Source organism: Aphelocoma coerulescens, unplaced genomic scaffold, assembly GCF_041296385.1.
Source record: "Aphelocoma coerulescens isolate FSJ_1873_10779 unplaced genomic scaffold, UR_Acoe_1.0 HiC_scaffold_60, whole genome shotgun sequence".
Classification (NCBI taxonomy): domain Eukaryota; kingdom Metazoa; phylum Chordata; class Aves; order Passeriformes; family Corvidae; genus Aphelocoma; species Aphelocoma coerulescens.
In genome coordinates, this window is record NW_027183949.1 from 1733294 (window position 1) to 1800728 (window position 67435).

At 55.8% G+C, this 67435-nt stretch overlaps 6 protein-coding genes across 6 annotated transcripts; 3 read left to right on the forward strand and 3 right to left on the reverse strand.

Moving 5' to 3' along the window:
- Window positions 1-6799: 6799 nt before the first annotated feature.
- LOC138101970 (serine/threonine-protein kinase pim-1-like) lies at window positions 6800-9306 on the reverse strand. The gene is made up of 5 exons (XM_068999714.1): window positions 8749-9306; window positions 8577-8627; window positions 7985-8351; window positions 7164-7340; window positions 6800-6906 (listed from the first exon to the last, which is right to left on the reverse strand). The coding sequence occupies exons 1-5, from the start codon at window positions 9304-9306 to the stop codon at window positions 6800-6802; spliced, it is 1260 nt and encodes a 419-aa protein (XP_068855815.1).
- Window positions 9307-16101: 6795 nt separating this feature from the next.
- LOC138102005 (olfactory receptor 14J1-like) lies at window positions 16102-20117 on the forward strand. Its single transcript, XM_068999753.1, has 2 exons — window positions 16102-16165; window positions 19480-20117. The coding sequence occupies exons 1-2, from the start codon at window positions 16102-16104 to the stop codon at window positions 20115-20117; spliced, it is 702 nt and encodes a 233-aa protein (XP_068855854.1).
- A 9688-nt stretch (window positions 20118-29805) lies between these two features.
- LOC138102080 (serine/threonine-protein kinase pim-1-like) lies at window positions 29806-32343 on the reverse strand. The gene is made up of 5 exons (XM_068999838.1): window positions 31756-32343; window positions 31584-31634; window positions 30991-31357; window positions 30170-30346; window positions 29806-29912 (listed from the first exon to the last, which is right to left on the reverse strand). The coding sequence occupies exons 1-5, from the start codon at window positions 32341-32343 to the stop codon at window positions 29806-29808; spliced, it is 1290 nt and encodes a 429-aa protein (XP_068855939.1).
- A 10277-nt stretch (window positions 32344-42620) lies between these two features.
- LOC138102007 (olfactory receptor 14J1-like) lies at window positions 42621-43196 on the forward strand (the record flags this gene model as incomplete). Its single annotated transcript, XM_068999754.1, has 1 exon — window positions 42621-43196. A coding segment is annotated over one exon (576 nt), but the record flags the coding sequence as incomplete, so codon positions are not given.
- Window positions 43197-52889: 9693 nt separating this feature from the next.
- On the reverse strand, window positions 52890-55397 carry LOC138102014 (serine/threonine-protein kinase pim-1-like). The gene is made up of 5 exons (XM_068999764.1): window positions 54840-55397; window positions 54668-54718; window positions 54076-54442; window positions 53254-53430; window positions 52890-52996 (listed from the first exon to the last, which is right to left on the reverse strand). The coding sequence occupies exons 1-5, from the start codon at window positions 55395-55397 to the stop codon at window positions 52890-52892; spliced, it is 1260 nt and encodes a 419-aa protein (XP_068855865.1).
- Window positions 55398-62203: 6806 nt separating this feature from the next.
- LOC138102008 (olfactory receptor 14J1-like) lies at window positions 62204-66299 on the forward strand. Its single transcript, XM_068999755.1, has 2 exons — window positions 62204-62267; window positions 65662-66299. The coding sequence occupies exons 1-2, from the start codon at window positions 62204-62206 to the stop codon at window positions 66297-66299; spliced, it is 702 nt and encodes a 233-aa protein (XP_068855856.1).
- Window positions 66300-67435: the final 1136 nt, after the last annotated feature.

Sequence of the window (67435 nt, forward strand, 5' to 3'; positions counted from 1 at the left end):
GCTCTGTTTTTATCGTGAACTGTGCTCAAGTTTCTAACCCACCATTTGGGTTGGGCCAGATGGGCCAGCCAAGGCCAGTCATCGAATCCTTCTGGACTTGCACGCACCCAGCAATTACTGAGGTTAAATGAGTTCCCTATCTCTGCTCCTGCTGTTAGAAATCTATTTTCCCAACCAGTGCTCCGATTACAAGGACAACATTAAATCAACAAGATCAACAATAGTTTCACTGTTAAGTGGTCCCTTTCTGTCTGCAGAAGTCACTCACTCAGTGGCACATCAGTCTTCACATCGAGCGCCGTGGATCAGAGCACTTTCCAAAGGGACCATTGGGGCAAACAGGGAGATTTGGTCTGGCAGGCTCTGCAAAACAATATCCTGTAACATCTCTTTGTTCTCTCACAGAACACTTGGCTGCAGGGACATGTGCCCATCTTTCTCACCCAGGTTTCAGGATTCAAACAGTGTTGTCTTTGCCTACAGCTCTTACTTCAGCTGGCTCGGGCGGGCCATTTGGCCTCTGGACCCACACTCTGGCTCCATGATTAGGACTGGTGGATCCAAACCCTTTATCTCCATGAACAGTAGTGATGTGAAGTGGATGTCCTTTTTTCACGGTTGTTTTAAAAACTGGCAATATCAATAACTGTGCTACCCTGCCGTGGGGTTGAATAATCCAGTGTTGTTCACTATTGTTTAACAGAACTACTTTAATTTCTCCTTGATAATCTGCACCAACCACTCCTCCCACCATATGAACACTTGTCAAGGCCAAGCTTGAGTGGGCAGTTATCAAACCAAAGTGTCCCGGAGGAACCTGAATTCCTCTGCCGGTACTGATAACTCTCATTTGCTTCTGATTTTTCCTAATTAATTCTAATGCGTAAAGGTCCAGCCCTGCAGCCTCTGCGATGGCCCTGTCAGGGACCATCACCCCCGGAACAATTTCCCAGGAAGTCAAAGTGTCACTGTCCGTGGTTCTATTTGCAAATTGGGTGCAGCCATGCGCATCCAGGGGGTTTCCATTTCCCCAGTGGGCCCATTGTTAAGGATATGGAGCACATCTGGGAGGTGGGTTTTTCATTGCGACACATTCCCATCTCCTATATTTTTCAACTGCTCTTTTAACAACCCCTTCATCTGTTCAATCAGTTCTGCAGCTTGTGGATAGTCTGGGATATGAAAAACCCAGCAGTCTTACTCACTTTATTTTTCGCAGTAACAGACAAAGCATTCCACGTCCTAGCGTCAGCAAACCCTATAAAAACAGCCACTTTCATCCCTTCCTCCTTCATCTGTTGTATACAATCTCCCACAGTTTCCCAGCGATGCTGGGGTCCTGGCCAGTCCTTTTCTGTAGCGTATTTAGTCTTATATCCCTGAGCAGCCAAAGCTAACAAATGGGTATTTGGAGCATTATTTCACAATGTCATGATATACATGTGAAAACATAAACATCGATTTTTATTATATTATATTATATACATGTAGATCATTATTTTTTGTTATTATTCTCATTGTTGTTATTATTATTATTTCCTTTGCTCAAACAAATCCAAGCTCAAGATTAAAAACTTCTTCTGTCGCTCCATGTGGGAGCGTTTCAACAACAATCGTTCCTTCTGTTGGTGCTGTTTCCGAGATGCTGTTAACAAAATTCACCCTCATCTTCCCAAACCCACAAGTTCTTTTCCTTTTTCCATATGCAATTTTGGGATGCATTTTAATACATCCAGTGCTTCAGCTTCTTTCAATTGACGTCCTCATTGCTCGCACGGAGCTCCGACCTCAGCCCACGCCACAGCCAGCAAACCCTAGGGAAGGTCTTCCCATGCGGGAATTTTGGATGGGACCGATTCCTTACACTTACATTTAAAAAGCAGCATTTTGTTGAGATCCGGCCAGACTATATCAAATTTGTTTTACCAGTGGGCAGGGTCAGGACCAAAGACATAGACACCAACTCAAGGAATCAGCGTCATTTACTGTAGTTCAAAGCAGCAAAGAATCACAAAAGGAGAAGCTCAGCAATGCACCCAATCATCCCTACCAAAGATTGCCCGTAGTGATTAAGAAAGAGACAGCAGCAGTTACCCTCAGACTTTACCATCACCCAGAGCCACCCATCAGCTGGGGGAAGCTGTCACAGCCAAGGACTGGAGAGCCATTCCCGGACACTGGGAGTTCCTGCAGGTGCCTCCACCCACAGGTGAGGCTTCCAACCTCCCTGTGAGAGGGCCCACCTTTGATAGTGTTGAACTAACAAACCGACAGCACTTCTAGCGTGGGAACATCTGGTTTCATTCTCCCGTTTGTTTCTCCCAAAGCCTGGCCAGGGCTCAAGGAGGAAGCAAGGGAGTTGACTTGGACCATACAGCCCCAAACAAGGCCAGATGTCAGATTTCATGGCCCTGTCCAGCTTCCAAATACAGAAAGGTCAATCCATGTTTCACTAATGGGTGGATACATCTATCAGAGCGCTCATGACCGTGCGCATTTCATGAATGAGCAAGTTCAAAGATAACCTTTGCTTGGAAGCTTCTGATGGTGCCCCAAGCCCCAGGACTGGAGGGACCCCTTGGCTGCGGGGCTGGGAGGGAGGGAGCTGCCCCTTGTTCTCACTCTGCCTCACGCAAAGCTGGGCCGCTCACAAGTGGGGCAGCACAGCAAACAGGCAGCCTGCGAGTCTCTTCCATCCTCGTCTCTTGAGATTTTTCACCTTTCAGCTTAGGGTCTACAAAGGCAACTGCTTTTGGTCCCGCTGTGTATCCCCACGTACAGCAATGCTGCTGAATCCGTCTGTAGCACAGCAGCAGGGGAAAGGCCTCAGCCCTTCAGGGTCAGGAGCTGCCGGGCTCTGCCTGAGCAGCTCAGCCAGCAGGAAGGGAGCTGCTCCACACGGCAACGAGGAGCAAAGCACTGCAGCACCTCCTGCTTGGGCAGAGCCCAAATTCGGTGCGGGAATAACAGAGTTCTTCTCGTGCCCTGGTGCATCAGCACTGCAGATGCTGTGCCCGCAAGCACATGGTTCGAGATCTGCAAAAGAATTCTGCAACTCTTGACTGGGTCAGGATGTCACCAGTGCTAAACTCCACTTTAGTCCAAAGCAACCCCTTTACACCTCTGCTGGTGTCTGCTAGATTTTTTCTTCAGGGTATCCAGACAAAAGTAAACAGAGGAGAAGCCTACATTTTCATTGTTGAGCAGAAATGTATCTCATTTTGCTGTACAATCCTTTTTTAAGACGTGTTATCTCTTTAAAAAAAAAAAATTAGAAAAAAGAAAAACCAGAAAAAATATGAAAGAGAAAAAACCAAATGTGTAGTGAAAAATCTTCTGTAACTTTGGATTAAGAGGTAACTGATCTTTTTAAAAAGAGAACAAAGTTATTTACTTTGCAAATGTGCTGATGGCATGGATCCATCTCACTGACCTCAGCATCCTTTTTTAAGTATTTTGCGTTTTGCTGTCAATATTAAGTTATTTTAAATTGTGGTTGAAGCAATAGGAAATTGAAATATGGATTGTGCATGACCGTGTCTTGAGTGTAAAAATATTGCGGTTTGAAACTTGGACCTAAAGTATTGCAAATAAAAGTTATAAATACCAATGGATTGTGTGACAGCAGCTTTTCCTCTAGGATGTGCAGCATCAGAAAGACTTCATCAGTGTGGCTGTGGGTGCTTTTAGCTTTGTCCTGTGCCACTCTATGATGACATGAAACAGGACTTCACCTGCCACCAGCCCAGGCCACCCTTTGCCACCCCAGCTCCTTGGAGCTTGGACAAGCAGACACAAAGTCTTTCTGCTGCTTCCCCCTTTTGCACAAATGCACAGAGAGCTGGGATTTTTCCAGGTCTCGTGTCTCCACGATGAATACGGTGAGTTACACAGATGCTTGTCAGCTCCACTTCCTGCCTAGAAATCTTGAAACTGCTTCTAAATGCTGCTCACTTCAGCTCTTGGACACCTACTCCCACAGGGCCGGGAAAAAAATGCCCCTGACGCCAGCTTACAAGGTGAGTTACGCCAAAGAGGGCTATGTGGGAAATCTCTATCCCTGCCTATCCTTTTAAGAGATCTGTGCCTTGTATCTAAAGGAAGGAATGTGCAAGCAACGTGACTGACACTTTCGCTCTCCGTGTTCGTTCCGCAGCCACGGGTACAAAGACATTATGGGAACCCTTGTGCAGCCAGAGCCTTCCGTCCCTGCAGAAGGGAGCGCGGCGGGTGGGGGCGGTTGGCGGGCAGCGAGCCCCGGACAGCGGGCGAGATCCGGCTCCACACCTGCCAGGCCCTGCTAAGGCTCCATGCCGGCTCCTCTGCAACAGCAAAGACCTTCAGCCGTGTCACTGCCCAGAGGGGCAGTGCTGGCCCGGCCGCACAGCTCCTTTTCCCCACAAGTTGCAGGAGATGAGAACGCAACACTTGCAAACACCGACTGCGAGCCACAGCGCCGGCTGCGCACCATGAACCTCAGCTCTGGGACCACTGTCTGCCCCAAGCTCCGGGGGATGCAGTGGGAGCCGGGCTGGGCTCTGCCCTGGGGCCATCCTCCAGGGACAGCTGCAAACAGGGAGCATTTAGTTGCCACCAAGAGCCCAGCCACGCGTGGAGGGGAGCCGGTGCAGGTGCGGCCTGCACTGTTGCCTGCTGTGCTCTGGGGCTGCTGCTCCCCGCAGAGGGAACTGCACTGGCGTGCCAGAGGAGACAAAGAAGCTTCAGCTTAAGCCAAACTGAGCTGGGTGGCTGGGCTGGCAGGAGTGGGGAGGGTCAAGGGCATTCACAGAGCTCATCCTGCTGGAAGGACGAGGAAAAGGGGCAGTGGGAAGCTAACAGTGAGGAGAGCTGAGGCCTGGAGGGCAGCTCTTGAATGACACTCAGGTCTCACCGGACCTCTGAGACATTGCTGTTCTTCTGCCAGTGACAGGATGAGTCCCTAAACCTGGGGCTCGCTCCTCCTCGTGGTCAAAGGCATCAAGGAAGGCTACAGTGCGACAGAGACTGCCCTGAGCTGGCAACTCACTGGGGGAAAAGAGGGAGCACTTGTGAAGTAAAAGGCAGGCGGGGCAGAGAACTGTTCAGAGAAGGGCTGAGCTAAAGCTTGAGCAAGCTGAGAAATGCCATTTGGGGTCATCCCAGATTGATTTCATTTCACAAGTTATTGAACAAGTTTATTTTGGGGGCGGGGGGGGTGTCATGTTTTCCCCTGGAGGCGTGCACTCTGCAGGCTTGAGCTGCGTTGCCGAAATGCTCGAGCATGTCTCTGCTGCGGCTCACACCGGTTCTTCTTTGGCTTCTTCCGGCCCGGTGCTGAGCCGCAGCAGAGCCCTGGCGGAGCCCAGAGCAGCCTCAGCATCCACAGAGCCCGGCTGCAAGGAGAGAAAGCAGAAACCGCCCGTCACTTGAAGGCTGCTGTCCCCCTTGTCCCAGCCGCCCGTGGTGCCCAGGCCGTGCTGGCCGTGCTCAGAGCGGTGCCCGAAGCCGCCCGTCACTGCTGCCTTTGGCAGGAGAGCAGGATGGCAGGACACGTGCCACCGCCCGCAGCCAGCCGTGGCAGATCCACCTCCTCAGCAGCTGCCCATTGGGATGCTCCTGTGCTCGCTGCCATCTCCCAAAAGCCCTTATCCCAGCCGTGCCAAGAAGACGGGGACCCACCGCACGCCACCCGCCGCCGGAAGAAAAGCTGCTCCCAAGCGATGTCCTCGGCGTTCTCCAAGGCCCCGTCCCATCCACGCTGCAGCTGGTCCCAAGCACTTCCCGATCCAGACTGGACACCACCTACAACACCTCCTTTAAGGGAAAGAAACAACAAATTAATGAAAAGGGATTACAGACAAAAAGGAGAAACAAGAAAAAAGGTAAAAAGTCTTCTCTCTGTTGGGGGCCTGAGGAAGGCCCAACCTTCCCTACATGCTGGGGAAAAACCCACCCTCGGGCGAGGGAAGCCCACGCTTTCTCCCCTCCCCCCCGCACTGACCCCCAACAGGCACAGCGAGCCCAAAGCAAACAAGCCGAGTGGAGCAGCCCAAGCCCTTCCTTTCCTGCAAAACAAAGCAGCCCGTGCACAGCTCCTGGAGTGCCACCTCTGCTCCTGCCATGGGGGCTTGTTTGTGTCGGGCTGGCTGCCCCAGCCCCAGCCCGGGGAACAGTGGGCGGTGGGGGCTGTTGGCAGGGCCAGGGGCCGACTCCCATTTCCTAAGCACCCCAGCCCATCCCGCCCGCCCTGCCGAAAAGCAGCTTGGCAGCCGGCTGAAGAATTAGTTGCATCCGCCCCAGCAAAGGGGGGAACCTTTGCTTCCCGGCCAGGCCGTGCAATGCCCAAATCTGGGAGCATCCCCCTGGCTGTGGACTCATCTGTAAATTCGCTGTGGAGCCTGGCTTTGAAGAAGGTGCCAGAATCGAAGCCCATCATCTTCAGCTTGCCGGTGGCCAGGTCGAGGAAGAGCTTGCCATCCTTGACGTCGTCCTCCATGTCTCCAGCAGCAGCAGGAGTACAGCTTCTCCAGGGGCTCCTTCTTCCCTGCGGCTGAGAGCAGGCTGTCAGTGCCCCGCCCAGGGCCCCGGCTGTCAGTGAAGCAGGACAAGCAAAAGCAGCTTGCACGGCGGCCACCAGTGCTGGGAAGAGCAGCTCAGCGCCAGCACAAGGGCTGCGGGTCCCCATCTGACGACCCCTGCGCAGCGATACAGGCAGGGCAAAAAAGCCTGCGTTTCTTGGCTTCTTCTGGCCAAGGCACGTGTGGAGCTGTAACTTACCGGCTCCCTGGATCAAAGTGTGCCTGTGGCTCTCTCCCTTCTTCTATGGATGATGAATATCCTGCAGCCAAGGATCACACGACAGGTCTTCTAATGAGGGCCTGTCCAAGGAGTGCAGGGACAGACACCATCTGATCAGTTCCTTGCAGTCTGTGGGGAGAAACCAGAAAGCGCCGGTCAGTTGCAGAAGGCTCCTGTCCGCTTTGCCCCACTATTGCCATGCCCAGGCCATGCCATGGGGGCTCCGAGCTGTGCCTGAACTTTCCCATCCATTCTTTGTTTTGGAGGAGAGCAGGAGAGCGAGGCATGTGCCACCTCCTCGGCAGCTGCCAGAGCGGGATGCTCATGAGCCCGCTGCTGTCTCCCAGTACTGCTATTCCCCCCGTGCCGCAGGGATGAGCATGCACCTTGAGAGAGCCGTTCTGGGAGCGACAGCTGGCCCCAGCTGATGTTCCGGCCCTTCGGGAACGGGTGCCGCCCGCAGACCATCTGGTGCAGCACGATGCCCAGGGACCAGACGGTAGCTGCCTCGCCGTAGTACCAGCCAAAATGGGTCCATTCCGGGGGGCTGTACGCTGGTGTTCCTACGGAATAGAGAGGCACTTCATTAGCGGGATGCTGCCTGCTCCCGGAGCCTCGCCCCAGCATCCCTGGGCACGCAGGGGCCGCACCGGTGGCACGCGGCATGACCCGCTGCCCTCTCGCCAGCGCCTGTGACTTGTGGACAAACTGGGGGTTGTAAAAGAAGCCACCGGTGTCACAAGAGGGCAGCGGAAGCCCTGGCAAGGCTCAAGCATTCCATGCAAAGGGAAAACCCGCTCAGTGCCGGGGGTGGGAAAACCATGCCTTCACCCTCCCTGCCTGCATTGCCCCAAAAAAACATTCTGAAGCCAAGGCAAACAAGGCGAGCTGAGCAGTCCAAGCCGGTTCTTGCCTGCACACCAAACCGGCGGGTGCACAGCTTCTGGCCCCCCCCCCTCTGCTACCCCCACCCATGGGTGTGTTTTTGTCACACTGGCTGCCCCAGCCCCAGCGCCAGTCCTGGGCAGAGTGGCTGGCGAAGGCTGCCAGCAGGGCTGGAAGATGGCCCCCCGGCCACCCGCACTCAAAAGCAACTGGGCTGAAAACTCGGTCCCATGACTGGCATCAAAAGGGAGAATCCCCGCTGCCACAGCCAGGTTGGGCCGCGAGATGCCGGCACCGGGAGCCTACCCTGGTGAGGACTCACCTGCAAAGCTGGTGTAGGCTGTGTCTTGCAGGTAGGTGCCGCAGCCAAAGTCAATCAATTTGGCCTGGCCCGTGGCCAGGTCAACCAGGATGTTCTCTGGTTTCAGGTCCCTGTGAAGGACCCCGCAGCTGGTGCAGTGCCGCACGGCCTCCAGGACCTGGCGGAACAGCTCCCGTGCCACCTCCTCGGACAGGAAGCCCCGCGCTCGAATGAAATGGAGCAGGTCCTGAGACTGCTCCGGCCGCTCCATCACCAGCACCACGTTGCTGGGCAGCTCGAGCCACTCGAGGAGCTGCACCACACCAGGGAAGCCGGTGGACACCTTGTCCAGCAGCACGACCTCGAGTGGTGCGCTGGTGCCGTTGGGCTGCGGGAGGAGCACGATGCCGTCAGTGGGGCTGATGCCGTGCCAGGGCTCGGGAAGCCCTCGCCCAGCCCGGGATGCTCTGCGCCCTCCGCTGCCCCCACGCCCGCTCTCCCCCGAGGCGTCCTGGCGCCTTCCACCCTCCCGGGCCTCGGCTCATCCCCGCCCGTCACGCCCCGCCTTCTCCCGCTGCCCACCACCCCCACCCCATCCCCCCCGCTCACTCACCAGCTCGCCCCAATGACGGATGCGGGTCCGTGGCACCCATTTGATGGCCACCTGCAAGGCAAGGGGAGCAGCGGGCTGAGCTCGCCGCCCGCCCTGCCGAGCCCCATCCTCCTTCTCCTGCGCCCTCCTCCGCCCCCCGCCTCCTGCGCCCGCCGCCGGCCCCGCCACTCACCGGGGCGCCGTCCGAGAGCCGCGTGGCCGCGAAGACGCTGCCGAAGCCGCCGCGCCCCAGCAGCGAACCCTCCAGGTAGCGCTCCCTCAGGCCCTGCAGCGCATTCCCTGCCGGCGAGACGCGGCTGTCAGCGCTCGGCCCGGGGCCAGAAACGGCCGCCGGGCGCTCCTCAACCGCCCCGGGCCGGGTATCCCCAGATGTTGCCTCTTTCGAAGGGGACACCGGCGGCTCGGGGGCGGGGGCCGCGCTGCCGAGCGGAAGAGCTCGGACCGGGGAAGACGCCGCGGACGCGGCGGGAGCGGCCGCGCCGTCTGTCTCCTCGGCGGGTCCCGGGAGGAGCCGGGGCCGGGGCCGGGGCCGGGGCCGGGGCCGGGCCAGCCGGAGCCAGAGGCTAACAGTGCTGCCCAAGAGGCAGGCACTGATGCCCGCCCAGCGGCGCCACCGCCAGTAGGGCAAGAGCCGGGCGGAGGCGAGACCGCGGCGGGACGCCCGGGGGCGGGGAGGGCGCAGCCCCGCCCGGGGCCGGGGGCGGGCCGGGGGCATGGCCCGGCCTGGCATGGGGAGAGGGAGGCCGCGGAAGGGGCGGAGGGGGTGGAGCACTGAAGGGAGAGCGGGACAGGGGATGCGGGACACTGGGAGAAGGAGAGGAGGAACAGGAGAAGGAACGCAGAGGGTCTGGAGAACCGCTGCTCTTGTATTGCTCTTCTGCTGCTGCCGCTGCTGCCGCTGCTGCTGCTGCCGCTGCTGCCGCCGAAGCGCTGGGAGCGTTGGTCCGCGTGTCCGTGTGTCTGTTGCCCGGGTGTCCGTTTTTGCCCCGCGCGCCCCGCGGCCGAGCCCCGCGCGCCCCGGGCCAGCACGGGCCGCTCCGGGGCCGAAGCGGAGTCCCGGAGCATCTCTTCCTCCCGCAGCCGCGCCAAACGCACCGTCTTGTTTAGCTTCTTCTTCACCAGATTGTAACTCTTCCTTGCGGCAGTCTTGCAACTTGCCCCTGCTGCTGCTGGCTCGCCCCGCGCCGCGGTCTCTTGCTCGCGAGCAACCAAAGCGCTGTCCGCGCTTTTCGCCTGGAGCAGAGCAAAGTGCTGAATGAGGAGCCTGCCAGCGCCAGGCAGAGGCAGCCCCGTGGGAGGGCAGAGCAGGACGTGAGGAGGGAGACGTGCAGCCCCTGCGCGGTGCAGCGCTGCTCCCCGGCCGCTCGGCGTGGGCAGTGCGAGCGGCGGGGCCGTGCCCGGCGCGGTGCCCTCGTCGGCAGGGCTGTTGCTGTTTTCTTGTCCGGTTCCAGGTGAAAATCGGAGACTGCCGATAGGAGGCTTCAAATAAAAGAATGGAAACACTCTTTTTGCTGAGTTCTGATGCCGGTCCAATAGAGCAGCTAAGCTCTCAGCTGTTTGCCTCCTCCCTGCCAATCCAGCACTTTCAGCCTGGAACAAAGGCCCTCTCTGCAAAGAAACTGCTGGCTGGTTTCCCTCTCCTTCTGTTCATTGACACAGGTAGAAAAGCAGACTAGTTTGGATGCTGAGTCTGTCCAAACGGACAGTGAGCTTTGCCATGTGAAGCCAAGACACGGAGTCTTGAGCCCTGCGACAGTGTCATGGGAATCACCTTTGTTGCTGCTGCTGTCTGTTGTCACTGCTGAGGGTGCAGTCCCATGGGAGCACATGCCCTGTCTCTAGAAGCCAGAGCCGAGCAAGGCACTGGGCTCTAAAATCTTCCCTTGGCAGGCTTCTGGGGTCTCCAGCATTGCTTTCAAAGCCAAACAGGGAGAAGGCAAGCTGTGTGTAGCTCTTGGTATTGTAGAGTGTCTCAAACTTGCTAAGTCCTAGGTGTTTGAGGTAAGATCAGTTTGGAAGGACTGTGAGGTAGAACTAGTGCAAGACAGAAAAGGGGAGCATAGAAGGGAAGCAATTAATAGTATACGGGAACATCTTGGGTTGTTTCTTTCCGTTTGCATGTCCCTTCTGGGAAGCTGTTTTGCTTTTGCAAGAATCTTGTCCACAGTGATGTTTGCTCTTTTCAAGACCCTTTCCTGGAGACCGAGCTGGAGCTCCTGTCACAAGATGTGCCATCACATGCAGCTTCTCTTGGCTTGCCACACTGTGCGTGCAGCAGGACTCTTGCAGCAAAGCAGGACCAAGGTTTTGAGAGCTTGACAACTTGTCCTTTCTCCTCCTGGTGGACTAGCGAGTTGTGCCGTGGGTAAGGTTTTCGTCGTTACTGTTGTAGGCTAAGGAAACAGGAGGAGGGGGTAGCAGCAATTGTTAGGCTGGCTGAATGGAGAGAAAGAATCTCCGGAGCCTGCAGCCAGAAGTGGAGAGCTGGGGGCTAATCCTTCCAAGCTCTCAGTGGACATCTTGCAAGTGAGCTGGACTGTGAAAATGGTCTGACAGAGGCAGTTGGTTTCTGAGTTCAGCGTAGATGCTTGCACATCTGGTGCGTTGGTGCTCAAATCGAGAGTGCAATCGGTTCACAGGAAGCAGCAGAAGAAGCTGGAGCTCGCCGAGCAGGCGACTGAAAGAATCAGCAAAGGAGAAATGCGGGAAATGACTTGGTGTACCTTGCCTGGAAGAAGGGTAGTTTTTTTTGAATAATTCCTAATCCGTTCCCTTGGCTTTTGACTTTCCTAACAAGGCCATTTGCATCCCCGATTCAGCACGAAGCGAGAGGCCCGGGCTTACGGAAGTGCGCCAAAGATTCCTCCGCAGTGACGCTCAGGTGGAAAGAGGAGCGGGGCGCCTGAGCAGCCTCCGGGGAAGCATCCCGCGAGGTGCAATTTGCGCCGTGCTGGGAGAGGAGCAGGGGGAGAAGGATGGGCCTTGCGTAGCAGCAGCAGCAGCAGCAGCAGCAGCAAGTTTGGGCCGCAGGACATTGGGCCTGCGCCGCTGCCCCACAATGGGCGGGCGTGTTCCCGGGGCTGCGGCCCTGGCACCGCGTCCGCTGAGCTGCCGACGCTGCGGGAGCTCCCCGGGCTGGGCTCGGGTTCCCGCTGGGACTGGGCAGCAGGCTGTGCTCTCGCTGTGGTCAGCAGCAGCGGGACGTACCTCTGGACATCCACGTCTCCTGCTGCTGGGAAGAAGCAATGAAGCGAGTGCAGAAGTTCTGCTTCCTCTTTCTCCCGGTGGATTTTTTCGTTTCATTCCACACTCCAGAGGCAATTTCTGTGCTGGCCTCTGGCAGCTGATTCTATTTCAAGAGCACCAGCAACAGGGCTGTGTTTGAGCGCTGTGAATGTGGCCTGTATGGCTTTCATTCTCCTCGACTTTTTGCTTATAGACCTGTGAACATTTCAAGATCTGCTAATCAGGATGCCTGCAACAAAGCATCTGAATTCCCCATCAGAAAAGCACTGTGGCTAGCACCGATCAAAAGAGGCAATTGCAGTTTTTCAGATAAAATTCAAGTGGCAACCAGAAGAGGGGGAAGAGCAGCCATGATCTGTAATTCCCAAGGCAAACGCAAGAAAAGCCTCCTGCTGTCACCTGAGGATGAGTGAAACAGTGCTGGGAACAGTGCTGGAACCGGATCCTTTCTTTCTCTGAAGGTTGCATCAGGGCAGCACAGCCGGGCTCTGAGGAATCAGGTCTGTTTGTGGCTGATTGTGTCTCTAGTCCAGAAATTCACCGGGAAAAACCTCTTGGGAAGCCGAGGCACAAGCAGGTGGGAAGGGGCTGGCGCTGCTGCTGCTCTTGGCCAGGAGCCCCGGCTGTGCCGGTACAGGGCCCACTGCGCGGTGGCTCCTGCTGCTGCCAGAGCTGGGCGGGTCTCAGGGACAGGGAATGGACACGGGGGACAGCAAAGGCTGTGGGGGGCTGCAGCGATGTTCACACATGGGCCAGCGCCAGCACAGAGCTTCAGCCCCGCAATTATCCCAGAGGGAAATGCTGGGGAAAGGCTCCATTTCAGCTTTCCTTTACTCATCACTGTGAAGTGACCAAAATAAAAGGAGAACAAGCAGAGCCCGATCTCTTCTCCTTCGGAAGGAGTCCCATGCCTTGGGCTGTGAGAGGCCATGAGGGGCTGTGAAGGGCTGTGAGGTGCCATGAGGGTTTGTTAGGGGCTGTGAAGGGTCATGAGGAGTCGTGAGGGGCCGTGAGGGGCCGTGAGGGGCCATGAGGGGCCATGAGGTGCTGTGAGGGGCCATGAGAGATTGTTAGGGGCTGTGAAGGGTCATGAGGGGCCATGAACTGTGAGGGACTGTGAGCTGCCATGAGGGGCCCTGGGGAGCTGTGAGGGGCACCGAGGGGTCATGAGGGGCTGTGAGGGGCCTTGAGGGGCCATAAGGGTCTCTTAGAGGCTGTTGGAGGCCAGGCGCCTCATGGAACCAAGGGTCAGTTATGACACTGTGCAAGCAAGGAGATCATGGTTGACAGTACAGAACTTCATGGAACCACAGGCCCATTGTTACACAGCAGGGCCGCAGAAGCAAGGAGATCATTGTGACACTACACAACCTCATGGAATCAAGGCGTCCATGTTACGCTACTGAACCTCATGGAGCCAAGGGTCCATTGTGACACTGCGGACCCAAGGAGACTGTTGCTGACAGAACGAAAGTTCATGGAACCAAAAGTCCATTGTGACATCGTGGGGCCTCATGGAAGCGTGGAGACCATTATGACACTTTGTTACTATCCGATTTACACCCAGAAGGGCAAAGAAAACAAAATCTCTGAGTATAAAAAGGAAAGAACTTTGAAGGTTCAAAATATTCCCAGAGACGAGATTAAAACCAAACGAGATTAAATGTTGGTGCCAAAAAAATGGGTATCTGTTTATCTAATGGTAAGAGAGGCAAAGAGAAAGAAGGAGAAAAGTAGAGAAGAGTTAGAAAAAGCCAAGGTTACTCTAAAAGCATAGGATAAGTCACCACCACACTGTGCTACCTTTGTTGCTGCTGAGACAGGGTGGGGGAAGTGGAGAAGTTTTTGCCTTTTTTTTTCCTGCTGTTTGAAGCGTCTTATCTGCCTCTTCCCATCTCTGGAGCAGTTTGGCTGGAAAGCGGCGGCCCGTCCTCCGAGATGCAGGCTCCATGCTTGCAGCTGAACCTCGGTCCGCCTGGGACGAAGGAGCAGGGGTAGGGGTTGCACAGCTCACTCGGGATTTCAGTCCAGGGTGAAGGATTGGGGGGTTCTCCCCAGGCGGGCGGCGTCGGCTCCCGGAGGCCTCAGGGTGTCTCGTGGCTGGCGATGGTGGTGGTGTGGGGAAAGGCAAAGGGCAGGGATTCTACCTTTCGCTTTCGCCTCCACATTTTGCACCAGTTTTGCCTTCCTTTTTATGGGCCTCCAGGCGGGCTATGCACGGCCCGTACGGCACGTAGTTTCCAGGCGTTCAAAAGTGATTATGATAAGCAGCCATAATGACGAAGCACTTTTGAAGCCTTTCTGGTGCTGAGCAGTGATAATGACAAAGCATTTTTTGGAGCCTTTCTCCTATGATTAGGCTCTTGCACACTTCAGAACCAAGGGGCCATTGTGACACCGCAGGGCCTTGTATAACCAAGGGGTCATTGTAGCACGGCAGGGCCTCGTGGAATCAAGGGGATCGCAGTGACACTGTGGGGCTCCATGAGGCCACGGGGCCATTCTGACTGTGTGGAAGCAAGGATACCATTGTTACGCTACGGGGCATCACGGAACCAAGGAGGCCATTGTGAAGCAGCGGGGGAACCCGCTGAGACTATTATGACACTTCAAGGCCTTGTGACACCGAAGGGCCATTGTGGACCTGCAGGGCCTCGTGGAACCAATGAGACCATTGTGACATCACAGGGCCTCATGGGAGCCAGGGGCCATTGTGACACAGCCAGGCCTCATAGAACCAAGGGGCCCTTGGGACACTGCGTGGCACCATGGGGCCAAGGAGACCACTGTGACACTACAGGGCATCACGGAACTAAGAACTACGTAACAGTAAGAGGCCCAATGGAATCAAGGGGCCATTGTGACACCACAGGGCCTCATAGAACCAAGGAAACCATTGTGACACTGCAAGGTCTCATGGAAGCAAAGGGCCAGTGTGACACAGCCAGGCCTTGTGGAACCAAGGGGCCACTGTGATCCTGGGGAGCCCAATAGAACCAAGGAGCCATTGTGACACTGCAGGACCTTATGGAATCATGGAGACCACTGTGACACTCTGTGACCTCATGGAACCAGTGGGCCATAGTGTTATTTTGCAGCCCCATGGAAGCAAGGAAACCGTTTGGACACAGCAAGGCCTCATGGAAGCAAGGGGCCTTTGTGCCGCTGTAGAGCCAAGGAGACCACTGTGATATTGCTGGGCCTCAGGGGAACAAAATTGTGATGCTGCAGGGCCCCAAGGATCCAAAGAACATGGAACAGGACTGGTTGGCTTGGCCCCCTGGGGCCACCTGCCTGGTCCGGCTGACCTCGGCATGTTGAGGGTTGCTTCTCATCTGCCCCTGAAATGCTGGAGTTCCTTGCTTTCCTTTCTGTGGGAAAGAACTGTCCTTCTCCTCCAGGGACCCATGGCTGAAATTAGGATTCTACCTCCAAATTTGATTCTATCCGAGGATTGTTCCCATGTGAAACCTGCCAGGACAGACAGCTCAGGCTGGCCTTGGCCTCTTAGGGGCCACCTCTCATCTGCCTTCAAAACACGGGGTGGGGGGCTGTGCTTTTCTTCCCATGGAAAAAAACATCTTTCAAGTCCAGCCATCCATGGCCAAAACTGGGAATCCACCTCTGAAATTCCATCTATCCAAGGAATAGCTCCCAGACAAAAGCTGCCAGGAATGTCCAGCTCCCCTTGCATTCCTGAGGGCCAGCTCTCATCTGCCTTTGAAACACTGGGGCTCCTCACTTTTCTGCCAATGGAAAAGAACTGTCCTTCTTGGCCAGACGTCCATGGACAAAACTGGGATTTGGCCTCCCAAATTCCCTCTATCCAAGGATCGCTCCAAGACAAAAGCTGCCAAGACAAACAGGTCTGGCTGGCCTTGGCCTCCTTGAGCCACCACTAATCAGCCTTTGAAACCCTGGGGCTCTGCCCTTTCCTTCCTGGGGAGAAGAGCTGTCATTCCGGTCCAGGCACCCACAGCTGAAATGGAACTCCACCTCCAAAACTCCCCATATGTCCAAGGGTTGCTTTCAGACAGAAGCTGCAAGGACAGACAGGTCTGGCTTGCCTTGGCCTCTGGTGGCTGCCTCTCATCTGCCTTCAAAACACTGGGGTTCTGTGGTTTCCTTCCTGTAGAAAAGAACCGACCTTCTTGTCCAGGTGCCCGTGGCCTCAAGCACATGATCACTACATAGGGACAAAGGGGCTCTGTGCTCAGTGGAGTGGAGCCTGAGGACAGTGGAGGAGAGTCCTGGGAGGGCTTGAAGGGTGGTTTCAGAGATGGTGGATCCTTTTGACATAGTAGAGAACAGCCGGCAAAAGAAAGAATTAATGCAAAGGGCAGGTGGGGAGGTCCAGACTGGACACAAGGAGAAAGGAATTTCTCTCCCAGGGCAGTGCTGTGGTGCCACGTGTCCCCCAGAAGGAGTCTGGAGCAGCCCAAGGCTTTGCGTGCCAAGGCAGAGCCAGGCAGGCCGCAGAGCCATCAGCAAAGGAAGGGGCCGGGGAGGTGGGGCAGCCGGGGGGATGAGGACAGCCTGCAGGGACAGAGACACAGGGCACGGACACTGTAGGACAGCCTGGGCCGGAGAGGGCAGAGGGATGTGCAGAAGCTGCAAGGCCCTGACAGAGGCAACTTCTGCAGCACTTTGGCCAGGGCTGCTGTCCCTGCCCCTGGGGCCAGTTGGGAGACAAGTGACCCTTGCAGCCCTGGGGCCTCATTGCCTCTTTTTTCCTGCTCAGCAGCCTGGCAGGGGGCACCCCATGGTCCTGCCCTTGGCATTGCACATGCCCACATCCCAGTGCCCCGGGAAGAGTCCCGAGCAATGAGGGAGGGACAGGATCTGCCTTTCCGGCGGCTGGGGCACTGCCTGCAGCCAGCCCGGGCACGGCACAGAGGCACAGAGGGGTTCCATCAGTTAGGGCTGGGAAGATGCTGACAAGTGACCGGGGGAGAATCATTCCCAGCCCTTGACACAGGAAGCCTCTGGCTGCAGGACAAAGCAGCTGCAGTTCCTGAAATGATCTCCTCAAGCTGGAACATACCACTGACTGTGGATTCAGGAAGTACATTCTCTGAGTATCCCTGGTGTAGAACATGAGGACATGCTCAGGGCTTAGGCTCAGTCCAGTAATATTTCCAAGACAAGCCTTTCTATAAAGATGAAATTTCCTGAGAGTGTTTTCCGTTTCCTACTCTTGCGGAATGGGAGGGGGGGAAGTGATAAAGGAATTCTTCATTTGTAAGAGTCCCTAAGGCATGGGAAGTGTAACTTGAGTGCTCTGCAGGAGTTTCCTAAAGTGCTTTCAAGGCACTCCTCTGCCCACGGAGAGCACCGGCATCACCTTTGCTGGACCCGCCAGGCTTAGTCTGACCTGTCCTTTCTCCCACCTGCAAACAGAACCTGTCCCCAGCCAGTGCCCTGCAAACAGGCAGGTTTCTGTAGGGCCAAGGAGAGTGCACAGAGATATGGGGTCTGTGAGTGCTGGCAGGAAGAGATCAGGCACAGGGAAACATCTCCAGGAGGAAGATCTTCAGCAAGCAGAGAGAAGATCAGGCAATGAGAGAAAACAAAAGGCAGAAATGTTGTGGCACGGAGAGCTTAGAGACCTCCACAGGATGCCCTCGAGTGCAGCCCCTCCCTCTGAACAAGCCCCCTCCCCTCCTCTCTCCCTCAGCCAAGCCTCTGCCCTCAGGGCCGGGGCTCCAAGGCGTGAAGCCCCTCCTGTGCAGGCAGAGCTGCAGCAGAGCTGTGGGGCAGCTCTGCGGTCCCGGGCCCAGTTCCCTCTGCAGAGCACAGGGCCGGGAGCATCTGCCTGGCACTGGGGGGCTCTGGGAGGGGGCACAGCTGGCTCAGCTGGCTCAGGGTGACGCTGGCCCCAGTGCCCGGCTGTGGGCAATGCAGCCAGGGAAGGAGCTCCATCTCCCTACATCCAATGCCATCATTAGGACACTTGGCTTTCTTCTTGAGGATTCCCCCTAAGCTCGGAGCTTCCCTCCAGGACGCAAACAGGTCGTGTAGCATCTTTGTGTTACCTGAAAGCCCCACAGTGAGACACAGAAGTTTGATGATGGACAAAGTGCTGTTGGCTTGGTGCAATGAGCCATGTGTGTATTTGGCTACCAATGTGGGGCTGAGACCTCGAGAAGGGGATGGACATTTGATGGGCTGTGGTGGATCGATCTGCTCTCAGCAGTGTTGGGATGGTTTCTAAGGGAAATATGGGAGGGTGATTATCCTCTGTCTGACAAGGGTGAAAGCCCAGAGGATCTTGGAACAGGACAGAGTGACAGAGCACCTCCCCTCACTCTCCACTCACCGCCTTGCCTCACAGAACTCGCTCTATTCTCCCCGAGGACAGCAGCAATGCTGAGTGTTTCTGACATCCAAAACCAGTCAGCCGGGGAGATGAAGAGGAGCTGTAAAAACCTCTAGAACACTTTAACAGCTTTTGCCATTCCTGTTCTTGGGCCCTGGGAGTGCCCTTGTGTTAGCTGGGGTTTCAAAGTGTAACACCAGGACAGGTGGCTGTCCCCCTCCCACTTCTGCACAGCAAGGCTGAATTATAAAACCCCCCGGAGCAATTGCCCTGAAACTCATGTCGCACGCAGCCAGCACCAAGCAGGGCTGCGGCTGGAGCTGAAGGAAGATCTGCTAGAAAAACAGAAGGGTGTTGTCGGTGATGGAACACGGACTTCGCCGGCCGCATGCAAAGCCAAATTTCCTCGCACGAGTCACATCTTTATATACTGTTCCAAACCCACAGTTCAGCAGCTACAAACTTCAGCTTCTAAGGTTATATGTTTTACATCTCCAAGGGCTACAGATTACCATCTCCTCGCCCAATCTCCCGTTAACTATCCTGCTCTTTGTCTCGCCTCTTGCTCTTTGTCTCGCCTCCTGCCAGACGCGGCCCCGGCCCGCCCCGTCTCTCGTCTCTCGCAAGGCCCCAGGCCAGCCAAAGCCGTTCTCCGTGGCGACACTCTGAATCCCCATAAGGTGTCAGTGTGTGACAGGAGAAGCATTTGTGGGACATGGCTTTGATTTGGCTGAGAGCCGTTTCCCTTAAGCTGTCACTGACTTTTCTCCATGAACAGGTCCCCATGTCCACACACAGCCAATGTCCAACAGCAGCTCCATCAGCCCCTTTCTCCTGCTGCCATTGGCAGACACGCGGCAGCTGCAGCTCCTGCACTTCAGTCTCTTCCTGGGCATCTCCCTGGCTGCCCTCCTGGGCAGCGGCCTCATCATCAGCGCCGGAGCCTGCGGCCAGCACCTGCACAGCCCCATGTTCTTCTTCCTGCTGACCCTTGCCCTCACCGACCTGGGCTCCATCTGCACCACTGTCCCCAAAGCCATGCACAATTCCATTTTGGGACACCACAACCACCTCCTACGCAGGAGGTGCTGCACAGCCCCTTTCTCTTTCTCTTTCTCCTTCTCTCTTTCTCCTTCTCTTTCTCTTTCTCCTTCTCTTTCTCTTTCTCTTTCTCTCTTTCTCTCTTTCTCTCTTCCTCTTCCTCTTCCTCTTCCTCTTCCTCTTCCTCTTCCTCTTCCTCTTCCTCTTCCTCTTCTCTCTTTCTCTCTTTCTCTCTTTCTCTCTTTCTCTCTTTTTCTCTCTTTCTCTTTCTCTCTCTCTTTGTCTTCCTCATTTCAGCGGAGTTTTCCCTCCTCGCCGCCGTCGAGTGCTACGACCGCTACGTGTCCCTCTGCAAACCCCTGCACTACGGGACCCTCCTGGGCAGCAGAGCTTGTGCTCACATGGCAGCAGCTGCCTGGGCCAGTGCCTTTCTCAATGCTCTGCTGCACACGGCCACTACCTTTTCCTTGCCCCTGTGCCAGGGCAGTGCCCTGGGCCAGTTCTTGGGTGAAATCCCACACATCCTCAAGCTCTCCTGCTCACACTGCCACCTCAGGGAACTCGGGCTTGTTGTGTTTTCCATCTGTTTAACTTTTGGTTCATTTGTGTTCCTTCTTTTCTCCTATGTGCAGATCTTCAGGGCTGTGCTGAGGATCCCCTCTGAGCAGGGATGGCACAAAACCTTTTGCACGTGCCTCCCTCACCTGGCCATGGTCTCCCTGTTCCTCAGCACTGGCTTTGTTGCCTGCTTGAAGCCCCCCTCCATGTCCTCCCCATCCCTGGACCTGGCACTGCCAGTTCTGTACTCGGTGCTGCCTCCAGCCCTGAAGTCCCTCATCTACAGCCTGAGGAACCAGGAGCTCAAGGATGCCCTGAGGAAAATGATGACTGGATGCTTTCCAGAAGCAAAAACCTGCCTGTTTTCAGCTCCATAGGCTAAAGTGTAATCATTAGAGGCCCAGCCTGCCCTCTCAGGTTGTTTTGGTGGTGGTGCTTTGGGGGCTTTTTTTCTTTTCCTATGTTAATGTTGTACCCAACAGATTTTGTTATGCATCTTATTCCCTGTTTACAGGCTGAATGGGACTGTTGACAGGGACTGTGTCAATGAGGAGTCTGCTCTGTGTGTATTCACATGAAAGAAAGGACCCATCAGCAAGGTCTTTGTTCAAGATCCTTTGGTTGAGTCCATCCCTGAAGCTGGAGGGCAGGACCAGTTTTGCAGGCGTGGGGCAGGGAAGAGTCCCAGCAGAGCAGCACAGCCAGGGAGCAGCAGAGCTTGGTCTTTTCAGAGCTCCTCTCTTATTACTTCCACTCTCTCCTTTGGAGCTGCTGTGATGGTGTAAGGCCACCAGCTCTGTGCGGGTGGTGCGAGTCCTGCTGCGTGTCACAGGCAGGGACAGGCCATGGGCACTGCTGGGACACAGCTGGGCTCCGCCACAGCAGTTCCATCAGCAAAGGGCATCTCCTGAAGGCACTGCAGGAAGGCTTTGCTCTCCCTGCACAGTCACTGTCAGGAAGAGGCCCAAGGAAGAGACTCTAAAGAGGCTGCCTGTGTTCCTTGTTCTCCCAGGGCTCAGTGGGATGAGATCAGGGTCCCAGTGTGGCCTTCAAGAGACTCAGGTGTGGTTCAGGTTTTGCTTGGTGGTGGCCAGTGCCCACCAGATGGTGAATGGTCTGTGATGAACCTTCCTGGGGCTCTGCAGCTTGTGCCAGGCCTGATGGCAGGGGAATGTTCTTCTGGAGGGACTTGGGAGCTGCCAGGAGAACGCAGGGGACCTGCAGGGACAGTGTGTGCCAGGGATCAGCCGTGAGTGGAGCTCCCTGGGCACAGGCCTGTCCAGGGTGGGCTCACCCAGAGATAAAGGACTGAATGTTTCCTGTGAGCCATGAGAGCTCTGCAGCCCCAGGGGACACAGCAGGTACAGGGAAAGGAGTCTGGGCAGTGACTCGTCTGACCCTCTGGAAACTTGCGGAGGAGGATCCAGGGCAGCCCCAGCCCATGCGCCAGCCCTGGAACAAGGCAGGCACCTCGGAGCACCCTCCATGGCCACAGCAGAGCCTGTGTGGGAGGGGGTCCGTGCAGGGAGCACCATCAGCTGCAGAGCTCTGTCTCCCAGCTTGAGCAGCACAGCCCAGCAGAGGCAGCCCATGGCCCCGGGCAGCACAGCCGCCATGCTCTGCAGAGCAGCACCCCCAGCTCGGGGGCTGTGGGCAGCAGGGCAGAGGCTACAGCAAGGGCTGCTCAGGCCAGCACAGACGTGTTCCCCTGGGAAAGGCTCTGTGGGGAGCTGGGATGGGCCAGGAGAAGAGCAGCAGCTCGTGTGTGTGCAGAGGAGCCCTGGCAAGAGGAGCCCTGTCCCTGGGATAGCAGCAGGAGCAGCCTGAGGAGCCCCAGAGCCAACTCTCTGCTGCTGTGCTGGGCAGCGGGGCCCTGGGGCTGCAGGACCTGCCCGAGCTGAGGATCTCCTGAGCATTCCAGACACGGAGTCACTGTCCTGCACCTCCAGTGCCTCCAGTTCCTGCTGCAGGGCCAGACAGGACTGGGCTTCTTTGCAGGGCTGGGGCCGGGGCAGGGAGAGGAAAACAATGGACCCTTGATTATAAGACTCCCCTCCGTGTCACAATGCTCTCCATGGTTCCACGAGGCCTTGCAGTGCCACGCTGGCCCCTTGGTTCCTTTGGGCCCCACGCTGTCACTGTGGTGCCCTTGGTTACACGAGGCCCCACGGTGTCGCAAGGCACCTTTGGTTCTCCGAGGGCCCTCAGCGTCTGTTTTGCCAGTGGGCAGGGTCAGCCCCAAAGACACAGACACCAAGTTCAGGAATAGTGTAAGTTATTAGAATGCAAAACTGCAAAGAATCACAAAAGGAGAAGCCCAGCAAAGCACCCAATCATCACTACCAAAGATTGCGTACAGTAATCAAGAAAGAGACAGCACCAGTTACCCTCAGGCCTTGCCATCATCCACATCCTCACATCAGCTGGGGGAAGCTGTCACAGCCAAGGACTGGAGAGCCATTCCCGCACCCTGGGAGTTCCTGCAGGTGCATCCACCTTTGCGGGCAACGAGGCTTCAACCTCGCTGTGAGAGGGCCCAGCTTTGACAGCGTTGAACAAACAAGCCGACATCACTGCTAGTGTGGGAACATCTGGTCTCATTCTCCTGTTTGGTTTCTCCCAAAGCCTGGCCAGGGCTCAAGGAGGAACCGAGGGAGTTTGATCCTAAAGCCCCAAACAAGGCCAGATGGGGCCTCGTCCAGTTTCTAAATACAGAAAGGTCAATCCGTGTTTCACCAATGAACATAGAGCATATTGCTACTAATGCTTTGTTAATGAGCAGATACAAATAGAACATTTGGTTGGAAGGTTCATCTAGATGTCAACTTTGGCTCAGAGCCTGTTGTTCAGGCCTCAGTCAGGGCCTGTTGTTCAGGCCTCACTCCTTCAATCAGTCCTTTGACCTAGAGACGAACTGCAACCTTCATAACAATTCTTTTCATCCTACAATCTTAGATTTAAGTATTAGAAATTCTTTGTTGACAAGCCAAAATATCATACGGGAAGTGCTTTAAGGGTATCTTTTCACAATCTTCATAGGAACGCTTAACCCAGCCATGATTAAAGAGCTGTCCGTGAGTTTGATTCCATTTCCCTTTATACTGGCTGCAATTGAACAGTTTACAGTGTGGGTGCATACAACCTATTCCAGGAGACAACATCCATCCACAGACACTTTTTCCTACACATATTCCTCTTTATCCGATTTAGGCAAGAAATGCCTTTTCTATGAAAAGGCAGCGGTCGGGGATCGCCACCCTCGGTCTAGAGCTCTGTTTTTATCGTGAACTGTGCTCAAGTTTCTAACCCACCATTTGGGTTGGGCCAGATGGGCCAGCCAAGGCCAGTCATCGAATCCTTCTGGACTTGCACGCACCCAGCAATTACTGAGGTTAAATGAGTTCCCTATCTCTGCTCCTGCTGTTAGAAATCTATTTTCCCAACCAGTGCTCCGATTACAAGGACAACATTAAATCAACAAGATCAACAATAGTTTCACTGTTAAGTGGTCCCTTTCTGTCTGCAGAAGTCACTCACTCAGTGGCACATCAGTCTTCACATCGAGCGCCGTGGATCAGAGCACTTTCCAAAGGGACCATTGGGGCAAACAGGGAGATTTGGTCTGGCAGGCTCTGCAAAACAATATCCTGTAACATCTCTTTGTTCTCTCACAGAACACTTGGCTGCAGGGACATGTGCCCATCTTTCTCACCCAGGTTTCAGGATTCAAACAGTGTTGTCTTTGTTTACAGCTCTTACTTCAGCTGGCTCGGGCGGGCCATTTGGCCTCTGGACCCACACTCTGGCTCCATGATCAGGACTGGTGGATCCAAACCCTTTATCTCCATGAACAGTAGTGATGTGAAGTGGATGTCCTTTTTTCACGGTTGTTTTAAAAACTGGCAATATCAATAACTGTGCTACCCTGCCGTGGGGTTGAATAATCCAGTGTTGTTCACTATTGTTTAACAGAACTACTTTAATTTCTCCTTGATAATCTGCACCAACCACTCCTCCCACCATATGAACACTTGTCAAGGCCAAGCTTGAGTGGGCAGTTATCAAACCAAAGTGTCCCGGAGGAACCTGAATTCCTCTGCCGGTACTGATAACTCTCATTTGCTTCTGATTTTTCCTAATTAATTCTAATGCGTAAAGGTCCAGCCCTGCAGCCTCTGCGATGGCCCTGTCAGGGACCATCACCCCCGGAACAATTTCCCAGGAAGTCAAAGTGTCACTGTCCGTGGTTCTATTTGCAAATTGGGTGCAGCCATGCGCATCCAGGGGGTTTCCATTTCCCCAGTGGGCCCATTGTTAAGGATATGGAGCACATCTGGGAGGTGGGTTTTTCATTGCGACACATTCCCATCTCCTATATTTTTCAACTGCTCTTTTAACAACCCCTTCATCTGTTCAATCAGTTCTGCAGCTTGTGGATAGTCTGGGATATGAAAAACCCAGCAGTCTTACTCACTTTATTTTTCGCAGTAACAGACAAAGCATTCCACGTCCTAGCGTCAGCAAACCCTATAAAAACAGCCACTTTCATCCCTTCCTCCTTCATCTGTTGTATACAATCTCCCACAGTTTCCCAGCGATGCTGGGGTCCTGGCCAGTCCTTTTCTGTAGCATATTTAGTCTTATATCCCTGAGCAGCCAAAGCTAACAAATGGGTATTTGGAGCATTATTTCACAATGTCATTATATACATGTGAAAACATAAACATCGATTTTTATTATATTTTATTATGAACATGTAGATCATTATTTTTTGTTATTATTCTCGTTGTTATTATTATTATTTCCTTTGCTCAAACAAATCCAAGCTCAAGATTAAAAACTTCTTCTGTTGCTCCATGTGGGAGCGTTTCAACAACAATCGTTCCTTCTGTTGGTGCTGTTTCCGAGATGCTGTTAACAAAATTCACCCTCATCTTCCCAAACCCACAAGTTCTTTTCCTTTTTCTATATGCAATTTTGGGATGCATTTTAATACATCCAGTGCTTCAGCTTCTTTCAATTGACGTCCTCATTGCTCGCACGGAGCTCCGACCTCAGCCCACGCCACAGCCAGCAAACCCTAGGGAAGGTCTTCCCATGCGGGAATTTTGGATGGGACCGATTCCTTACACTTACATTTAAAAAGCAGCATTTTGTTGTGATCCAGCCAGACTATACCAAATTTGTTTTACCAGTGGGCAGGGTCAGCACCAAAGACATAGACACCAACTCAAGGAATCAGCGTCATTTACTGTAGTTCAAAGCAGCAAAGAATCACAAAAGGAGAAGCTCAGCAATGCACCCAATCATCCCTACCAAAGATTGCCCGTAGTGATTAAGAAAGAGACAGCAGCAGTTACCCTCAGACTTTACCATCACCCAGAGCCACCCATCAGCTGGGGGAAGCTGTCACAGCCAAGGACTGGAGAGCCATTCCCGGACACTGGGAGTTCCTGCAGGTGCCTCCACCCACAGGTGAGGCTTCCAACCTCCCTGTGAGAGGGCCCACCTTTGATAGTGTTGAACTAACAAACCGACAGCACTTCTAGCGTGGGAACATCTGGTTTCATTCTCCCGTTTGTTTCTCCCAAAGCCTGGCCAGGGCTCAAGGAGGAAGCAAGGGAGTTGACTTGGACCATACAGCCCCAAACAAGGCCAGATGTCAGATTTCATGGCCCTGTCCAGCTTCCAAATACAGAAAGGTCAATCCATGTTTCACTAATGGGTGGATACATCTATCAGAGCGCTCATGACCGTGCGCATTTCATGAATGAGCAAGTTCAAAGATAACCTTTGCTTGGAAGCTTCTGATGGTGCCCCAAGCCCCAGGACTGGAGGGACCCCTTGGCTGCGGGGCTGGGAGGGAGGGAGCTGCCCCTTGTTCTCACTCTGCCTCACGCAAAGCTGGGCCGCTCACAAGTGGGGCAGCACAGCAAACAGGCAGCCTGCCAGTCTCTTCCATCCTCGTCTCTTGAGATTTTTCACCTTTCAGCTTAGGGTCTACAAAGGCAACTGCTTTTGGTCCCGCTGTGTATCCCCACGTACAGCAATGCTGCTGAATCCGTCTGTAGCACAGCAGCAGGGGAAAGGCCTCAGCCCTTCAGGGTCAGGAGCTGCCGGGCTCTGCCTGAGCAGCTCAGCCAGCAGGAAGGGAGCTGCTCCACACGGCAACGAGGAGCAAAGCACTGCAGCACCTCCTGCTTGGGCAGAGCCCAAATTCGGTGCGGGAATAAGAGAGTTCTTCTCATGCCCTGGTGCATCAGCACTGCAGGTGCTGTGCCCGCAAGCACATGGTTCGAGATCTGCAAAAGAATTCTGCAACTCTTGACTGGGTCAGGATGTCACCAGTGCTAAACTCCACTTTAGTCCAAAGCAACCCCTTTACACCTCTGCTGGTGTCTGCTAGATTTTTTCTTCAGGGTATCCAGACAAAAGTAAACAGAGGAGAAGCCTACATTTTCATTGTTGAGCAGAAATGTATCTCATTTTGCTGTACAATCCTTTTTTAAGACGTGTTATCTCTTTAAAAAAAAAAAATTAGAAAAAAGAAAAACCAGAAAAAATATGAAAGAGAAAAAACCAAATGTGTAGTGAAAAATCTTCTGTAACTTTGGATTAAGAGGTAACTGATCTTTTTAAAAAGAGAACAAAGTTATTTACTTTGCAAATGTGCTGATGGCATGGATCCATCTCACTGACCTCAGCATCCTTTTTTAAGTATTTTGCGTTTTGCTGTCAATATTAAGTTATTTTAAATTGTGGTTGAAGCAATAGGAAATTGAAATATGGATTGTGCATGACCGTGTCTTGAGTGTAAAAATATTGCGGTTTGAAACTTGGACCTAAAGTATTGCAAATAAAAGTTATAAATACCAATGGATTGTGTGACAGCAGCTTTTCCTCTAGGATGTGCAGCATCAGAAAGACTTCATCAGTGTGGCTGTGGGTGCTTTTAGCTTTGTCCTGTGCCACTCTATGATGACATGAAACAGGACTTCACCTGCCACCAGCCCAGGCCACCCTTTGCCACCCCAGCTCCTTGGAGCTTGGACAAGCAGACACAAAGTCTTTCTGCTGCTTCCCCCTTTTGCACAAATGCACAGAGAGCTGGGATTTTTCCAGGTCTCGTGTCTCCACGATGAATACGGTGAGTTACACAGATGCTTGTCAGCTCCACTTCCTGCCTAGAAATCTTGAAACTGCTTCTAAATGCTGCTCACTTCAGCTCTTGGACACCTACTCCCACAGGGCCGGGAAAAAAATGCCCCTGACGCCAGCTTACAAGGTGAGTTACGCCAAAGAGGGCTATGTGGGAAATCTCTATCCCTGCCTATCCTTTTAAGAGATCTGTGCCTTGTATCTAAAGGAAGGAACGTGCAAGCAACGTGACTGACACTTTCGCTCTCCGTGTTCGTTCCGCAGCCACGGGTACAAAGACATTATGGGAACCCTTGTGCAGCCAGAGCCTTCCGTCCCTGCAGAAGGGAGCGCGGCGGGTGGGGGCGGTTGGCGGGCAGCGAGCCCCGGACAGCGGGCGAGATCCGGCTCCACACCTGCCAGGCCCTGCTAAGGCTCCATGCCGGCTCCTCTGCAACAGCAAAGACCTTCAGCCGTGTCACTGCCCAGAGGGGCAGTGCTGGCCCGGCCGCACAGCTCCTTTTCCCCACAAGTTGCAGGAGATGAGAACGCAACACTTGCAAACACCGACTGCGAGCCACAGCGCCGGCTGCGCACCATGAACCTCAGCTCTGGGACCACTGTCTGCCCCAAGCTCCGGGGGATGCAGTGGGAGCCGGGCTGGGCTCTGCCCTGGGGCCATCCTCCAGGGACAGCTGCAAACAGGGAGCATTTAGTTGCCACCAAGAGCCCAGCCACGCGTGGAGGGGAGCCGGTGCAGGTGCGGCCTGCACTGTTGCCTGCTGTGCTCTGGGGCTGCTGCTCCCCGCAGAGGGAACTGCACTGGCGTGCCAGAGGAGACAAAGAAGCTTCAGCTTAAGCCAAACTGAGCTGGGTGGCTGGGCTGGCAGGAGTGGGGAGGGTCAAGGGCATTCACAGAGCTCATCCTGCTGGAAGGACGAGGAAAAGGGGCAGTGGGAAGCTAACAGTGAGGAGAGCTGAGGCCTGGAGGGCAGCTCTTGAATGACACTCAGGTCTCACCGGACCTCTGAGACATTGCTGTTCTTCTGCCAGTGACAGGATGAGTCCCTAAACCTGGGGCTCGCTCCTCCTCGTGGTCAAAGGCATCAAGGAAGGCTACAGTGCGACAGAGACTGCCCTGAGCTGGCAACTCACTGGGGGAAAAGAGGGAGCACTTGTGAAGTAAAAGGCAGGCGGGGCAGAGAACTGTTCAGAGAAGGGCTGAGCTAAAGCTTGAGCAAGCTGAGAAATGCCATTTGGGGTCATCCCAGATTGATTTCATTTCACAAGTTATTGAACAAGTTTATTTTGGGGGCGGGGGGGGTGTCATGTTTTCCCCTGGAGGCGTGCACTCTGCAGGCTTGAGCTGCGTTGCCGAAATGCTCGAGCACGTCTCTGCTGCGGCTCACACCGGTTCTTCTTTGGCTTCTTCCGGCCCGGTGCTGAGCCGCAGCAGAGCCCTGGCGGAGCCCAGAGCAGCCTCAGCATCCACAGAGCCCGGCTGCAAGGAGAGAAAGCAGAAACCGCCCGTCACTTGAAGGCTGCTGTCCCCCTTGTCCCAGCCGCCCGCGGTGCCCAGGCCGTGCTGGCTGTGCTCAGAGCGGTGCCCGAAGCCGCCCGTCACTGCTGCCTTTGGCAGGAGAGCAGGATGGCAGGACACGTGCCACCGCCCGCAGCCAGCCATGGCAGATCCACCTCCTCAGCAGCTGCCCATTGGGATGCTCCTGTGCTCGCTGCCATCTCCCAAAAGCCCTTATCCCAGCCGTGCCAAGAAGACGGGGACCCACCGCACGCCACCCGCCGCCGGAAGAAAAGCTGCTCCCAAGCGATGTCCTCGGCCTTCTCCAAGGCCCCGTCCCATCCACGCTGCAGCTGGTCCCAAGCACTTCCCGATCCAGACTGGACACCACCTACAACGCTTCCTTTAAGGGAAACAAACAACAAATTAATGAAAAGGGATTACAGACAAAAAGGAGAAACAAGAAAAAAGGTAAAAAGTCTTCTCTCTGTTGGGGGCCTGAGGAAGGCCCAACCTTCCCTACATGCTGGGGAAAAACCCACCCTCGGGCGAGGGAAGCCCACGCTTTCTCCCCTCCCCCCCGCACTGACCCCCAACAGGCACAGCGAGCCCAAAGCAAACAAGCCGAGTGGAGCAGCCCAAGCCCTTCCTTTCCTGCAAAACAAAGCAGCCCGTGCACAGCTCCTGGAGTGCCACCTCTGCTCCTGCCATGGGGGCTTGTTTGTGTCGGGCTGGCTGCCCCAGCCCCAGCCCCAGGAACAGTGGGCGGTGGGGGCTGTTGGCAGGGCCAGGAGCCGACTCCCATTTCCTAAGCACCCCAGCCCATCCCGCCCGCCCTGCCGAAAAGCAGCTTGGCAGCCGGCTGAAGAATTAGTTGCATCCGCCCCAGCAAAGGGGGGAACCTTTGCTTCCCGGCCAGGCTGTGCAATGCCCAAATCTGGGAGCATCCCCCTGGCTGTGGACTCATCTGTAAATTCGCTGTGGAGCCTGGCTTTGAAGAAGGTGCCAGAATCGAAGCCCATCATCTTCAGCTTGCCGGTGGCCAGGTCGAGGAAGAGCTTGCCATCCTTGACGTCATCCTCCATGTCTCCAGCAGCAGCAGGAGTACAGCTTCTCCAGGGGCTCCTTCTTCCCTGCGGCTGAGAGCAGGCTGTCAGTGCCCCGCCCAGGGCCCCGGCTGTCAGTGAAGCAGGACAAGCAAAAGCAGCTTGCACGGCAGCCACCAGTGCTGGGAAGAGCAGCTCAGCGCCAGCACAAGGGCTGCGGGTCCCCATCTGACGACCCCTGCGCAGCAATACAGGCAGGGCAAAAAAGCCTGCGTTTCTTGGCTTCTTCTGGCCAAGGCACGTGTGGAGCTGTAACTTACCGGCTCCCTGGATCAAAGTGTGCCTGTGGCTCTCTCCCTTCTTCTATGGATGATGAATATCCTGCAGCCAAGGATCACACGACAGGTCTTCTAATGAGGGCCTGTCCAAGGAGTGCAGGGACAGACACCATCTGATCAGTTCCTTGCAGTCTGTGGGGAGAAACCAGAAAGCGCCGGTCAGTTGCAGAAGGCTCCTGTCCGCTTTGCCCCACTATTGCCATGCCCAGGCCATGCCATGGGGGCTCCGAGCTGTGCCTGAACTTTCCCATCCATTCTTTGTTTTGGAGGAGAGCAGGAGAGCGAGGCATGTGCCACCTCCTCGGCAGCTGCCAGAGCGGGATGCTCATGAGCCCGCTGCTGTCTCCCAGTACTGCTATTCCCCCCGTGCCGCAGGGATGAGCATGCACCTTGAGAGAGCCGTTCTGGGAGCGACAGCTGGCCCCAGCTGATGTTCCGGCCCTTCGGGAACGGGTGCCGCCCGCAGACCATCTGGTGCAGCACGATGCCCAGGGACCAGACGGTAGCTGCCTCGCCGTAGTACCAGCCAAAATGGGTCCATTCCGGGGGGCTGTACGCTGGTGTTCCTACGGAATAGAGAGGCACTTCATTAGCGGGATGCTGCCTGCTCCCGGAGCCTCGCCCCAGCATCCCTGGGCACGCGGGGGCCGCACCGGTGGCACGCGGCATGACCCGCTGCCCTCTCGCCAGCGCCTGTGACTTGTGGACAACCTGGGGGTTGTAAAAGAAGCCACCGGTGTCACAAGAGGGCAGCGGAAGCCCTGGCAAGGCTAAAGCATTCCATGCAAAGGGAAAACCCGCTCAGTGCCGGGGGTGGGAAAACCATGCCTTCACCCTCCCTGCCTGCATTGCCCCAAAAAAACATTCTGAAGCCAAGGCAAACAAGGCGAGCTGAGCAGTCCAAGCCGGTTCTTGCCTGCACACCAAACCGGCGGGTGCACAGCTTCTGGCCCCCCCCCCTCTGCTACCCCCACCCACGGGTGTGTTTTTGTCACACTGGCTGCCCCAGCCCCAGCGCCAGTCCTGGGCAGAGTGGCTGGCGAAGGCTGCCAGCAGGGCTGGAAGATGGCCCCCCGGCCACCCGCACTCAAAAGCAACTGGGCTGAAAACTCGGTCCCATGACTGGCATCAAAAGGGAGAATCCCCGCTGCCACAGCCAGGTTGGGCCGCGAGATGCCGGCACCGGGAGCCTACCCTGGTGAGGACTCACCTGCAAAGCTGGTGTAGGCTGTGTCTTGCAGGTAGGTGCCGCAGCCAAAGTCAATCAATTTGGCCTGGCCCGTGGCCAGGTCAACCAGGATGTTCTCTGGTTTCAGGTCCCTGTGAAGGACCCCGCAGCTGGTGCAGTGCCGCACGGCCTCCAGGACCTGGCGGAACAGCTCCCGTGCCACCTCCTCGGACAGGAAGCCCCGCGCTCGAATGAAATGGAGCAGGTCCTGAGACTGCTCCGGCCGCTCCATCACCAGCACCACGTTGCTGGGGAGCTCGAGCCACTCGAGGAGCTGCACCACACCAGGGAAGCCGGTGGACACCTTGTCCAGCAGCACGACCTCGAGTGGTGCGCTGGTGCCGTTGGGCTGCGGGAGGAGCACGATGCCGTCAGTGGGGCTGATGCCGTGCCAGGGCTCGGGAAGCCCTCGCCCAGCCCGGGATGCTCTGCGCCCTCCGCTGCCCCCACGCCCGCTCTCCCCCGAGGCGTCCTGGCGCCTTCCACCCTCCCGGGCCTCGGCTCATCCCCGCCCGTCATGCCCCGCCTTCTCCCGCTGCCCACCACCCCCACCCCTACCCCCCCCGCTCACTCACCAGCTCGCCCCAATGACGGATGCGGGTCCGTGGCACCCATTTGATGGCCACCTGCAAGCCAAGGGGAGCAGCGGGCTGAGCTCGCCGCCCGCCCTGCCGAGCCCCATCCTCCTTCTCCTGCGCCCTCCTTTGCCCCCCGCCTCCTGCGCCCGCCGCCGGCCCCGCCACTCACCGGGGCGCCGTCCGAGAGCCGCGTGGCCGCGAAGACGCTGCCGAAGCCGCCGCGCCCCAGCAGCGAACCCTCCAGGTAGCGCTCCCTCAGGCCCTGCAGCGCATTCCCTGCCGGCGAGACGCGGCTGTCAGCGCTCGGCCCGGGGCCAGAAACGGCCGCCGGGCGCTCCTCAACCGCCCCGGGCCGGGTATCCCCAGATGTTGCCTCTTTCGAAGGGGACACCGGCGGCTCGGGGGCGGGGGCCGCGCTGCCGAGCGGAAGAGCTCGGACCGGGGAAGACGCCGCGGACGCGGCGGGAGCGGCCGCGCCGTCTGTCTCCTCGGCGGGTCCCGGGAGGGGCCGGGGCCGGGGCCGGGGCCGGGGCCGGGGCCGGGGCCGGGGCCGGGGCCGGGGCCGGGGCCGGGCCAGCCGGAGCCAGAGGCTAACAGTGCTGCCCAAGAGGCAGGCACTGATGCCCGCCCAGCGGCGCCACCGCCAGTAGGGCAAGAGCCGGGCGGAGGCGAGACCGCGGCGGGACGCCCGGGGGCGGGGAGGGCGCAGCCCCGCCCGGGGCCGGGGGCGGGCCGGGCGCATGGCCCGGCCTGGCATGGGGAGAGGGAGGCCGCGGAAGGGGCGGAGGGGGTGGAGCACTGAAGGGAGAGCGGGACAGGGGATGCGGGACACTGGGAGAAGGAGAGGAGGAACAGGAGAAGGAACGCAGAGGGTCTGGAGAACCGCTGCTCTTGTATTGCTCTTCTGCTGCTGCCGCTGCTGCCGCTGCTGCTGCTGCCGCCGCTGCCGCTGAAGCGCTGGGAGCGTTGGTCCGCGTGTCCGTGTGTCTGTTGCCCGGGTGTCCGTTTTTGCCCCGCGCGCCCCGCGGCCGAGCCCCGCGCGCCCCGGGCCAGCACGGGCCGCTCCGGGGCCGAAGCGGAGTCCCGGAGCATCTCTTCCTCCCGCAGCCGCGCCAAACGCACCGTCTTGTTTAGCTTCTTCTTCACCAGATTGTAACTCTTCCTTGCGGCAATCTTGCAACTTGCCCCTGCTGCTGCTGGCTCGCCCCGCGCCGCGGTCTCTTGCTCGCGAGCAACCAAAGCGCTGTCCGCGCTTTTCGCCTGGAGCAGAGCAAAGTGCTGAATGAGGAGCCTGCCAGCGCCAGGCAGAGGCAGCCCCGTGGGAGGGCAGAGCAGGACGTGAGGAGGGAGACGTGCAGCCCCTGCGCGGTGCAGCGCTGCTCCCCGGCCGCTCGGCGTGGGCAGTGCGAGCGGCGGGGCCGTGCCCGGCGCGGTGCCCTCGTCGGCAGGGCTGTTGCTGTTTTCTTGTCCGGTTTCAGGTGAAAATCGGAGACTGCCGATAGGAGGCTTCAAATAAAAGAATGGAAACACTCTTTTTGCTGAGTTCTGATGCCGGTCCAATAGAGCAGCTAAGCTCTCAGCTGTTTGCCTCCTCCCTGCCAATCCAGCACTTTCAGCCTGGAACAAAGGCCCTCTCTGCAAAGAAACTGCTGGCTGGTTTCCTTCTCCTGCTGTTCATTGACACAGGTAGAAAAGCAGACTAGTTTGGATGCTGAGTCTGTCCAAACGGACAGTGAGCTTTGCCATGTGAAGCCAAGACACGGAGTCTTGAGCCCTGCGACAGTGTCATGGGAATCACCTTTGTTGCTGCTGCTGTCTATTGTCACTGCTGAGGGTGCAGTCCCATGGGAGCACATGCCCTGTCTCTAGAAGCCAGAGCCGAGCAAGGCACTGGGCTCTAAAATCTTCCCTTGGCAGGCTTCTGGGGTCTCCAGCATTGCTTTCAAAGCCAAACAGGGAGAAGGCAAGCTGTGTGTAGCTCTTGGTATTGTAGAGTGTCTCAAACTTGCTAAGTCCTAGGTGTTTGAGGTAAGATCAGTTTGGAAGGACTGTGAGGTAGAACTAGTGCAAGACAGAAAAGGGGAGCATAGAAGGGAAGCAATTAATAGTATACGGGAACATCTTGGGTTGTTTCTTTCCGTTTGCATGTCCCTTCTGGGAAGCTGTTTTGCTTTTGCAAGAATCTTGTCCACAGTGATGTTTGCTCTTTTCAAGACCCTTTCCTGGAGACCGAGCTGGAGCTCCTGTCACAAGATGTGCCATCACATGCAGCTTCTCTTGGCTTGCCACACTGTGCGTGCAGCAGGACTCTTGCAGCAAAGCAGGACCAAGGTTTTGAGAGCTTGACAACTTGTCCTTTCTCCTCCTGGTGGACTAGCGAGTTGTGCCGTGGGTAAGGTTTTCATCGTTACTGTTGTAGGCTAAGGAAACAGGAGGAGGGGGTAGCAGCAATTGTTAGGCTGGCTGAATGGAGAGAAAGAATCTCCGGAGCCTGCAGCCAGAAGTGGAGAGCTGGGGGCTAATCCTTCCAAGCTCTCAGTGGACATCTTGCAAGTGAGCTGGACTGTGAAAATGGTCTGACAGAGGCAGTTGGTTTCTGAGTTCAGCGTAGATACTTGCACATCTGGTGCGTTGGTGCTCAAATCGAGAGTGCAATCGGTTCACAGGAAGCAGCAGAAGAAGCTGGAGCTCGCCGAGCAGGCGACTGAAAGAATCTGCAAAGGAGAAATGCGGGAAATGACTTGGTGTACCTTGCCTGGAAGAAGGGTAGTTTTTTTGAATAATTCCTAATCCGTTCCCTTGGCTTTTGACTTTCCTAACAAGGCCATTTGCATTCCCGATTCAGCACGAGTGAGAGGCCCGGGCTTACGGAAGTGCGCCAAAGATTCCTCCGCAGTGACGCTCAGGTGGAAAGAGGAGCGGGGCGCCTGAGCAGCCTCCGGGGAAGCATCCCGCGAGGTGCAATTTGCGCCGTGCTGGGAGAGGAGCAGGGGGAGAAGGATGGGCCTTGCGTAGCAGCAGCAGCAGCAGCAGCAGCAGCAAGTTTGGGCCGCAGGACATTGGGCCTGCGCCGCTGCCCCACAATGGGCGGGCGTGTTCCCGGGGCTGCGGCCCTGGCACCGCGTCCACTGAGCTGCCGACGCTGCGGGAGCTCCCCGGGCTGGGCTCGGGGTCCCGCTGGGACTGGGCAGCAGGCTGTGCTCTCACTGTGGTCAGCAGCAGCGGGACGTACCTCTGGACATCCACGTCTCCTGCTGCTGGGAAGAAGCAATGAAGCGAGTGCAGAAGTTCTGCTTCCTCTTTCTCCCGGTGGATTTTTTCGTTTCATTCCACACTCCAGAGGCAATTTCTGTGCTGGCCTCTGGCAGCTGATTCTATTTCAAGAGCACCAGCAACAGGGCTGTGTTTGAGCGCTGTGAATGTGGCCTGTATGGCTTTCATTCTCCTCGACTTTTTGCTTATAGACCTGTGAACATTTCAAGATCTGCTAATCAGGATGCCTGCAACAAAGCATCTGAATTCCCCATCAGAAAAGCACTGTGGCTAGCACCGATCAAAAGAGGCAATTGCAGTTTTTCAGATAAAATTCAAGTGGCAACCAGAAGAGGGGGAAGAGCAGCCATGATCTGTAATTCCCAAGGCAAACGCAAGAAAAGCCTCCTGCTGTCACCTGAGGATGAGTGAAACGGTGCTGGGAACAGTGCTGGAACCGGATCCTTTCTTTCTCTGAAGGTTGCATCAGGGCAGCACAGCCGGGCTCTGAGGAATCAGGTCTGTTTGTGGCTGATTGTGTCTCTAGTCCAGAAATTCACCGGGAAAAACCTCTTGGGAAGCCGAGGCACAAGCAGGTGGGAAGGGGCTGGCGCTGCTGCTGCTCTTGGCCAGGAGCCCCGGCTGTGCCGGTACAGGGCCCACTGCGCGGTGGCTCCTGCTGCTGCCAGAGCTGGGCGGGTCTCAGGGACCGGGAATGGACACGGGGGACAGCAAAGGCTGTGGGGGGCTGCAGCGATGTTCACACATGGGCCAGCGCCAGCACAGAGCTTCAGCCCCGCAATTATCCCAGAGGGAAATGCTGGGGAAAGGCTCCATTTCAGCTTTCCTTTACTCATCACTGTGAAGTGACCAAAATAAAAGGAGAACAAGCAGAGCCCGATCTCTTCTCCTTCGGAAGGAGTCCCATGCCTTGGGCTGTGAGAGGCCATGAGGGGCTGTGAAGGGCTGTGAGGCGCCATGAGGGCTTGTTAGGGGCTGTGAAGGGTCATGAGGAGTCGTGAGGGGCCGTGAGGGGCCATGAGGGGCCATGAGGTGCTGTGAGGGGCCATGAGAGATTGTTAGGGGCTGTGAAGGGTCATGAGGGGCCATGAACTGTGAGGGACTGTGAGCTGCCATGAGGGGCCCTGGGGAGCTGTGAGGGGCACCGAGGGGTCATGAGGGGCTGTGAGGGGCCTTGAGGGGCCATAAGGGTCTCTTAGAGGCTGTTGGAGGCCAGGCGCCTCATGGAACCAAGGGTCAGTTATGACACTGTGCAAGCAAGGAGATCATGGTTGACAGTACAGAACTTCATGGAACCACAGGCCCATTGTTACACAGCAGGGCCGCAGAAGCAAGGAGATCATTGTGACACTACACAACCTCATGGAATCAAGGCGTCCATGTTACGCTACTGAACCTCATGGAGCCAAGGGTCCATTGTGACACTGCGGACCCAAGGAGACTGTTGCTGACAGAACGAAAGTTCATGGAACCAAAAGTCCATTGTGACATCGTGGGGCCTCATGGAAGCGTGGAGACCATTATGACACTTTGTTACTATCTGATTTACACCCAGAAGGGCAAAGAAAACAAAATCTCTGAGTATAAAAAGGAAAGAACTTTGAAGGTTCAAAATATTCCCAGAGATGAGATTAAAACCAAACGAGATTAAATGTTGGTGCCAAAAAAATGGGTATCTGTTTATCTAATGGTAAGAGAGGCAAAGCGAAAGACGGAGAAAAGTAGAGAAGAGTTAGAAAAAGCCAAGGTTACTCTAAAAGCATAGGATAAGTCACCACCACACTGTGCTACCTTTGTTGCTGCTGAGACAGGGTGGGGGAAGTGGAGAAGTTTTTGCCTTTTTTTTTTTCTGCTGTTTGAAGCGTCTTATCTGCCTCTTCCCATCTCTGGAGCAGTTTGGCTGGAAAGCGGCGGCCCGTCCTCCGAGATGCAGGCTCCATGCTTGCAGCTGAACCTCGGTCCGCCTGGGACGAAGGAGCAGGGGTAGGGGTTGCACAGCTCACTCGGGATTTCAGTCCAGGGTGAAGGATTGGGGGGTTCTCCCCAGGCGGGCGGCGTCGGCTCCCGGAGGCCTCAGGGTGTCTCGTGGCTGGCGATGGTGGTGGTGTGGGGAAAGGCAAAGGGCAGGGATTCTACCTTTCGCTTTCGCCTCCACATTTTGCACCAGTTTTGCCTTCCTTTTCATGGGCCTCAAGGCGGGCTATGCACGGCCCGTACGGCACGTAGTTTCCAGGCGTTCAAAAGTGATTATGATAAGCAGCCATAATGACGAAGCACTTTTGAAGCCTTTCTGGTGCTGAGCAGTGATAATGACAAAGCATTTTTTGGAGCCTTTCTCCTATGATTAGGCTCTTGCACACTTCAGAACCAAAAGGCCATTGTGACACCGCAGGGCCTTGTATAACCAAGGGGTCATTGTAGCACGGCAGGGCCTTGTGGAATCAAGGGGATCGCAGTGACACTGTGGGGCTCCATGAGGCCACGGGGCCATTCTGACTGTGTGGAAGCAAGGATACCATTGTTACGCTACGGGGCATCACGGAACCAAGGAGGCCATTGTGAAGCAGCGGGGGAACCCGCTGAGACTATTATGACACTTCAAGGCCTTGTGACACTGAAGGGCCATTGTGGACCTGCAGGGCCTCGTGGAACCAATGAGACCATTGTGACATCACAGGGCCTCATGGGAGCCAGGGGCCATTGTGACACAGCCAGGCCTCATAGAACCAAGGGGCCCTTGGGACACTGCGTGGCACCATGGGGCCAAGGAGACCACTGTGACACTACAGGGCACCACGGAACTAAGAACTACGTAACAGTAAGAGGCCCAATGGAATCAAGGGGCCATTGTGACACCACAGGGCCTCATAGAACCAAGGAAACCATTGTGGCACTGCAAGGTCTCATGGAAGCAAAGGGCCAGTGTGACACAGCCAGGCCTTGTGGAACCAAGGGGCCACTGTGATCCTGAGGAGCCCAATAGAACCAAGGAGCCATTGTGACACTGCAGGACCTTATGGAATCATGGAGACCACTGTGACACTCTGTGACCTCATGGAACCAGTGGGCCATAGTGTTATTTTGCAGCCCCATGGAAGCAAGGAAACCGTTTGGACACAGCAAGGCCTCATGGAAGCAAGGGGCCTTTGTGCTGCTGTAGAGCCAAGGAGACCACTGTGATATTGCTGGGCCTCAGGGGAACAAAATTGTGATGCTGCAGGGCCCCAAGGATCCAAAGAACATGGAACAGGACTGGTTGGCTTGGCCTCCTGGGGCCACCTGCCTGGTCCGGCTGACCTTGGCATGTTGAGGGTGTCTTCTCATCTGCCCCTGAAATGCTGGAGTTCCTTGCTTTCCTTTCTGTGGGAAAGAACTGTCCTTCTCCTCCAGGGACCCATGGCTGAAATTAGGATTCTACCTCCAAATTTGATTCTATCCGAGGATTGTTCCCATGTGAAACCTGCCAGGACAGACAGCTCAGGCTGGCCTTGGCCTCTTAGGGGCCACCTCTCATCTGCCTTCAAAACACGGGGGGGCTGTGCTTTTCTTCCCATGGAAAAAAACATCTTTCAAGTCCAGCCATCCATGGCCAAAACTGGGAATCCACCTCTGAAATTCCATCTATCCAAGGAATAGCTCCCAGACAAAAGCTGCCAGGAATGTCCAGCTTCCCTTGCATTCCTGAGGGCCAGCTCTCATCTGCCTTTGAAACACTGGGGCTCCTCACTTTTCTGCCAATGGAAAAGAACTGTCCTTCTTGGCCAGACGTCCATGGACAAAACTGGGATTTGGCCTCCCAAATTCCCTCTATCCAAGGACCGCTCCAAGACAAAAGCTGCCAAGACAAACAGGTCTGGCTGGCCTTGGCCTCCTTGAGCCACCACTAATCAGCCTTTGAAACCCTGGGGCTCTGCCCTTTCCTTCCTGGGGAGAAGAGCTGTCATTCCGGTCCAGGCACCCACAGCTGAAATGGAACTCCACCTCCAAAACTCCCCATATGTCCAAGGGTTGCTTTCAGACAGAAGCTGCAAGGACAGACAGGTCTGGCTTGCCTTGGCCTCTGGTGGCTGCCTCTCATCTGCCTTCAGAACACTGGGGTTCTGTGGTTTCCTTCCTGTAGAAAAGAACCGACCTTCTTGTCCAGGTGCCCGTGGCCTCAAGCACATGATCACTACATAGGGACAAAGGGGCTCTGTGCTCAGTGGAGTGGAGCCTGAGGACAGTGGAGGAGAGTCCTGGGAGGGCTTGAAGGGTGGTTTCAGAGATGGTGGATCCTTTTGACATAGTAGAGAACAGCCGGCAAAAGAAAGAATTAATGCAAAGGGCAGGTGGGGAGGTCCAGACTGGACACAAGGAGAAAGGAATTTCTCTCCCAGGGCAGTGCTGTGGTGCCACGTGTCCCCCAGAAGGAGTCTGGAGCAGCCCAAGGCTTTGCGTGCCAAGGCAGAGCCAGGCAGGCCGCAGAGCCATCAGCAAAGGAAGGGGCCGGTGAGGTGGGGCAGCCGGGGGGATGAGGACAGCCTGCAGGGACAGAGACACAGGGCACGGACACTGTAGGACAGCCTGGGCCGGAGAGGGCAGAGGGATGTGCAGAAGCTGCAAGGCCCTGACAGAGGCAACTTCTGCAGCACTTTGGCCAGGGCTGCTGTCCCTGCCCCTGGGGCCAGTTGGGAGACAAGTGACCCTTGCAGCCCTGGGGCCTCATTGCCTCTTTTTTGCTGCTCAGCAGCATGGCAGGGGCCACCCCATGGTCCTGCCCTTGGCATTGCACATGCCCACATCCCAGTGCCCCGGGAAGAGTCCCGAGCAATGAGGGAGGGACAGGATCTGCCTTTCCGGCGGCTGGGGCACTGCCTGCAGCCAGCCCGGGCACGGCACAGAGGCACAGAGGGGTTCCATCAGTTAGGGCTGGGAAGATGCTGACAAGTGACCGGGGGAGAATCATTCCCAGCCCTTGACACAGGAAGCCTCTGGCTGCAGGACAAAGCAGCTGCAGTTCCTGAAATGATCTCCTCAAGCTGGAACATACCACTGACTGTGGATTCAGGAAGTACATTCTCTGAGTATCCCTGGTGTAGAACATGAGGACATGCTCAGGGCTTAGGCTCAGTCCAGTAATATTTCCAAGACAAGCCTTTCTATAAAGATGAAATTTCCTGAGAGTGTTTTCCGTTTCCTACTCTTGCGGAATGGGAGGGGGGGAAGTGATAAAGGAATTCTTCATTTTTAAGAGTCCCTAAGGCATGGGAAGTGTAACTTGAGTGCTCTGCAGGAGTTTCCTAAAGTGCTTTCAAGGCACTCCTCTGCCCATGGAGAGCACCGGCATCACCTTTGCTGGACCCGCCAGGCTTAGTCTGACCTGTCCTTTCTCCCACCTGCAAACAGAACCTGTCCCCAGCCAGTGCCCTGCAAACAGGCAGGTTTCTGTAGGGCCAAGGAGAGTGCACAGAGATATGGGGTCTGTGAGTGCTGGCAGGAAGAGATCAGGCACAGGGAAACATCTCCAGGAGGAAGATCTTCAGCACGCAGAGAGAAGATCAGGCAATGAGAGAAAACAAAAGGCAGAAATGTTGTGGCACGGAGAGCTTAGAGACCTCCACAGGATGCCCTCGAGTGCAGCCCCTCCCTCTGAACAAGCCCCCTCCCCTCCTCTCTCCCTCAGCCAAGCCTCTGCCCTCAGGGCCGGGGCTCCAAGGCGTGAAGCCCCTCCTGTGCAGGCAGAGCTGCAGCAGAGCTGTGGGGCAGCTCTGCGGTCCCGGGCCCAGTTCCCTCTGCAGAGCACAGGGCCGGGAGCATCTGCCTGGCACTGGGGGGCTCTGGGAGGGGGCACAGCTGGCTCAGCTGGCTCAGGGTGACGCTGGCCCCAGTGCCCGGCTGTGGGCAATGCAGCCAGGGAAGGAGCTCCATCTCCCTACATCCAATGCCATCATTAGGACACTTGGCTTTCTTCTTGAGGATTCCCCCTAAGCTCGGAGCTTCCCTCCAGGACGCAAACAGGTCGTGTAGCATCTTTGTGTTACCTGAAAGCCCCACAGTGAGACACAGAAGTTTGATGATGGACAAAGTGCTGTTGGCTTGGTGCAATGAGCCATGTGTGTATTTGGCTACCAATGTGGGGCTGAGACCTCGAGAAGGGGATGGACATTTGATGGGCTGTGGTGGATCGATCTGCTCTCAGCAGTGTTGGGATGGTTTCTAAGGGAAATATGGGAGGGTGATTATCCTCTGTCTGACAAGGGTGAAAGCCCAGAGGATCTTGGAACAGGACAGAGTGACAGAGCACCTCCCCTCACTCTCCACTCACCGCCTTGCCTCACAGAACTCGCTCTATTCTCCCCGAGGGCAGCAGCAATGCTGAGTGTTTCTGACATCCAAAACCAGTCAGCCGGGGAGATGAAGAGGAGCTGTAAAAACCTCTAGAACACTTTAACAGCTTTTGCCATTCCTGTTCTTGGGCCCTGGGAGTGCCCTTGTGTTAGCTGGGGTTTCAAAGTGTAACACCAGGACAGGTGGCTGTCCCCCTCCCACTTCTGCACAGCAAGGCTGAATTATAAAACCCCCCGGAGCAATTGCCCTGAAACTCATGTCGCACGCAGCCAGCACCAAGCAGGGCTGCGGCTGGAGCTGAAGGAAGATCTGCTAGAAAAACAGAAGGGTGTTGTCGGTGATGGAACACGGACTTCGCCGGCCGCATGCAAAGCCAAATTTCCTCGCACGAGTCACATCTTTATATACTGTTCCAAACCCACAGTTCAGCAGCTACAAACTTCAGCTTCTAAGGTTATATGTTTTACATCTCCAAGGGCTACAGATTACCATCTCCTCGCCCAATCTCCCGTTAACTATCCTACTCTTTGTCTCGCCTCTTGCTCTTTGTCTCGCCTCCTGCCAGACGCGGCCCCGGCCCGCCCCGTCTCTCGTCTCTCGCAAGGCCCCCCCAGGCCAGCCAAAGCCGTTCTCCGTGGCGACACTCTGAATCCCCATAAGGTGTCAGTGTGTGACAGGAGAAGCATTTGTGGGACATGGCTTTGATTTGGCTGAGAGCCGTTTCCCTTAAGCTGTCACTGACTTTTCTCCATGAACAGGTCCCCATGTCCACACACAGCCAATGTCCAACAGCAGCTCCATCAGCCCCTTTCTCCTGCTGCCATTGGCAGACACGCGGCAGCTGCAGCTCCTGCACTTCAGTCTCTTCCTGGGCATCTCCCTGGCTGCCCTCCTGGGCAGCGGCCTCATCATCAGCGCCGGAGCCTGCGGCCAGCACCTGCACAGCCCCATGTTCTTCTTCCTGCTGACCCTTGCCCTCACCGACCTGGGCTCCATCTGCACCACTGTCCCCAAAGCCATGCACAATTCCATTTTGGGACACCACAACCACCTCCTACGCAGGAGGTGCTGCACAGCCCCTTTCTCTTTCTCTTTCTCCTTCTCTCTTTCTCCTTCTCTTTCTCTTTCTCCTTCTCTTTCTCTTTCTCTTTCTCTCTTTCTCTCTTTCTCTCTTCCTCTTCCTCTTCCTCTTCCTCTTCCTCTTCCTCTTCCTCTTCCTCTTCCTCTTCTCTCTTTCTCTCTTTCTCTCTTTCTCTCTTTCTCTCTTTCTCTCTTTTTCTCTCTTTCTCTCTTTCTCTCTTTTTCTCTCTTTCTCTCTTTCTCTCTTTTTCTCTCTTTCTCTTTCTCTCTCTCTTCCTCTTTTTCATTTCAGCGGAGTTTTCCCTCCTCGCCGCCGTCGAGTGCTACGACCGCTACGTGTCCCTCTGCAAACCCCTGCACTACGGGACCCTCCTGGGCAGCAGAGCTTGTGCTCACATGGCAGCAGCTGCCTGGGCCAGTGGCTTTCTCAATGCTCTGCTGCACACGGCCACTACATTTTCCCTGCCCCTGTGCCAGGGCAGTGCCCTGGGCCAGTTCTTGGGTGAAATCCCACAGTTCCTCAAGCTCTCCTGCTCACACTGCCACCTCAGGGAACTCGGGCTTGTTGTGTTTTCCATCTGTTTAACTTTTGGTTCATTTGTGTTCCTTCTTTTCTCCTATGTGCAGATCTTCAGGGCTGTGCTGAGGATCCCCTCTGAGCAGGGATGGCACAAAACCTTTTGCACGTGCCTCCCTCACCTGGCCATGGTCTCCCTGTTCCTCAGCACTGGCTTTGTTGCCTGCTTGAAGCCCCCCTCCAGGTCCTCCCCATCCCTGGACCTGGCACTGCCAGTTCTGTACTCGGTGCTGCCTCCAGCCCTGAAGTCCCTCATCTACAGCCTGAGGAACCAGGAGCTCAAGGATGCCCTGAGGAAAATGATGACTGGATGCTTTCCAGAAGCAAAAACCTGCCTGTTTTCAGCTCCATAGGCTAAAGTGTAATCATTAGAGGCCCAGCCTGCCTTCTCAGGTTGTTTTGGTGGTGGTGCTTTGGGGGCTTTTTTTCTTTTCCTATGTTAATGTTGTACCCAAAAGATTTTGTTATGCATCTTATTCCCTGTTTACAGGCTGAATGGGACTGTTGACAGGGACTGTGTCAATGAGGAGTCTGCTCTGTGTGTATTCACATGAAAGAAAGGACCCATCAGCAAGGTCTTTGTTCAAGATCCTTTGGTTGAGTCCATCCCTGAAGCTGGAGGGCAGGACCAGTTTTGCAGGCGTGGGGCAGGGAAGAGTCCCAGCAGAGCAGCACAGCCAGGGAGCAGCAGAGCTTGGTCTTTTCAGAGCTCCTCTCTTATTACTTCCACTCTCTCCTTTGGAGCTGCTGTGATGGTGTAAGGCCAACAGCTCTGTGTGGGTGGTGCGAGTCCTGCTGCGTGTCACAGGCAGGGACAGGCCATGGGCACTGCTGGGACACAGCTGGGCTCCGCCACAGCAGTTCCATCAGCAAAGGGCATCTCCTGAAGGCACTGCAGGAAGGCTTTGCTCTCCCTGCACAGTCACTGTCAGGAACAGGCCCAAGGAAGAGACTCTAAAGAGGCTGCCTGTATTCCTTGTTCTCCCAGGGCTCAGTGGGATGAGATCAGGGTCCCAGTGTGGCCTTCAAGAGACTCAGGTGTGGTTCAGGTTTTGCTTGGTGGTGGCCAGTGCCCACCAGATGGTGAATGGTCTGTGATGAACCTTCCTGGGGCTCTGCAGCTTGTGCCAGGCCTGATGGCAGGGGAATGTTCTTCTGGAGGGACTTGGGAGCTGCCAGGAGAACGCAGGGGACCTGCAGGGACAGTGTGTGCCAGGGATCAGCCGTGAGTGGAGCTCCCTGGGCACAGGCCTGTCCAGGGTGGGCTCACCCAGAGATAAAGGACTGAATGTTTCCTGTGAGCCATGAGAGCTCTGCAGCCCCAGGGGACACAGCAGGTACAGGGAAAGGAGTCTGGGCAGTGACTCGTCTGACCCTCTGGGAACTTGCAGAGGAGGATCCAGGGCAGCCCCAGCCCATGCGCCAGCCCTGGAACAAGGCAGGCACCTCGGAGCACCCTCCATGGCCACAGCAGAGCCTGTGTGGGAGGGGGTCCGTGCAGGAAGCACCATCAGCTGCAGAGCTCTGTCTCCCAGCTTGAGCAGCACAGCCCAGCAGAGGCAGCCCATGGCCCCGGGCAGCACAGCCCCCATGCTCTGCAGAGCAGCACCCCCAGCTCGGGGGCTGTGGGCAGCAGGGCAGAGGCTACAGCAAGGGCTGCTCAGGCCAGCACAGACGTGTTCCCCTGGGAAAGGCTCTGTGGGGAGCTGGGATGGGCCAGGAGAAGAGCAGCAGCTCGTGTGTGTGCAGAGGAGCCCTGGCAAGAGGCTGCCCTGTCCCTGGGATAGCAGCAGGAGCAGCCTGAGGAGCCCCAGAGCCAACTCTCTGCTGCTGTGCTGGGCAGCGGGGCCCTGGGGCTGCAGGACCTGCCCGAGCTGAGGATCTCCTGAGCATTCCAGACACAGAGTCACTGTCCCGCACCTCCAGTGCCTCCAGTTCCTGCTGCAGGGCCAGACAGGACTGGGCTTCTTTGCAGGGCTGGGGCCGGGGCAGGGAGAGGAAAACAATGGACCCTTGATTATAAGACTCCCCTCCGTGTCACAATGCTCTCCATGGTTCCACGAGGCCTTGCAGTGCCACGCTGGCCCCTTGGTTCCTTTGGGCCCCACGCTGTCACTGTGGTGCCCTTGGTTACACGAGGCCCCACGGTGTCACAAGGCACCTTTGGTTCTCCGAGGGCCCTCAGCGTCTGTTTTGCCAGTGGGCAGGGTCAGCCCCAAAGACACAGACACCAAGTTCAGGAATAGTGTAAGTTATTAGAATGCAAAACTGCAAAGAATCACAAAAGGAGAAGCCCAGCAAAGCACCCAATCATCACTACCAAAGATTGCGTACAGTAATCAAGAAAGAGACAGCACCAGTTACCCTCAGGCCTTGCCATCATCCACATCCTCACATCAGCTGGGGGAAGCTGTCACAGCCAAGGACTGGAGAGCCATTCCCGCACCCTGGGAGTTCCTGCAGGTGCATCCACCTTTGCGGGCAACGAGGCTTCAACCTCGCTGTGAGAGGGCCCAGCTTTGACAGCGTTGAACAAACAAGCCGACATCACTGCTAGTGTGGGAACATCTGGTTTCATTCTCCTGTTTGATTTCTCCCAAAGCCTGGCCAGGGCTCAAGGAGGAACCGAGGGAGTTTGATCCTAAAGCCCCAAACAAGGCCAGATGGGGCCTCGTCCAGTTTCTAAATACAGAAAGGTCAATCCGTGTTTCACCAATGAACATAGAGCATATTGCTACTAATGCTTTGTTAATGAGCAGATACAAATAGAACATTTGGTTGGAAGGTTCATCTAGATGTCAACTTTGGCTCAGAGCCTGTTGTTCAGGCCTCAGTCAGGGCCTGTTGTTCAGGCCTCACTCCTTCAATCAGTCCTTTGACCTAGAGACGAACTGCAACCTTCATAACAATTCTTTTCATCCTACAATCTTAGATTTAAGTATTAGAAATTCTTTGTTGACAAGCCAAAATATCATACGGGAAGTGCTTTAAGGGTATCTTTTCACAATCTTCATAGGAACGCTTAACCCAGCCATGATTAAAGAGCTGTCCGTGAGTTTGATTCCATTTCCCTTTATACTGGCTGCAATTGAACAGTTTACAGTGTGGGTGCATACAACCTATTCCAGGAGACAACATCCATCCACAGACACTTTTTCCTACACATATTCCTCTTTATCCGATTTAGGCAAGAAATGCCTTTTCTATGAAAAGGCAGCGGTCGGGGATCGCCACCCTCGGTCTAGAGCTCTGTTTTTATCGTGAACTGTGCTCAAGTTTCTAACCCACCATTTGGGTTGGGCCAGATGGGCCAGCCAAGGCCAGTCATCGAATCCTTCTGGACTTGCACGCACCCAGCAATTACTGAGGTTAAATGAGTTCCCTATCTCTGCTCCTGCTGTTAGAAATCTATTTTCCCAACCAGTGCTCCGATTACAAGGACAACATTAAATCAACAAGATCAACAATAGTTTCACTGTTAAGTGGTCCCTTTCTGTCTGCAGAAGTCACTCACTCAGTGGCACATCAGTCTTCACATCGAGCGCCGTGGATCAGAGCACTTTCCAAAGGGACCATTGGGGCAAACAGGGAGATTTGGTCTGGCAGGCTCTGCAAAACAATATCCTGTAACATCTCTTTGTTCTCTCACAGAACACTTGGCTGCAGGGACATGTGCCCATCTTTCTCACCCAGGTTTCAGGATTCAAACAGTGTTGTCTTTGCCTACAGCTCTTACTTCAGCTGGCTCGGGCGGGCCATTTGGCCTCTGGACCCACACTCTGGCTCCATGATTAGGACTGGTGGATCCAAACCCTTTATCTCCATGAACAGTAGTGATGTGAAGTGGATGTCCTTTTTTCACGGTTGTTTTAAAAACTGGCAATATCAATAACTGTGCTACCCTGCCGTGGGGTTGAATAATCCAGTGTTGTTCACTATTGTTTAACAGAACTACTTTAATTTCTCCTTGATAATCTGCACCAACCACTCCTCCCACCATATGAACACTTGTCAAGGCCAAGCTTGAGTGGGCAGTTATCAAACCAAAGTGTCCCGGAGGAACCTGAATTCCTCTGCCGGTACTGATAACTCTCATTTGCTTCTGATTTTTCCTAATTAATTCTAATGCGTAAAGGTCCAGCCCTGCAGCCTCTGCGATGGCCCTGTCAGGGGCCATCACCCCCGGAACAATTTCCCAGGAAGTCAAAGTGTCACTGTCCGTGGTTCTATTTGCAAATTGGGTGCAGCCATGCGCATCCAGGGGGTTTCCATTTCCCCAGTGGGCCCATTGTTAAGGATATGGAGCACATCTGGGAGGTGGGTTTTTCATTGCGACACATTCCCATCTCCTATATTTTTCAACTGCTCTTTTAACAACCCCTTCATCTGTTCAATCAGTTCTGCAGCTTGTGGATAGTCTGGGATATGAAAAACCCAGCAGTCTTACTCACTTTATTTTTCGCAGTAACAGACAAAGCATTCCACGTCCTAGCGTCAGCAAACCCTATAAAAACAGCCACTTTCATCCCTTCCTCCTTCATCTGTTGTATACAATCTCCCACAGTTTCCCAGCGATGCTGGGGTCCTGGCCAGTCCTTTTCTGTAGCGTATTTAGTCTTATATCCCTGAGCAGCCAAAGCTAACAAATGGGTATTTGGAGCATTATTTCACAATGTCATTATATACATGTGAAAACATAAACATCGATTTTTATTATATTTTATTATGAACATGTAGATCATTATTTTTTGTTATTATTCTCATTGTTGTTATTATTATTATTTCCTTTGCTCAAACAAATCCAAGCTCAAGATTAAAAACTTCTTCTGTTGCTCCGTGTGGGAGCGTTTCAACAACAATCGTTCCTTCTGTTGGTGCTGTTTCCGAGATGCTGTTAACAAAATTCACCCTCATCTTCCCAAACCCACAAGTTCTTTTCCTTTTTCCATATGCAATTTTGGGATGCATTTTAATACATCCAGTGCTTCAGCTTCTTTCAATTGACGTCCTCATTGCTCGCACGGAGCTCCGACCTCAGCCCACGCCACAGCCAGCAAACCCTAGGGAAGGTCTTCCCATGCGGGAATTTTGGATGGGACCGATTCCTTACACTTACATTTAAAAAGCAGCATTTTGTTGAGATCCGGCCAGACTATATCAAATTTGTTTTACCAGTGGGCAGGGTCAGGACCAAAGACATAGACACCAACTCAAGGAATCAGCGTCATTTATTGTAGTTCAAAGCAGCAAAGAATCACAAAAGGAGAAGCTCAGCAATGCACCCAATCATCCCTACCAAAGATTGCCCGTAGTGATTAAGAAAGAGACAGCAGCAGTTACCCTCAGACTTTACCATCACCCAGAGCCACCCATCAGCTGGGGGAAGCTGTCACAGCCAAGGACTAGAGAGCCATTCCCGGACACTGGGAGTTCCTGCAGGTGCCTCCACTCACAGGTGAGGCTTCCAACCTCGCTGTGAGAGGGCCCACCTTTGATAGTGTTGAACTAACAAACCGACAGCACTTCTAGCGTGGGAACATCTGGTTTCATTCTCCCGTTTGTTTCTCCCAAAGCCTGGCCAGGGCTCAAGGAGGAAGCAAGGGAGTTGACTTGGACCATACAGCCCCAAACAAGGCCAGATGTCAGATTTCATGGCCTTGTCCAGCTTCCAAATACAGAAAGGTCAATCCATGTTTCACTAATGGGTGGATACATCTATCAGAGCGCTCATGACCGTGCGCATTTCATGAATGAGCAAGTTCAAAGATAACCTTTGCTTGGAAGCTTCTGATGGTGCCCCAAGCCCCAGGACTGGAGGGACCCCTTGGCTGCGGGGCTGGGAGGGAGGGAGCTGCCCCTTGTTCTCACTCTGCCTCACGCAAAGCTGGGCCGCTCACAAGTGGGGCAGCACAGCAAACAGGCAGCCTGCCAGTCTCTTCCATCCTCGTCTCTTGAGATTTTTCACCTTTCAGCTTAGGGTCTACAAAGGCAACTGCTTTTGGTCCCGCTGTGTATCCCCACGTACAGCAATGCTGCTGAATCCGTCTGTAGCACAGCAGCAGGGGAAAGGCCTCAGCCCTTCAGGGTCAGGAGCTGCCGGGCTCTGCCTGAGCAGCTCAGCCAGCAGGAAGGGAGCTGCTCCACACGGCAACGAGGAGCAAAGCACTGCAGCACCTCCTGCTTGGGCAGAGCCCAAATTCGGTGCGGGAATAACAGAGTTCTTCTCGTGCCCTGGTGCATCAGCACTGCAGGTGCTGTGCCCGCAAGCACATGGTTCGAGATCTGCAAAAGAATTCTGCAACTCTTGACTGGGTCAGGATGTCACCAGTGCTAAACTCCACTTTAGTCCAAAGCAACCCCTTTACACCTCTGCTGGTGTCTGCTAGATTTTTTCTTCAGGGTATCCAGACAAAAGTAAACAGAGGAGGAGCCTACATTTTCATTGTTGAGCAGAAATGTATCTCATTTTGCTGTACAATCCTTTTTTAAGACGTGTTATCTCTTAAAAAAAAAAAAAAAAAGAAAAAAGAGAAAACAGAAAAAATATGAAAGAGAAAAAACCAAATGTGTAGTGAAAAATCTTCTGTAACTTTGGATTAAGAGGTAACTGATCTTTTTAAAAAGAGAACAAAGTTATTTACTTTGCAAATGTGCTGATGGCATGGATCCATCTCACTGACCTCAGCATCCTTTTTTAAGTATTTTGGGTTTTGTTGTCAATATTAAGTTATTTTAAATTGTGGTTGAAGCAATAGGAAATTGAAATATGGATTGTGCATGACCGTGTCTTGAGTGTAAAAATATTGCGGTTTGAAACTTGGACCTAAAGTATTGCAAATAAAAGTTATAAATACCAATGGATTGTGTGACAGCAGCTTTTCCTCTAGGATGTGCAGCATCAGAAAGACTTCATCAGTGTGGCTGTGGGTGCTTTTAGCTTTGTCCTGTGCCACTCTATGATGACATGAAACAGGACTTCACCTGCCACCAGCCCAGGCCACCCTTTGCCACCCCAGCTCCTTGGAGCTTGGACAAGCAGACACAAAGTCTTTCTGCTGCTTCCCCCTTTTGCACAAATGCACAGAGAGCTGGGATTTTTCCAGGTCTCGTGTCTCCACGATGAATACGGTGAGTTACACAGATGCTTGTCAGCTCCACTTCCTGCCTAGAAATCTTGAAACTGCTTCTAAATGCTGCTCACTTCAGCTCTTGGACACCTACTCCCACAGGGCCGGGAAAAAAATGCCCCTGACGCCAGCTTACAAGGTGAGTTACGCCAAAGAGGGCTATGTGGGAAATCTCTATCCCTGCCTATCCTTTTAAGAGATCTGTGCCTTGTATCTAAAGGAAGGAATGTGCAAGCAACGTGACTGACACTTTCGCTCTCCGTGTTCGTTCCGCAGCCACGGGTACAAAGACATTATGGGAACCCTTGTGCAGCCAGAGCCTTCCGTCCCTGCAGAAGGGAGCGCGGCGGGTGGGGGCGGTTGGCGGGCAGCGAGCCCCGGACAGCGGGCGAGATCCGGCTCCACACCTGCCAGGCCCTGCTAAGGCTCCATGCCGGCTCCTCTGCAACAGCAAAGACCTTCAGCCGTGTCACTGCCCAGAGGGGCAGTGCTGGCCCGGCCGCACAGCTCCTTTTCCCCACAAGTTGCAGGAGGTGAGAACGCAACACTTGCAAACACCGACTGCGAGCCACAGCGCCGGCTGCACACCATGAACCTCAGCTCTGGGACCACTGTCTGCCCCAAGCTCCGGGGGATGCAGTGGGAGCCGGGCTGGGCTCTGCCCTGGGGCCATCCTCCAGTGACAGCTGCAAACAGGGAGCATTTAGTTGCCACCAAGAGCCCAGCCACGCGTGGAGGGGAGCCGGTGCAGGTGCGGCCTGCGCTGTTGCCTGCTGTGCTCTGGGGCTGCTGCTCCCCGCAGAGGGAACTGCACTGGCGTGCCAGAGGAGACAAAGAAGCTTCAGCTTAAGCCAAACTGAGCTGGGTGGCTGGGCTGGCAGGAGTGGGGAGGGTCAAGGGCATTCACAGAGCTCATCCTGCTGGAAGGACGAGGAAAAGGGGCAGTGGGAAGCTAACAGTGAGGAGAGCTGAGGCCTGGAGGGCAGCTCTTGAATGACACTCAGGTCTCACCGGACCTCTGAGACATTGCTGTTCTTCTGCCAGTGACAGGATGAGTCCCTAAACCTGGGGCTCGCTCCTCCTCGTGGTCAAAGGCATCAAGGAAGGCTACAGTGCGACAGAGACTGCCCTGAGCTGGCAACTCACTGGGGGAAAAGAGGGAGCACTTGTGAAGTAAAAGGCAGGCGGGGCAGAGAACTGTTCAGAGAAGGGCTGAGCTAAAGCTTGAGCAAGCTGAGAAATGCCATTTGGGGTCATCCCAGATTGATTTCATTTCACAAGTTATTGAACAAGTTTATTTTGGGGGCGGGGGGGGTGTCATGTTTTCCCCTGGAGGCGTGCACTCTGCAGGCTTGAGCTGCGTTGCCGAAATGCTCGAGCACGTCTCTGCTGCGGCTCACACCGGTTCTTCTTTGGCTTCTTCCGGCCCGGTGCTGAGCCGCAGCAGAGCCCTGGCGGAGCCCAGAGCAGCCTCAGCATCCACAGAGCCCGGCTGCAAGGAGAGAAAGCAGAAACCGCCCGTCACTTGAAGGCTGCTGTCCCCCTTGTCCCAGCCGCCCGTGGTGCCCAGGCCGTGCTGGCTGTGCTCAGAGCGGTGCCCGAAGCCGCCTGTCACTGCTGCCTTTGGCAGGAGAGCAGGATGGCAGGACACGTGCCACCGCCCGCAGCCAGCCGTGGCAGATCCACCTCCTCAGCAGCTGCCCATTGGGATGCTCCTGTGCTCGCTGCCATCTCCCAAAAGCCCTTATCCCAGCCGTGCCAAGAAGACGGGGACCCACCGCACGCCACCCGCCGCCGGAAGAAAAGCTGCTCCCAAGCGATGTCCTCAGCCTTCTCCAAGGCCCCGTCCCATCCACGCTGCAGCTGGTCCCAAGCACTTCCCGATCCAGACTGGACACCACCTACAACACCTCCTTTAAGGGAAAGAAACAACAAATTAATGAAAAGGGATTACAGACAAAAAGGAGAAACAAGAAAAAAGGTAAAAAGTCTTCTCTCTGTTGGGGGCCTGAGGAAGGCCCAACCTTCCCTACATGCTGGGGAAAAACCCACCCTCGGGCGAGGGAAGCCCACGCTTTCTCCCCTCCCCCCCGCACTGACCCCCAACAGGCACAGCGAGCCCAAAGCAAACAAGCCGAGTGGAGCAGCCCAAGCCCTTCCTTTCCTGCAAAACAAAGCAGCCCGTGCACAGCTCCTGGAGTGCCACCTCTGCTCCTGCCATGGGGGCTTGTTTGTGTCGGGCTGGCTGCCCCAGCCCCAGCCCGGGGAACAGTGGGCGGTGGGGGCTGTTGGCAGGGCCAGGGGCCGACTCCCATTTCCTAAGCACCCCAGCCCATCCCGCCCGCCCTGCCGAAAAGCAGCTTGGCAGCCGGCTGAAGAATTAGTTGCATCCGCCCCAGCAAAGGGGGGAACCTTTGCTTCCCGGCCAGGCTGTGCAATGCCCAAATCTGGGAGCATCCCCCTGGCTGTGGACTCATCTGTAAATTCGCTGTGGAGCCTGGCTTTGAAGAAGGTGCCAGAATCGAAGCCCATCATCTTCAGCTTGCCGGTGGCCAGGTCGAGGAAGAGCTTGCCATCCTTGACGTCGTCCTCCATGTCTCCAGCAGCAGCAGGAGTACAGCTTCTCCAGGGGCTCCTTCTTCCCTGCGGCTGAGAGCAGGCTGTCAGTGCCCCGCCCAGGGCCCCGGCTGTCAGTGAAGCAGGACAAGCAAAAGCAGCTTGCACGGCGGCCACCAGTGCTGGGAAGAGCAGCTCAGCGCCAGCACAAGGGCTGCGGGTCCCCATCTGACGACCCCTGCGCAGCAATACAGGCAGGGCAAAAAAGCCTGCGTTTCTTGGCTTCTTCTGGCCAAGGCACGTGTGGAGCTGTAACTTACCGGCTCCCTGGATCAAAGTGTGCCTGTGGCTCTCTCCCTTCTTCTATGGATGATGAATATCCTGCAGCCAAGGATCACACGACAGGTCTTCTAATGAGGGCCTGTCCAAGGAGTGCAGGGACAGACACCATCTGATCAGTTCCTTGCAGTCTGTGGGGAGAAACCAGAAAGCGCCGGTCAGTTGCAGAAGGCTCCTGTCCGCTTTGCCCCACTATTGCCATGCCCAGGCCATGCCATGGGGGCTCCGAGCTGTGCCTGAACTTTCCCATCCATTCTTTGTTTTGGAGGAGAGCAGGAGAGCGAGGCATGTGCCACCTCCTCGGCAGCTGCCAGAGCGGGATGCTCATGAGCCCGCTGCTGTCTCCCAGTACTGCTATTCCCCCCGTGCCGCAGGGATGAGCATCCACCTTGAGAGAGCCGTTCTGGGAGCGACAGCTGGCCCCAGCTGATGTTCCGGCCCTTCGGGAACGGGTGCCGCCCGCAGACCATCTGGTGCAGCACGATGCCCAGGGACCAGACGGTAGCTGCCTCGCCGTAGTACCAGCCAAAATGGGTCCATTCCGGGGGGCTGTACGCTGGTGTTCCTACGGAATAGAGAGGCACTTCATTAGCGGGATGCTGCCTGCTCCCGGAGCCTCGCCCCAGCATCCCTGGGCACGCAGGGGCCGCACCGGTGGCACGCGGCATGACCCGCTGCCCTCTCGCCAGCGCCTGTGACTTGTGGACAAACTGGGGGTTGTAAAAGAAGCCACCGGTGTCACAAGAGGGCAGCGGAAGCCCTGGCAAGGCTCAAGCATTCCATGCAAAGGGAAAACCCGCTCAGTGCCGGGGGTGGGAAAACCATGCCTTCACCCTCCCTGCCTGCATTGCCCCAAAAAAACATTCTGAAGCCAAGGCAAACAAGGCGAGCTGAGCAGTCCAAGCCGGTTCTTGCCTGCACACCAAACCGGCGGGTGCACAGCTTCTGGCCCCCCCCCCCTCTGCTACCCCCACCCATGGGTGTGTTTTTGTCACACTGGCTGCCCCAGCCCCAGCGCCAGTCCTGGGCAGAGTGGCTGGCGAAGGCTGCCAGCAGGGCTGGAAGATGGCCCCCCGGCCACCCGCACTCAAAAGCAACTGGGCTGAAAACTCGGTCCCATGACTGGCATCAAAAGGGAGAATCCCCGCTGCCACAGCCAGGTTGGGCCGCGAGATGCCGGCACCGGGAGCCTACCCTGGTGAGGACTCACCTGCAAAGCTGGTGTAGGCTGTGTCTTGCAGGTAGGTGCCGCAGCCAAAGTCAATCAATTTGGCCTGGCCCGTGGCCAGGTCAACCAGGATGTTCTCTGGTTTCAGGTCCCTGTGAAGGACCCCGCAGCTGGTGCAGTGCCGCACGGCCTCCAGGACCTGGCGGAACAGCTCCCGTGCCACCTCCTCGGACAGGAAGCCCCGCGCTCGAATGAAATGGAGCAGGTCCTGAGACTGCTCCGGCCGCTCCATCACCAGCACCACGTTGCTGGGCAGCTCGAGCCACTCGAGGAGCTGCACCACACCAGGGAAGCCGGTGGACACCTTGTCCAGCAGCACGACCTCGAGTGGTGCGCTGGTGCCGTTGGGCTGCGGGAGGAGCACGATGCCGTCAGTGGGGCTGATGCCGTGCCAGGGCTCGGGAAGCCCTCGCCCAGCCCGGGATGCTCTGCGCCCTCCGCTGCCCCCACGCCCGCTCTCCCCCGAGGCGTCCTGGCGCCTTCCACCCTCCCGGGCCTCGGCTCATCCCCGCCCGTCATGCCCCGCCTTCTCCCGCTGCCCACCACCCCCACCCCATCCCCCCCGCTCACTCACCAGCTCGCCCCAATGACGGATGCGGGTCCGTGGCACCCATTTGATGGCCACCTGCAAGCCAAGGGGAGCAGCGGGCTGAGCTCGCCGCCCGCCCTGCCGAGCCCCATCCTCCTTCTCCTGCGCCCTCCTCCGCCCCCCGCCTCCTGCGCCCGCCGCCGGCCCCGCCACTCACCGGGGCGCCGTCCGAGAGCCGCGTGGCCGCGAAGACGCTGCCGAAGCCGCCGCGCCCCAGCAGCGAACCCTCCAGGTAGCGCTCCCTCAGGCCCTGCAGCGCATTCCCTGCCGGCGAGACGCGGCTGTCAGCGCTCGGCCCGGGGCCAGAAACGGCCGCCGGGCGCTCCTCAACCGCCCCGGGCCGGGTATCCCCAGATGTTGCCTCTTTCGAAGGGGACACCGGCGGCTCGGGGGCGGGGGCCGCGCTGCCGAGCGGAAGAGCTCGGACCGGGGAAGACGCCGCGGACGCGGCGGGAGCGGCCGCGCCGTCTGTCTCCTCGGCGGGTCCCGGGAGGAGCCGGGGCCGGGGCCGGGGCCGGGGCCGGGGCCGGGCCAGCCGGAGCCAGAGGCTAACAGTGCTGCCCAAGAGGCAGGCACTGATGCCCGCCCAGCGGCGCCACCGCCAGTAGGGCAAGAGCCGGGCGGAGGCGAGACCGCGGCGGGACGCCCGGGGGCGGGGAGGGCGCAGCCCCGCCCGGGGCCGGGGGCGGGCCGGGCGCATGGCCCGGCCTGGCATGGGGAGAGGGAGGCCGCGGAAGGGGCGGAGGGGGTGGAGCACTGAAGGGAGAGCGGGACAGGGGATGCGGGACACTGGGAGAAGGAGAGGAGGAACAGGAGAAGGAACGCAGAGGGTCTGGAGAACCGCTGCTCTTGTATTGCTCTTCTGCTGCTGCCGCTGCTGCTGCCGCTGCTGCCGCTGCTGCTGCTGCCGCTGCTGCCGCCGAAGCGCTGGGAGCGTTGGTCCGCGTGTCCGTGTGTCTGTTGCCCGGGTGTCCGTTTTTCCCCCGCGCGCCCCGCGGCCGAGCCCCGCGCGCCCCGGGCCAGCACGGGCCGCTCCGGGGCCGAAGCGGAGTCCCGGAGCATCTCTTCCTCCCGCAGCCGCGCCAAACGCACCGTCTTGTTTAGCTTCTTCTTCACCAGATTGTAACTCTTCCTTGCGGCAGTCTTGCAACTTGCCCCTGCTGCTGCTGGCTCGCCCCGCGCCGCGGTCTCTTGCTCGCGAGCAACCAAAGCGCTGTCCGCGCTTTTCGCCTGGAGCAGAGCAAAGTGCTGAATGAGGAGCCTGCCAGCGCCAGGCAGAGGCAGCCCCGTGGGAGGGCAGAGCAGGACGTGAGGAGGGAGACGTGCAGCCCCTGCGCGGTGCAGCGCTGCTCCCCGGCCGCTCGGCGTGGGCAGTGCGAGCGGCGGGGCCGTGCCCGGCGCGGTGCCCTCGTCGGCAGGGCTGTTGCTGTTTTCTTGTCCGGTTCCAGGTGAAAATCGGAGACTGCCGATAGGAGGCTTCAAATAAAAGAATGGAAACACTCTTTTTGCTGAGTTCTGATGCCGGTCCAATAGAGCAGCTAAGCTCTCAGCTGTTTGCCTCCTCCCTGCCAATCCAGCACTTTCAGCCTGGAACAAAGGCCCTCTCTGCAAAGAAACTGCTGGCTGGTTTCCCTCTCCTTCTGTTCATTGACACAGGTAGAAAAGCAGACTAGTTTGGATGCTGAGTCTGTCCAAACGGACAGTGAGCTTTGCCATGTGAAGCCAAGACACGGAGTCTTGAGCCCTGCGACAGTGTCATGGGAATCACCTTTGTTGCTGCTGCTGTCTATTGTCACTGCTGAGGGTGCAGTCCCATGGGAGCACATGCCCTGTCTCTAGAAGCCAGAGCCGAGCAAGGCACTGGGCTCTAAAATCTTCCCTTGGCAGGCTTCTGGGGTCTCCAGCATTGCTTTCAAAGCCAAACAGGGAGAAGGCAAGCTGTGTGTAGCTCTTGGTATTGTAGAGTGTCTCAAACTTGCTAAGTCCTAGGTGTTTGAGGTAAGATCAGTTTGGAAGGACTGTGAGGTAGAACTAGTGCAAGACAGAAAAGGGGAGCATAGAAGGGAAGCAATTAATAGTATACGGGAACATCTTGGGTTGTTTCTTTCCGTTTGCATGTCCCTTCTGGGAAGCTGTTTTGCTTTTGCAAGAATCTTGTCCACAGTGATGTTTGCTCTTTTCAAGACCCTTTCCTGGAGACCGAGCTGGAGCTCCTGTCACAAGATGTGCCATCACATGCAGCTTCTCTTGGCTTGCCACACTGTGCGTGCAGCAGGACTCTTGCAGCAAAGCAGGACCAAGGTTTTGAGAGCTTGACAACTTGTCCTTTCTCCTCCTGGTGGACTAGCGAGTTGTGCCGTGGGTAAGGTTTTCGTCGTTACTGTTGTAGGCTAAGGAAACAGGAGGAGGGGGTAGCAGCAATTGTTAGGCTGGCTGAATGGAGAGAAAGAATCTCCGGAGCCTGCAGCCAGAAGTGGAGAGCTGGGGGCTAATCCTTCCAAGCTCTCAGTGGACATCTTGCAAGTGAGCTGGACTGTGAAAATGGTCTGACAGAGGCAGTTGGTTTCTGAGTTCAGCGTAGATACTTGCACATCTGGTGCGTTGGTGCTCAAATCGAGAGTGCAATCGGTTCACAGGAAGCAGCAGAAGAAGCTGGAGCTCGCCGAGCAGGCGACTGAAAGAATCAGCAAAGGAGAAATGCGGGAAATGACTTGGTGTACCTTGCCTGGAAGAAGGGTAGTTTTTTCAAATAATTCCTAATCCATTCCCTTGGCTTTTGACTTTCCTAACAAGGCCATTTGCATCCCCGATTCAGCACGAAGCGAGAGGCCCGGGCTTACGGAAGTGCGCCAAAGATTCCTCCGCAGTGACGCTCAGGTGGAAAGAGGAGCGGGGCGCCTGAGCAGCCTCCGGGGAAGCATCCCGCGAGGTGCAATTTGCGCCGTGCTGGGAGAGGAGCAGGGGGAGAAGGATGGGCCTTGCGTAGCAGCAGCAGCAGCAGCAGCAGCAGCAAGTTTGGGCCGCAGGACATTGGGCCTGCGCCGCTGCCCCACAATGGGCGGGCGTGTTCCCGGGGCTGCGGCCCTGGCACCGCGTCCGCTGAGCTGCCGACGCTGCGGGAGCTCCCCGGGCTGGGCTCGGGGTCCCGCTGGGACTGGGCAGCAGGCTGTGCTCTCGCTGTGGTCAGCAGCAGCGGGACGTACCTCTGGACATCCACGTCTCCTGCTGCTGGGAAGAAGCAATGAAGCGAGTGCAGAAGTTCTGCTTCCTCTTTCTCCCGGTGGATTTTTTCGTTTCATTCCACACTCCAGAGGCAATTTCTGTGCTGGCCTCTGGCAGCTGATTCTATTTCAAGAGCACCAGCAACAGGGCTGTGTTTGAGCGCTGTGAATGTGGCCTGTATGGCTTTCATTCTCCTCGACTTTTTGCTTATAGACCTGTGAACATTTCAAGATCTGCTAATCAGGATGCCTGCAACAAAGCATCTGAATTCCCCATCAGAAAAGCACTGTGGCTAGCACCGATCAAAAGAGGCAATTGCAGTTTTTCAGATAAAATTCAAGTGGCAACCAGAAGAGGGGGAAGAGCAGCCATGATCTGTAATTCCCAAGGCAAATGCAAGAAAAGCCTCCTGCTGTCACCTGAGGATGAGTGAAACAGTGCTGGGAACAGTGCTGGAACCGGATCCTTTCTTTCTCTGAAGGTTGCATCAGGGCAGCACAGCCGGGCTCTGAGGAATCAGGTCTGTTTGTGGCTGATTGTGTCTCTAGTCCAGAAATTCACCGGGAAAAACCTCTTGGGAAGCCGAGGCACAAGCAGGTGGGAAGGGGCTGGCGCTGCTGCTGCTCTTGGCCAGGAGCCCCGGCTGTGCCGGTACAGGGCCCACTGCGCGGTGGCTCCTGCTGCTGCCAGAGCTGGGCGGGTCTCAGGGACCGGGAATGGACACGGGGGACAGCAAAGGCTGTGGGGGGCTGCAGCGATGTTCACACATGGGCCAGCGCCAGCACAGAGCTTCAGCCCCGCAATTATCCCAGAGGGAAATGCTGGGGAAAGGCTCCATTTCAGCTTTCCTTTACTCATCACTGTGAAGTGACCAAAATAAAAGGAGAACAAGCAGAGCCCGATCTCTTCTCCTTCGGAAGGAGTCCCATGCCTTGGGCTGTGAGAGGCCATGAGGGGCTGTGAAGGGCTGTGAGGTGCCATGAGGGTTTGTTAGGGGCTGTGAAGGGTCATGAGGAGTCGTGAGGGGCCGTGAGGGGCCGTGAGGGGCCATGAGGGGCCATGAGGTGCTGTGAGGGGCCATGAGAGATTGTTAGGGGCTGTGAAGGGTCATGAGGGGCCATGAACTGTGAGGGACTGTGAGCTGCCATGAGGGGCCCTGGGGAGCTGTGAGGGGCACCGAGGGGTCATGAGGGGCTGTGAGGGGCCTTGAGGGGCCATAAGGGTCTCTTAGAGGCTGTTGGAGGCCAGGCGCCTCATGGAACCAAGGGTCAGTTATGACACTGTGCAAGCAAGGAGATCATGGTTGACAGTACAGAACTTCATGGAACCACAGGCCCATTGTTACACAGCAGGGCCGCAGAAGCAAGGAGATCATTGTGACACTACACAACCTCATGGAATCAAGGCGTCCATGTTACGCTACTGAACCTCATGGAGCCAAGGGTCCATTGTGACACTGCGGACCCAAGGAGACTGTTGCTGACAGAACGAAAGTTCATGGAACCAAAAGTCCATTGTGACATCGTGGGGCCTCATGGAAGCGTGGAGACCATTATGACACTTTGTTACTATCCGATTTACACCCAGAAGGGCAAAGAAAACAAAATCTCTGAGTATAAAAAGGAAAGAACTTTGAAGGTTCAAAATATTCCCAGAGACGAGATTAAAACCAAACGAGATTAAATGTTGGTGCCAAAAAAATGGGTATCTGTTTATCTAATGGTAAGAGAGGCAAAGAGAAAGAAGGAGAAAAGTAGAGAAGAGTTAGAAAAAGCCAAGGTTACTCTAAAAGCATAGGATAAGTCACCACCACACTGTGCTACCTTTGTTGCTGCTGAGACAGGGTGGGGGAAGTGGAGAAGTTTTTGCCTTTTTTTTTCCTGCTGTTTGAAGCGTCTTATCTGCCTCTTCCCATCTCTGGAGCAGTTTGGCTGGAAAGCGGCGGCCCGTCCTCCGAGATGCAGGCTCCATGCTTGCAGCTGAACCTCGGTCCGCCTGGGACGAAGGAGCAGGGGTAGGGGTTGCACAGCTCACTCGGGATTTCAGTCCAGGGTGAAGGATTGGGGGGTTCTCCCCAGGCGGGCGGCGTCGGCTCCCGGAGGCCTCAGGGTGTCTCGTGGCTGGCGATGGTGGTGGTGTGGGGAAAGGCAAAGGGCAGGGATTCTACCTTTCGCTTTCGCCTCCACATTTTGCACCAGTTTTGCCTTCCTTTTTATGGGCCTCCAGGCGGGCTATGCACGGCCCGTACGGCACGTAGTTTCCAGGCGTTCAAAAGTGATTATGATAAGCAGCCATAATGACGAAGCACTTTTGAAGCCTTTCTGGTGCTGAGCAGTGATAATGACAAAGCATTTTTTGGAGCCTTTCTCCTATGATTAGGCTCTTGCACACTTCAGAACCAAGGGGCCATTGTGACACCGCAGGGCCTTGTATAACCAAGGGGTCATTGTAGCACGGCAGGGCCTCGTGGAATCAAGGGGATCGCAGTGACACTGTGGGGCTCCATGAGGCCACGGGGCCATTCTGACTGTGTGGAAGCAAGGATACCATTGTTACGCTACGGGGCATCACGGAACCAAGGAGGCCATTGTGAAGCAGCGGGGGAACCCGCTGAGACTATTATGACACTTCAAGGCCTTGTGACACCGAAGGGCCATTGTGGAACTGCAGGGCCTCGTGGAACCAATGAGACCATTGTGACATCACAGGGCCTCATGGGAGCCAGGGGCCATTGTGACACAGCCAGGCCTCATAGAACCAAGGGGCCCTTGGGACACTGCGTGGCACCATGGGGCCAAGGAGACCACTGTGACACTACAGGGCATCACGGAACTAAGAACTACGTAACAGTAAGAGGCCCAATGGAATCAAGGGGCCATTGTGACACCACAGGGCCTCATAGAACCAAGGAAACCATTGTGACACTGCAAGGTCTCATGGAAGCAAAGGGCCAGTGTGACACAGCCAGGCCTTGTGGAACCAAGGGGCCACTGTGATCCTGGGGAGCCCAATAGAACCAAGGAGCCATTGTGACACTGCAGGACCTTATGGAATCATGGAGACCACTGTGACACTCTGTGACCTCATGGAACCAGTGGGCCATAGTGGTATTTTGCAGCCCCATGGAAGCAAGGAAACCGTTTGGACACAGCAAGGCCTCATGGAAGCAAGGGGCCTTTGTGCCGCTGTAGAGCCAAGGAGACCACTGTGATATTGCTGGGCCTCAGGGGAACAAAATTGTGATGCTGCAGGGCCCCAAGGATCCAAAGAACATGGAACAGGACTGGTTGGCTTGGCCCCCTGGGGCCACCTGCCTGGTCCGGCTGACCTCGGCATGTTGAGGGTTGCTTCTCATCTGCCCCTGAAATGCTGGAGTTCCTTGCTTTCCTTTCTGTGGGAAAGAACTGTCCTTCTCCTCCAGGGACCCATGGCTGAAATTAGGATTCTACCTCCAAATTTGATTCTATCCGAGGATTGTTCCCATGTGAAACCTGCCAGGACAGACAGCTCAGGCTGGCCTTGGCCTCTTAGGGGCCACCTCTCATCTGCCTTCAAAACACGGGGTGGGGGGCTGTGCTTTTCTTCCCATGGAAAAAAACATCTTTCAAGTCCAGCCATCCATGGCCAAAACTGGGAATCCACCTCTGAAATTCCATCTATCCAAGGAATAGCTCCCAGACAAAAGCTGCCAGGAATGTCCAGCTCCCCTTGCATTCCTGAGGGCCAGCTCTCATCTGCCTTTGAAACACTGGGGCTCCTCACTTTTCTGCCAATGGAAAAGAACTGTCCTTCTTGGCCAGACGTCCATGGACAAAACTGGGATTTGGCCTCCCAAATTCCCTCTATCCAAGGATCGCTCCAAGACAAAAGCTGCCAAGACAAACAGGTCTGGCTGGCCTTGGCCTCCTTGAGCCACCACTAATCAGCCTTTGAAACCCTGGGGCTCTGCCCTTTCCTTCCTGGGGAGAAGAGCTGTCATTCCGGTCCAGGCACCCACAGCTGAAATGGAACTCCACCTCCAAAACTCCCCATATGTCCAAGGGTTGCTTTCAGACAGAAGCTGCAAGGACAGACAGGTCTGGCTTGCCTTGGCCTCTGGTGGCTGCCTCTCATCTGCCTTCAAAACACTGGGGTTCTGTGGTTTCCTTCCTGTAGAAAAGAACCGACCTTCTTGTCCAGGTGCCCGTGGCCTCAAGCACATGATCACTACATAGGGACAAAGGGGCTCTGTGCTCAGTGGAGTGGAGCCTGAGGACAGTGGAGGAGAGTCCTGGGAGGGCTTGAAGGGTGGTTTCAGAGATGGTGGATCCTTTTGACATAGTAGAGAACAGCCGGCAAAAGAAAGAATTAATGCAAAGGGCAGGTGGGGAGGTCCAGACTGGACACAAGGAGAAAGGAATTTCTCTCCCAGGGCAGTGCTGTGGTGCCACGTGTCCCCCAGAAGGAGTCTGGAGCAGCCCAAGGCTTTGCGTGCCAAGGCAGAGCCAGGCAGGCCGCAGAGCCATCAGCAAAGGAAGGGGCCGGGGAGGTGGGGCAGCCGGGGGGATGAGGACAGCCTGCAGGGACAGAGACACAGGGCACGGACACTGTAGGACAGCCTGGGCCGGAGAGGGCAGAGGGATGTGCAGAAGCTGCAAGGCCCTGACAGAGGCAACTTCTGCAGCACTTTGGCCAGGGCTGCTGTCCCTGCCCCTGGGGCCAGTTGGGAGACAAGTGACCCTTGCAGCCCTGGGGCCTCATTGCCTCTTTTTTGCTGCTCAGCAGCATGGCAGGGGCCACCCCATGGTCCTGCCCTTGGCATTGCACATGCCCACATCCCAGTGCCCCGGGAAGAGTCCCGAGCAATGAGGGAGGGACAGGATCTGCCTTTCCGGCGGCTGGGGCACTGCCTGCAGCCAGCCCGGGCACGGCACAGAGGCACAGAGGGGTTCCATCAGTTAGGGCTGGGAAGATGCTGACAAGTGACCGGGGGAGAATCATTCCCAGCCCTTGACACAGGAAGCCTCTGGCTGCAGGACAAAGCAGCTGCAGTTCCTGAAATGATCTCCTCAAGCTGGAACATACCACTGACTGTGGATTCAGGAAGTACATTCTCTGAGTATCCCTGGTGTAGAACATGAGGACATGCTCAGGGCTTAGGCTCAGTCCAGTAATATTTCCAAGACAAGCCTTTCTATAAAGATGAAATTTCCTGAGAGTGTTTTCCGTTTCCTACTCTTGCGGAATGGGAGGGGGGGAAGTGATAAAGGAATTCTTCATTTTTAAGAGTCCCTAAGGCATGGGAAGTGTAACTTGAGTGCTCTGCAGGAGTTTCCTAAAGTGCTTTCAAGGCACTCCTCTGCCCACGGAGAGCACCGGCATCACCTTTGCTGGACCCGCCAGGCTTAGTCTGACCTGTCCTTTCTCCCACCTGCAAACAGAACCTGTCCCCAGCCAGTGCCCTGCAAACAGGCAGGTTTCTGTAGGGCCAAGGAGAGTGCACAGAGATATGGGGTCTGTGAGTGCTGGCAGGAAGAGATCAGGCACAGGGAAACATCTCCAGGAGGAAGATCTTCAGCAAGCAGAGAGAAGATCAGGCAATGAGAGAAAACAAAAGGCAGAAATGTTGTGGCACGGAGAGCTTAGAGACCTCCACAGGATGCCCTCGAGTGCAGCCCCTCCCTCTGAACAAGCCCCCTCCCCTCCTCTCTCCCTCAGCCAAGCCTCTGCCCTCAGGGCCGGGGCTCCAAGGCGTGAAGCCCCTCCTGTGCAGGCAGAGCTGCAGCAGAGCTGTGGGGCAGCTCTGCGGTCCCGGGCCCAGTTCCCTCTGCAGAGCACAGGGCCGGGAGCATCTGCCTGGCACTGGGGGGCTCTGGGAGGGGGCACAGCTGGCTCAGCTGGCTCAGGGTGACGCTGGCCCCAGTGCCCGGCTGTGGGCAATGCAGCCAGGGAAGGAGCTCCATCTCCCTACATCCAATGCCATCATTAGGACACTTGGCTTTCTTCTTGAGGATTCCCCCTAAGCTCGGAGCTTCCCTCCAGGACGCAAACAGGTCGTGTAGCATCTTTGTGTTACCTGAAAGCCCCACAGTGAGACACAGAAGTTTGATGATGGACAAAGTGCTGTTGGGTTGGTGCAATGAGCCATGTGTGTATTTGGCTACCAATGTGGGGCTGAGACCTCGAGAAGGGGGTGGACATTTGATGGGCTGTGGTGGATCGATCTGCTCTCAGCAGTGTTGGGATGGTTTCTAAGGGAAATATGGGAGGGTGATTATCCTCTGTCTGACAAGGGTGAAAGCCCAGAGGATCTTGGAACAGGACAGAGTGACAGAGCACCTCCCCTCACTCTCCACTCACCGCCTTGCCTCACAGAACTCGCTCTATTCTCCCCGAGGACAGCAGCAATGCTGAGTGTTTCTGACATCCAAAACCAGTCAGCCGGGGAGATGAAGAGGAGCTGTAAAAACCTCTAGAACACTTTAACAGCTTTTGCCATTCCTGTTCTTGGGCCCTGGGAGTGCCCTTGTGTTAGCTGGGGTTTCAAAGTGTAACACCAGGACAGGTGGCTGTCCCCCTCCCACTTCTGCACAGCAAGGCTGAATTATAAAACCCCCCGGAGCAATTGCCCTGAAACTCATGTCGCACGCAGCCAGCACCAAGCAGGGCTGCGGCTGGAGCTGAAGGAAGATCTGCTAGAAAAACAGAAGGGTGTTGTCGGTGATGGAACACGGACTTCGCCGGCCGCATGCAAAGCCAAATTTCCTCGCACGAGTCACATCTTTATATACTGTTCCAAACCCACAGTTCAGCAGCTACAAACTTCAGCTTCTAAGGTTATATGTTTTACATCTCCAAGGGCTACAGATTACCATCTCCTCGCCCAATCTCCCGTTAACTATCCTGCTCTTTGTCTCGCCTCTTGCTCTTTGTCTCGCCTCCTGCCAGACGCGGCCCCGGCCCGCCCCGTCTCTCGTCTCTCGCAAGGCCCCAGGCCAGCCAAAGCCGTTCTCCGTGGCGACACTCTGAATCCCCATAAGGTGTCAGTGTGTGACAGGAGAAGCATTTGTGGGACATGGCTTTGATTTGGCTGAGAGCCGTTTCCCTTAAGCTGTCACTGACTTTTCTCCATGAACAGGTCCCCATGTCCACACACAGCCAATGTCCAACAGCAGCTCCATCAGCCCCTTTCTCCTGCTGCCATTGGCAGACACGCGGCAGCTGCAGCTCCTGCACTTCAGTCTCTTCCTGGGCATCTCCCTGGCTGCCCTCCTGGGCAGCGGCCTCATCATCAGCGCCGGAGCCTGCGGCCAGCACCTGCACACGCCCATGTTCTTCTTCCTGCTGACCCTTGCCCTCACCGACCTGGGCTCCATCTGCACCACTGTCCCCAAAGCCATGCACAATTCCATTTTGGGACACCACAACCACCTCCTACGCAGGAGGTGCTGCACAGCCCCTTTCTCTTTCTCTTTCTCCTTCTCTCTTTCTCCTTCTCTTTCTCTTTCTCCTTCTCTTTCTCTTTCTCTTTCTCTTTCTCTTTCTCTTTCTCTTTCTCTTTCTCTTTCTCTTTCTCTTTCTCTCTTTCTCTCTTTCTCTCTTCCTCTTCCTCTTCCTCTTCCTCTTCCTCTTCCTCTTCCTCTTCCTCTTCCTCTTCCTCTTCTCTCTTTCTCTCTTTCTCTCTTTCTCTCTTTCTCTCTTTCTCTCTTTCTCTCTTTCTCTCTTTCTCTCTTTTTCTCTCTTTCTCTTTCTCTCTCTCTTTGTCTTCCTCATTTCAGCGGAGTTTTCCCTCCTCGCCGCCGTCGAGTGCTACGACCGCTACGTGTCCCTCTGCAAACCCCTGCACTACGGGACCCTCCTGGGCAGCAGAGCTTGTGCTCACATGGCAGCAGCTGCCTGGGCCAGTGGCTTTCTCAATGCTCTGCTGCACACGGCCAATACATTTTCCCTGCCCCTGTGCCAGGGCAGTGCCCTGGGCCAGTTCTTGGGTGAAATCCCACAGTTCCTCAAGCTCTCCTGCTCACACTGCCACCTCAGGGAACTCGGGCTTGTTGTGTTTTCCATCTGTTTAACTTTTGGTTCATTTGTGTTCCTTCTTTTCTCCTATGGGCAGATCTTCAGGGCTGTGCTGAGGATCCCCTCTGAGCAGGGATGGCACAAAGCCTTTTGCACGTGCCTCCCTCACCTGGCCATGGTCTCCCTGTTCCTCAGCACTGGCTTTGTTGCCTGCTTGAAGCCCCCCTCCAGGTCCTCCCCATCCGTGGACCTGGCACTGCCAGTTCTGTACTCAGTGCTGCCTCCAGCCCTGAAGTCCCTCATCTACAGCCTGAGGAACCAGGAGCTCAAGGATGCCCTGAGGAAAATGATGACTGGATGCTTTCCAGAAGCAAAAACCTGCCTGTTTTCAGCTCCATAGGCTAAAGTGTAATCATTAGAGGCCCAGCCTGCCTTCTCAGGTTGTTTTGGTGGTGGTGCTTTGGGGGCTTTTTTTCTTCTCCTATGTTAATGTTGTACCCAAAAGATTTTGTTATGCATCTTATTCCCTGTTTACAGGCTGAATGGGACTGTTGACAGGGACTGTGTCAATGAGGAGTCTGCTCTGTGTGTATTCACATGAAAGAAAGGACCCATCAGCAAGGTCTTTGTTCAAGATCCTTTGGTTGAGTCCATCCCTGAAGCTGGAGGGCAGGACCAGTTTTGCAGGGTGGGGCAGGCAAGAGTCCCAGCAGAGCAGCACAGCCAGGGAGCAGCAGAGCTTGGTCTTTTCAGAGCTCCTCTCTTATTACTTCCACTCTCTCCTTTGGAGCTGCTGTGATGGTGTAAGGCCACCAGCTCTGTGCGGGTGGTGCGAGTCCTGCTGCGTGTCACAGGCAGGGACAGGCCATGGGCACTGCTGGGACACAGCTGGGCTCCGCCACAGCAGTTCCATCAGCAAAGGGCATCTCCTGAAGGCACTGCAGGAAGGCTTTGCTCTCCCTGCACAGTCACTGTCAGGAAGAGGCCCAAGGAAGAGACTCTAAAGAGGCTGCCTGTGTTCCTTGTTCTCCCAGGGCTCAGTGGGATGAGATCAGGGTCCCAGTGTGGCCTTCAAGAGACTCAGGTGTGGTTCAGGTTTTGCTTGGTGGTGGCCAGTGCCCACCAGATGGTGAATGGTCTGTGATGAACCTTCCTGGGGCTCTGCAGCTTGTGCCAGGCCTGATGGCAGGGGAATGTTCTTCTGGAGGGACTTGGGAGCTGCCAGGAGAACGCAGGGGACCTGCAGGGACAGTGTGTGCCAGGGATCAGCCGTGAGTGGAGCTCCCTGGGCACAGGCCTGTCCAGGGTGGGCTCACCCAGAGATAAAGGACTGAATGTTTCCTGTGAGCCATGAGAGCTCTGCAGCCCCAGGGGACACAGCAGGTACAGGGAAAGGAGTCTGGGCAGTGACCTGTCTGACCCTCTGGGAACTTGCAGAGGAGGATCCAGGGCAGCCCCAGCCCATGCGCCAGCCCTGGAACAAGGCAGGCACCTCGGAGCACCCTCCATGGCCACAGCAGAGCCTGTGTGGGAGGG

Coding starts and splice junctions, on each gene's coding strand:
- LOC138102005 (XM_068999753.1), top strand. CDS start 16,102: ATGGTGGATCCTTTTGACATAGTAGAGAACAGCCGGCAAAAGAAAGAA. Junction 16,166..19,479: donor AGAATTAATGCAAAGGGCAG/GTGGGGAGGTCC, acceptor TCCTCATTTCAG/CGGAGTTTTCCCTCCTCGCC.
- LOC138101970 (XM_068999714.1), bottom strand. CDS start 9,306: ATGCCAGGCCGGGCCATGCCCCCGGCCCGCCCCCGGCCCCGGGCGGGG. Junction 8,628..8,748: donor GGCTCTCGGACGGCGCCCCG/GTGAGTGGCGGG, acceptor CTTGCCTTGCAG/GTGGCCATCAAATGGGTGCC. Junction 8,352..8,576: donor TCCGTCATTGGGGCGAGCTG/GTGAGTGAGCGG, acceptor CTCCTCCCGCAG/CCCAACGGCACCAGCGCACC.
- LOC138102008 (XM_068999755.1), top strand. CDS start 62,204: ATGGTGGATCCTTTTGACATAGTAGAGAACAGCCGGCAAAAGAAAGAA. Junction 62,268..65,661: donor AGAATTAATGCAAAGGGCAG/GTGGGGAGGTCC, acceptor TCCTCATTTCAG/CGGAGTTTTCCCTCCTCGCC.
- LOC138102080 (XM_068999838.1), bottom strand. CDS start 32,343: ATGCCAGGCCGGGCCATGCGCCCGGCCCGCCCCCGGCCCCGGGCGGGG. Junction 31,635..31,755: donor GGCTCTCGGACGGCGCCCCG/GTGAGTGGCGGG, acceptor CTTGGCTTGCAG/GTGGCCATCAAATGGGTGCC. Junction 29,913..30,169: donor CCCAGAACGGCTCTCTCAAG/GTGCATGCTCAT, acceptor TTCTCCCCACAG/ACTGCAAGGAACTGATCAGA.
- LOC138102014 (XM_068999764.1), bottom strand. CDS start 55,397: ATGCCAGGCCGGGCCATGCGCCCGGCCCGCCCCCGGCCCCGGGCGGGG. Junction 54,719..54,839: donor GGCTCTCGGACGGCGCCCCG/GTGAGTGGCGGG, acceptor CTTGGCTTGCAG/GTGGCCATCAAATGGGTGCC. Junction 52,997..53,253: donor CCCAGAACGGCTCTCTCAAG/GTGGATGCTCAT, acceptor TTCTCCCCACAG/ACTGCAAGGAACTGATCAGA.